This window comes from Cervus elaphus, chromosome 21 (genome assembly GCF_910594005.1).
Source record: "Cervus elaphus chromosome 21, mCerEla1.1, whole genome shotgun sequence".
NCBI classification, from domain to species: Eukaryota; Metazoa; Chordata; class Mammalia; order Artiodactyla; family Cervidae; genus Cervus; species Cervus elaphus.
Genome location: NC_057835.1, coordinates 75585278 through 75657366, shown reverse-complemented (window position 1 = coordinate 75657366; position 72089 = coordinate 75585278). Strand labels below are relative to the sequence as shown.

The 72089-nt window shown below is 37.3% G+C and overlaps 1 long non-coding RNA gene across 1 annotated transcript; it reads right to left on the bottom strand.

Annotated features, from left to right (window-relative positions):
* Window positions 1-27015: 27015 nt before the first annotated feature.
* LOC122679499 lies at window positions 27016-71673 on the bottom strand. The gene is made up of 5 exons (XR_006336418.1): window positions 71548-71673; window positions 69870-69927; window positions 68353-68510; window positions 67844-67957; window positions 27016-27722 (listed from the first exon to the last, which is right to left on the bottom strand). It is a non-coding gene; the product is annotated as an uncharacterized LOC122679499 (long non-coding RNA).
* Between the last annotated feature and the right edge of the window lie 416 nt (window positions 71674-72089).

Sequence of the window (72089 nt, the reverse complement as noted above, 5' to 3'; positions counted from 1 at the left end):
CTTTTCAAATGAGTCAGCCCTTCACATCAGGAAGTCGAAGTATTGGAGTTTCAGCTTCAGCATCAGTCCTTCCAAAGAACACCCAGGACTAATCTCCTTTAGGATGGACTGGTTGGATCTCCTTGCAGTCCAAGGGACTCTCAAGAGTCTTCTCCAACACCACAATTCAAAAGCATCAATTCTTCGGCACTCAGCTTTCTTTATAGCCCAACTCTCACATCCATACATGCCCAGTGGAAAAACCATAGCCTTGATTAGATGGAGCTTTGTTGGCAAAGTAATGTCTCTGATTTTTAATATGCTGTTTAGGTTGGTCATAGCTTTTCTTCCAAGGAACAAGTGTCTTTTAATTTCATGGTTGCAGTCACCATCTGCAGTGATTTTGGAGTCCACGAAAATAATGTCTGCCACTATTTTCATTGTTTCCCTGTCTATTTGTCATGAAGTGATGGGACCAGATACCATGATCTTAGTTTTTTGAGTGCTGAGTTTTAAGCCAGCTTTTTCACTTTACTCTTTCACCTTCATCAAGAGGCTCTTTAGTTCCTCTTTGCTCTCTGCCATAAGGGTGGTGTCATCTGCAAATCTGAGGTTATTGATATTTCTCCCAGCAATCTTAATTCCAGCTTGGGCTTCATCCAACCCAGCATTTCACATGATGTACTCTTCGTGTATGTTAAATAAGCAAGGTGACAGTATATAGCCTTGACAGACGCCTTTCCCACTTTGGAACAAGTCCATTGTTCCTGTCCGGTTCTAACTGTTGCTTCTTGACCTGCATACAGATTTCTCAGGAGGAAGGTAAGGTGGTTTGGTGTTCTCATCTCTTTAAGAATTTTCCACAGCTTATCATGATCCACACAAAGTCTTTAGTGTCGTCAATGAAGCAAAAGTAAATGTTTTTCTAGAATTCTCTTGCTTTTTCTATGATCTAACAGATGTGTGCAATTTGATCTCTGGTTACTCTGTCTTTTCTGAAAGCAGATTTAACATCTGGAAGTTCTTGGTTCACGTAATGTTGGTGCCTGGCTTGGAGAATTTTGAGCATTGCTTTGCTAGCATGTGAAATGAATGTAATTGTGTGGTAGTCGGAACGTTTTTTTGGTACTGCCCTTCTTTGCTTTGGCTAATCAGAGTCTTTTGTGTTTCCATACAAATTGTATATTTTTTTCTTTCTGTTTAGCATTTTTAATATTTAATTATCTTTGAATTCTTAAGGTAAGAAGCTACTATGACACTTCCACTATGACAGTGGAAGACTTGGAATTATATATTAATCAATATTAATTTAATCAATTTAATAGTAATTAGTTATATTTCTTTAGTTATCTGTCTAAAGAATCTTTTACTTTTGAATTTTCTACTATAGATTTATTTCGTTTCTTTATCAGTTATAGTATTAGAGTTCACCACTTAGCAACATAAGTTCAGTAACTCTCTGAGTATTTTTATGCTTTGTGATATATTATATACAACAATAAAAATAATATCTAATATTTAATATTAACACATGTACACTATTTGTGGTGTTCTTCTGAATACTTTCCCTATATTAACTCATTTAATTATATTTATAACTCTATGATATCAACACTTTATTATTTTTGTTTTGCAGAGAACAAAACTTGAATTCAGAGAGATTGATTGCCCAAAGTCACATGAGTACACCTTGTTCATATGCTTTTCACACATAGTCCATAAAATTAATATGCTGTGTTTTTAACCATGGTATTTTACTGGAAAGAAGTTCTCTGTACTCTAAAAACTTGATACAATTTGACACCCAATTCCCTAACTTGTACTTAAAATTTTGATAAAAACTGCCAACCTTTTACCTTCAGTTTGTATCATCAGAAAAGACAGAATTTGAATGTGGAAATATTTGAAGAGAGAAATGAGACTTCAAAAAGCAAACCAAGATACCACAACACATCTTTTAAAATGGCCAAAATCCAAATCACTTATGATACTAAATGTTTTTGAGGATATGGAGCCACAGAAACTCTCATTTACTGTTGGTGAGAATGCAAGGTATTAGAGTCACCTTGGATGACAGTTGGGAATTTTCTTATAAAACTAAACATCCTCTTAATGTAATGATTCAGCCATCACACTCTTTGGTATTAACCTAAATGTGTTAAAAATTTGTATCCATACAAAAATTTGCACACAGGTGTTTAGGTAAGCTTAATTCATACTCTAAATTTGGAGGCAACCAAGATGCCCTTCAGTAGGTGAATGCAATATATTTAGATAATATTATATTATTCAGTGATAAAAAGATATGAAACGTCAAGTCATGAAAAGACAAGGAGGAATCTTAAATCCATATTACTAAATCAAAGAAGATAATTTGAAAAAGCTACATACTGTATAATTCAACTATATGACATTTTGGAAAAGGCAAAACTATAGAAGTAATAAAAGATCAATGGTTCCCAGAAGTTAAGCATGAGAGGGGGATGAATAGGCAGAGCATAAAGGATTTTCAGGACAATGAAACTATTCCATGTGATACTATATAACGATGATGCATATCATTACACTTTTGTCAAAACCCTTAGAGTGTGCAACACCAAAGCGGACCCGTAATACAAACTGTGAATTTGGGTAATAAGGATGTTTCCCTGTCTGTTCATCAGTTGTACCAAACGTACCACTGTGGTGGGAGGGTGTCGATGTGGTGGGGATCGTGTGTGTGTGGTGTCTGGGGATACATAGTAAGTTTCAGGTACTGTTTTCTGTGAATATAAAAATGCTGTAAAAAATTAAGTTTACTACTAAACTGAGGGAACTGAGTGATTTTTTTTTATCTTTGTATTAAATGTAAAATGTCAATAAAGTATAGAAGGCTAACAATTTTCCTGAAAAATTATGGACAGCAGAGTCATTAATATTTGAAAATATTACCAATGAATATAAGAATTCCCTGATAAAAATTTCTACCGTTATTATAAGCAGAAAAGCATAGACCTTTTAAACCCTAGATATTTACCTAACTATGACATTTATTCTTTAATGTAGTGTTCTGATTACCAGTGGTAGTTTTAATTGTAGTGTCAATAAAAATACAGAGACACCACCTGGAACCTCAGTTAATTTCTGCCAAAAAACTGTCTTTAATTTTATAAACTAATGATTTAGGAGGATGGACGTTAATTCTTATATGAAACAACACAGTTGGTGGAGTAGCAGGCCATTCAATTTGTCCTTGGCAAGACAAGGCAGGTTTCATAATCTTAAAAGTCATTTGCATGTACTCAATGAGCGTCAAATTGCTTTAAATGGGCTGTCCTGTTATAATATAGATATATTAGCTTTCAGCTGTGTCCTCTATTCCCACATAGTTCAAACTATCTTTGAAGAAATGTTCTTTTTCAGTAAAACTAAGTCTACACTAATGCTAATTATTCATTCTTATATAATGTACTTTCTTTTGATAAAATTCTAGAAACTGAATAGCCTCATCTGTTATTTTAATATCTACAAGTCTGCCTGTGTAAACACATAATAAAACATTAATATAACTTACACCTAAAGTCATAAAGAAGAAAGATAATTACCAAAACAAGTATAAACTCTATCTGTCTCTATGTGAGTGATTGCCTTCACATAGCCAGAAAATATAATATGTACAGTTAAATATACAGAAAAGTTAGCCTGAGATAATATTTAGGCAGCATTGGGAATTTTATTCCTAATATAAATAAGTATTCTTGCATGGATATGTTTCATATATGAGCTAAATAATTTTCAACTATTTTACTCAATCTAGAATTCCTTTTATCATTTAAAGTATACTAAAACTCTTTATATCTTCTGTATTTGACTTTTGGCCAAAACATGAATCTCTGATATAGAAGAAAAAGGTTTGATTTGAAACCAGACTAGATTTTGAATTCTATCTCTATTATTTACTATTGGAATGATCCCAGACAAGTTGATTTCTATGTACCTCTGTTTCCTCTTCTTGAAAAAAGAATTGTGATACCTCATTCATTGTTATTCACACTTCCCAGGTGGCACAATTGATAAAGAATCTGTTGGTCAATGCAGGAGACATAAGAGACGGGAATTTGATTCCTGGGTCAGGAAGATCTCCTGGAGGAGGGCATGGCAACCCGCTCTGGTATTCTTGCCTGGAGAATCCCATGGACAGAAGAGCCTGGCAGGCTACAGTCCATGGGGTCACAAAGAGTCCCATGATTGGAGCGACTTAACACACACACACACACATTCATTGTTAGATAAAAAGATGAATGTAAATGTATACAAAGTCCTTATCACCAGTCCCAGCACACTGGGAGTATCATGATGAATAATAATACTACCTTAGTTAATAGTAATATGATCCCTAAAAACAGTTATATTTGTAGAAATATGGTTATGCTTTTATGTAATAGCATTGCAATTTACGCTGTAAAATATTCACTTTTTGAGACAAACAAAATGAGTTTCTTTTTGGCAATAATTAATTTAAGAAACAAAGTAATTCACTGACATATCATAATGGCTCGGTAAGAGTTTTGCCTATTAAGCTTTATGTGTTTTTGATGTAACTCTTTACCCACTGACTTCTCATATTAGCCAAATAGCTGACTCCAGATGAAAATGTCATCTCTCTTCTGAACGTATTACATTGCAAGTGAGAACTTGGAAGTGACCCAACACTAATTTTGTCAAGATAACCTCTTTAGTAAAATCTTATATCTCATTTCCTAAAGGTATGTTATAAAACAGCATGCCTTCTTTGGTTGAGTGCAAGATAAAAAGGTTCTACTTTCAAAAACTATTATAAAAATATGGCTATCTCTCCCACTCACCCACATGTACATTTGTGTACATACACACTATACACATTTGGCAAATTAAAAAATCACACCTATAATTGACAACAGTGGGAAAAAAGTTTCATTTTAAAGAGATTCTTCCTCCTATGTCTCAAAAATAATGCATTACAAGGCATCAGATTTTCTGGTTTTCACAATTTAGTCTGTGAAGTGAAATTGAAAGTCGTCCAATTGTGTCAAACTCTTCGCAACCCCATGGACTATATAGTCCATGGAATTCTCCAGGCCAGAATCCGGGAGTGGGTAGCCTTTCCCCTCTCCAGGGGATCTTCCCAACCCTGGTCTCTTGTGTTGCAGGAGGATCCTTTATCAGCTGATCCACCAAGGAGGAGGAAGCTATAAAGGAAAACTATTATGCCTCTATCGGTATACCAATTCAGTAGTTGTGATTTCAACCTTAGTCTGTTTCCTGTGTAATCAAAATGAAGAATTTTGTTTTTCAGAAAATATCTCTCCATTGAAAATATATTTACTGATTTCTTGTGTTTTTGATAACAATTTCATAACACATCAATACTAATTAACAATAAACTTTAGATAAAAATCTAACCTTCTAGGAAAAAAACACCAGTTCACTTTACCTTCATTAAAAAACTCAGGAGTCTTTGGGTATGATTTAGGGCCTATTTGCTGCATTAATCATAAGACACAGAGTTAGCTCCTTCTATCTTGGGTTCCACAATCTCAAAATGTGGCTTCCATGTCAAGTGACTGTTTGAGAGGCTACCCTCAACTTGGAAGAAGGAAGTTAGAGAGGTGATCCTTCCCCTTAGGGGAACAATCTAGAAGTTGCATTATCATTTTCATTATAAACATTAGCCTGAATGTGGTTATATAGGCTCATTTAACTTCTAGGGATGCTAGGGACTATAGTGTTTGGTTAGTTTTGGCATACTCAGATTAAAATGGAAGGAAACAGAGAGGGGAAGAGCAAAGAAGAGTAGTCCAATTATTAAAGGAAAGGGTAATAGATATTTGGTTGAAGTCTCTGCCATGTGGGTTGAAGTCTTTGCATATTACCATATTTCATTATATCCAAGATGCCAACAATTATAAAATGTACATTTAATTTATGTAGCATGACACAACTAAAAATAAAAATACTGTTAAGTGAGCCATGACACAGTGACTGTCTTCCTATTTATTGTTATTTAGTCGCTCAGTTGTGTCCGACTCCTTGTGACTCCATGGACTGTAGCCTGCCTGGCTTCTCTGTCCATGGGATTCTCCAGGCAAGAATACTGGGGTGGATTGCCATTTCCTTCTTCAGGTTATCCCTTTGTATTTTATTGTATATCTTTTAAAAATATTATTTTAAACTTACTTAGATATACATACAATTTAGCTTCTACTGAGTCGTCAATACACATTTTTCCTAGACAACATTGTCCTTTGTAGTAACAAAAGCGTTGATGTAGCACTATCACCTCTATGATTTCTTCTAAGACACTAATGTCCATTTTGTAAATTTTGAGGCTAACAATTTATAAGTTTTTTATAAAGTCTCAATCAAAGGTTTTCAATAAACAGCCAGGACTCATATTTCTTCTTCAAATGACTTGTTGACTGAAATGTTGACAGTTATAATCTTTTTCTATTTATGACACTGGGAACAGCATCTAAATCTGTGCTATATTAAAAAAAAAAACCAAGAAGTGCCTGGCCAACAGGAAGTGTCTCAGTAAAAGATGCATCCTGATTTTGAAGATAATAGAATGTGAAAAAATGCATTGTAGAATCAATAAAGTATTTCAATTTAGAGATGCAGGATTATAGACCATTTGAGAAAATGACTCTGAAATGACCGGAAGTCATAAATTCTGTTTTGCCTAGTGTTGGTTTTATGACCTTGAGAAACATACTTACAAATTAGTGTGTCCAGTTTCCTATCTGTAAAATGGAAACAATTGTAATGTATAATACTTATAATTATTGGGAAGGAATGTGATAATATAAGTAAAGGACTTGAAACGATGCTTGGCATGTATAAATGTTACACAAACTGGCTATTTCTATTACTATTTCTTGAATACTCTGGAATTGGGAAATCCCTTGTTCCTGATCTATTTGGTTTTTTTAATTCTTATATTAATATTGAAATTAAATAGTTTCCCAGACAGTTACTCATTTTATATACATTTCCAAACATAGCATTATGCAGTTATTCAGGATATCTTTTAGGCTTTTGATAATTGTTTTTCTCTGAATTAATATCCATTCATCCATTCTCCTTTTTATTTCTGTTTTATTTTATTCTTTCCTTGATCAGCTTTGCTGAAGATGCAAAATCTTATTAACATTTTCAAAAACTATTTTCCAATTTTCTTAGCTGTTTGTTTTTTCTTGCATGGCTATTGTTCTTGATTTCACTAGTTTCTTCTTTATGCTTATCTTGATATGTTGTTTCTCATGTGTTTTTTTTTTTTTAATTTTAAATGTTTGCTAGCTTGCCTTATGCTTTTAAATAAGGGTATATATTTTTAGTTTCTAAGCAGAAAGAAATTTTAGTTTTTTTCTCAGTTTAGTATTTTACTACATTGTCTTGAAAGAACATAGGCCATAAGATGATTATATTTGGATATTATTAAGGACTCCTTTGTAGTTTAGTTTGATTTTTTTTAATGTTCCATATTTTCCTGCAGAGAAGTGATTTTGCATTTATTATAAGTAAACTCCTATGTATTTGTTCCAACTTATCAATTGCATTTAAATATTTTATCTTGATGGTCATTGTAATAACAAATGTTATTGATAGGTTTATATTGATAGAAGCACTAGAAATAAGCAATTCCTGGGTATACTAACAACATTTGCTTATCTATGGGTTTGAAAATGAGTTGAATATAGTTAGGACACTTGACACAGAGATCTGTTACTGAATGTCTGTGTGTGCGCCTGGTCAGCTGTGTCCGACTCTTCGAGGTCCCAGAGCCTGTAGCCCACCAGTCTTCTCTGCCCATGGAGTTTTCCAGGTAAGAATACTGGAGCAGGCTGCCATTTCCTAGTCCATGGAATCTTACCGACCCAGAAATTGAACCTGCATGACTTAGGTGTCCTGCATTGGCAGGCGGATGCTTTATCACTAAGCCACCTGGGAAGCACAAGAATATATGGGCTTGCCTACCTGCTAAGTTGCTTCAGTCACGTCTGACTCTTTGTCACCCCATGGACTGTAGCCTGCCAGGCTCCTCTGTCCATGGGATTCTCCAGGCAGGAATACTGGAGTGGGTTGGCTTACCAGATCAACACTGGGGAGTTACTGAAGATAATATCTAACAGAGAGTATCACACCAGTCTTTGTGGAAACCTAACAGTACCCTTAAGTTTTTTCCTTGTTTTTTTTTTTTTTTTTTGGTATACATGAGCCTAGGCCTTTTGCAATAGACTGGCATGGGTGTATGCTTGAGACCAGCTCACCTTTATCTTATTTACCTTATCAACCACAGAGTTACTCAATATAAAAATGATTATATTTTTCTAGTTCATTAATCCTATTTCTTCTGGTTTTACTATTCAGATATCTGTATATTTGCTGTGCATTCTTGTTTCCCAAAGTGGATATTTGATTGGAGCAAAGAATATTTTAAGTGTCAGCTACTGCTTCTTTTGCAAGTTTGGTGTATGTGGGAATGCTCCTTACCATCAGCTTATCCATCTCCATTTGCCAAGTAAGCTTCCCCCTGACAGTGTTATGGACTGAACTGTGTTCCTCATAAATTCATATATTGAAGCCTTAAACTCCAATTTGATAGCATTTGGAGATGGAATGTTTGGGAGATGATTAGGATGAGGTAATGAGGGGTGAGGTCCTCATGATAAAGTTAACGTCCTTTTAAAAAGATACTAGAGAGTTCACTCTCTGTCTACCCATGCAGACCGAGGGAAGGCAGATGGCCTGTGGGAGGACATCTGTAACCCAAGGAGAGACCCTCAACACATAGAAATCCTCCTGGCCCCTCAATCTTGAGCTTCCAGTCTTCAGAACCGTGAGAAATAAATTCCTGTTGTTTAAGTTACCCAGTCTGTGATATTTTGTTATAGCAACCAGAGCTGATTGAGACACATTCCCCTTTTCAAGATGTGCTCCCCTTGGGGAAGGGTGATGAAGAAGGTGAGAAAGAACAAATTAATTAGGATTCAACAGCTCCATAAAGTTTCCCTGCTGTCTCCTCTCAGTAAGGCGACAACAGAGAAGCTCCTCTGCTCTTTCCCCCTGCAAGTGGCCACTCAGCAAACAGGCGTGTGCCGAGGAATGGTGGGAAGAAGGGACAAAATAGAGAAACTCTCTGCTTGACAGCTATCTTTTTAGTTTTTAACAAACTTTTGTTTTTGAATAAATTTAGGTTTATAGAAAATTTGCATAAGTAATATATACATAGAATGTTCCTAATATCCTTCATTCACCCTTCATCCCTAATGTTAACATCTTATAATACCATAAATGAAGTGAAAGTGAAGTCACTCAGTCGTGTCCGACTCTTGGCGACCCCATGGACTGTAGCCTACCAGGATCCTCAGTCCATTGGCTTTTCCAGGCAAGAATACTGATGTGGGTTGCCATTTCCTTCTCCATAGTATATGTCAAAACTAAGAGATTAAAATTTGTAAATTAGGATGACCTAAGCCCCAGTATTACTTGAATTTTTCACTCAGGTCTCTTCAGTTCCAAGATTTGACTCAGGATGCTACATTGAAATTAGATGTGACCCCTTTTTTAGTTAAAAAAAAAAAAAAACACCTGTTTGCAGTATATGGTTTGAGAGGCCAAACCCTTACTGCCAATCTTTTCTATATTTTCCCATTCAATTTTTTTTAAAAAAGCATACATATTAGTCGCAGCACTCCCAATTAGTGGTCCTATGTGCCTGAGTGTACTATTACTCTGCTTCATGTTCTTTCTATTTTAACACTATTATCTCTTTCCAGGGCTAGCATAAAGTAATTTCTGTTTCTTTGAAAACTTCCTGAATCTACCCACATCCACCCCAAAAGAACTAATTGCTCATTTCACTGAGCTATATTATACTTCTGCTATATCCTATCACTGAATTCAGAGTCTGAGTTGTAACTAAAGTGATTCTAATGTGCCACTCTCTTCTGTAAGATTAATCTTTCTCAACCACTCTGCTGTGCCTCAGCATATATAGCTCCCACCAGTAACAGTGGCTTGGCACTGCAATGATTCTCAATAGAAGACTTATGTAAATTTTCCTCCAACAGCGCATTCTCCCATGTCCTTAAACTCTGCAATGAAATTTATATTGGGCTTCCCTGATAGAATAGTTGGTAAAGAATCCACCTGCAATGCAGGAGACCCCAGTTTGATTCCTGGGTCAGGAAGATCCACTGGAGAAGGGATAAGACCACCCTCTCCAGTATTCTTGGGCTTCCCTGGTGGCTTAGCTGATAAAGAATCTGCCCTCAAAGTGGGAAACCTGGATTTGATCCCTGGGTTGGGAAGATCTCCTGGAGACGGGAAAGGGGATTACATTCTCCTCTATAAGGTTGATCTTTCTCAACCATTCTTCTGTGCCTCAGCATATATAGATTCCCATCAGTAATAGTGACTTGCAGTGATTCTCAATAGAAGATTTATGTAAATTTTACTACAACAATGCATTCTCCCATGTTCTTAAACTCTGCAATGAAATTTTTATTTATAAATATATACATATGTATGTATGTATATATATATTTATATAATATGTACATATACAAAGGCAAATACTGTGACAAGAAATATTTTAGCCTCTGTGCTTTGCATTGGGAAATACTTTTCTCAAAGGAATTAAAGCTTTATAGGATCAAAAAATATTCATGTAAGTCAATAAAAATCAAAGTGGGTTCTCTTAGTGTAATGTCTAAAAGTTTTAACGATGTGTTCCAAGCTCTGTCCTTTTCTACCTTTACTAGAGAATGTGTTAAATACCCTGAGCCTCAACTTCTTAATCTATAAAATCTAGAAAATAATAATAACATGTACTTTACAGGGTTGTTTTAAGGACTGCATAACTTAATATATGTAGTCTCTTGGCATACGGTAAGTGTTGTATGAATGTTATTATGGTAAGCACAAAGACAGTTTAAAAGGACCATGTTTCAGGCAAAACTAGCCAATGGTATCAGAATTCAGGGTACAGGTTATTCCTGAGAGTGGATGTTATGGCTGAGTAATGTATAAGAGAAAATGTTTGGGGATTAGACATATTCTGGTTTTTGATCCAAGTGCTGGTTATGTGGGTTTCTTCAATTTAAAAAAAAATTACCAAACTGTGTAATTATGATTTGAACATTTTCCATATGTATGCTGTACTTCAATAAAAATGCTAATTAAAAAAAAAAGGTTCCTGACACTCCCACCATCAACTGCTCCATGCCTTACACATAATATTTACTGTAGTCAATTAACACTTTTGCATGGCACTGCTTACCAGTCTTCAAGCTTTCTAAATTATCTTTTATTTAAAAACAGATTGTCTTATGATTCATTTTGTCAGACTCTGCCTCTTGAAATTTTCTTCTTCAAATCTCTCTAAAAACTAACTTGACAGTATCTTTCATTTTCAAATATGAACAAAGTTGTTATAAAACATTTGTATGTCCACTAAGGTACTGTTTTTTAAAATCAGGGGCTTTGATGAATAGAATCATAACATAATTTAAGATATAGTTGTCAGTGGGAGGATAAACTAAGGGAAGTAGTTATAGCCTTATGCTTTTTTAATGAAACCATATTTCTTGATGCTTTAAGTCCAAAATATTTTAAAATAAAAATATGTAAACCATTTTATGTTATATTTAGTTGAATTCATGGTGAAATAAAGCTCAAATTTCCATTCTTTAAAGTTTTAATTCAAAAAATTAAGTTGTATGCCAAATCAAGCTAAATCCACCTAAAACTGTACTGATACTGTGCTACTTAAACTTGCACACAAGTAAACATCATTTGCCTATCTTTAGCCTTACACTTCAGAAAGAAAACGATTAACACACTCAAGAATCTGACTCTTCACGACTGCAGTCAGCAAGCAGATGACTGTAGTGAACGAGGCCTCCTGCCTTCTTGCTCCCTTTAATCCGCATCAGTACTTGCTGCACACAGACACACTCAAAAGAACAAGAGACAATTATCACATTTCAATTCCATATCCCTCCTCCTTTTTGCGTATAGATCTACACATATAAAAGGGTCTGCAAGCCCACATGCCATATGTTAAGTAAGCTTGGCTTGCAGAAACTTGTGTGGAGTGCTTGGTGGAATTTGTAGATGTGCATTTATTTAAGCTTCGCAGGGTTTTTTGGTTCTACAAAGCTCCGTGAGATTGCCATCACATTACAATCACAACTAGAATGTGACTGACTACCTGCTTTAGACAAAACTTGCACCTCAAATTCATCTTCATTCTTTTCTAATATTTCGAGATCCATGGCAGGTATCTCTGTGTTTCTAACGCCAATCTGTGGGCTTCTTATCTATGTCTCCGAGCAGTTCCATCCTCAGGCGCAAGCAGGAATTTATTCTGGTATAGCAATACTGTCCTCCCATCATCCAGCCGGTTCACATCCTCTGCACCATCTGTTTGTGATATATCTTCACTACAGCTCTTGCTACCAGGAGAAAAGTATTTAACTGGAGTTATTTCTTTCTTTGATAAGCACATTATTTCAACTTTAAGAAACCTTGGCATTATCATTTAGTTGTTATATGCTTGAGGGTATTATTTATCCTCAAGGGTATTATTTTAAATAAAAAAGCTTCAGTGTTAATGTGGTAAAACAAGGAATCGTCTACCCTTTCTGTTCTGTGAATGTGCTGTTTTCAACAGTAAGCATTAATACTAAGAGTTTTTATTAATATTTGTTCTCTTGTCCAACAGTTCAATAACTGTACATAGTCCTTCAAATAGTTGGTGCTCTAACTATTCAGCTCCAAAAGAATGAGGAAACTGGATGTGAATCAGTAAATATTGATAAAGTAGTAAGGATAACATGAATAAATATCATGTTATATTTTCCCTATTGTAAAAATTTAAGTAAAATTTCTTTCATTTAACAGTGTTTAGATTATCCTATAATTCACTTGAGTTAATAGACTACCAAATAACAATAAGTTATTTCAATTTTTAGAGAAAACTCCCATTTTATTGTGCCTCATCATAAATTCTACCCAATCTAACTCTTGTTTTTCCCACTCAGAGAAGAGTGGTAAGAATTCTCATTAACAGATAATTCCCATGACTTCCTTTTAATTTTCTATATACACACACACACACTTCAAATGCTGATTCTTAGCTTAAATTTATGATGATTTATATAATTATGATGATTGTTATGATTATATCAATTATGATGATTTATATAATTACTGGCCACCTTATGCAAAGAATTGATTCATTGGAAAATACCCTGAATGCTGGGAAAGATTGAAGGCAGGAGGAGAAAGGGACGGCAGAGGATGAGATGGTTGGACGGCATCAACGATTCAATGGACATGAGTTTAAGCACGCTCTGGCAGGTGATGATGGACAGGGAAGCCTGAAGTGCTGCAGTCCATGGGGTCGCAAAGAGCCGGACATGACTGAGTGACTGACCTGAACTGATATAATTAAGAGCCTTGATCATAGGCATAAGTTAGCGCTTTATGCTAGTAATTGTCTAACCACAGCTTTTGGGCTAGAAGAGGGGTGCAGGAAACCTCTGAATCAAGGCATATTTGAGTTTCCACGGAGTAAACATTACCACCATGGCTGAAACTAACATCACTGAACATGCGTTTCGGATGTCATCATGTAAGACATTATTCTAGGGCAGAAAGCGTGAGAAGGATGAAGTGCACTTCTGGAGGGACAAACGAAAGACACCTAGCCCACCATACAGAGCATTGAATTCAATAGCAGTGGAAGATAAGGTATTTTGTAATCAAAATTTTTGTATATTTAGGGTTAGCGTTTTAAGGGATTTCCTGGGTGCTCAGATGGTAAAGTGTCTGCCCGCAGTGCGGGAGACCTGGGTTCTATCCCTGGGTCGGGCAGATCGCCTGGAGAAGAAAATGGCAACCCAATCCAGTACTGTTGCCTAGAAAATTCCATGGATGGAGGAACTTGGTGGGCTATAGTCCATGGGGTCACAAAGAGTCGGACATGACTGAGTGAGCATTCGTGTTCAACCACTATGCTCCACATATACTTGTCTTTTATCTGTTTTGTATGCATGCCAAGATTTTTTCTGCAGAGTCACTGAACAAAAAGGAATTCAAAATATAATTTTATCATTTTAATAGTGCATTTGACAAATGTAATTAGAAGTTGAAATATTTAAATTAATACTTTCTTACAGTTATATTTTAAAATTAATTAGTAAAATCCGTAGTAAAAGACTGTATATTATGACTGTATATTGTATATAGTATAAGGCTGTATAATGTCACCCTGCTTATTTAACTTATATGCAGAATACATCACGCAAAATGCTGGGCTGGATGAAGCACAAGCTGGAATCAAGATTCCCGGGAGAAATATCAATAACCTCAGATATACAGGTGACACCACACTTATGGCAGAAAGCAAAGAGCTCTAGATGAAAGTGAAAGAGGAGAGAGAAAAAACTGGCTTAAAACTCAACATTCAAAAAATAAAATCATGGCATACGGTCACATCACTTCATGGCAAGTGGATGGGAAAACAATGGAAACAGTGACAGATTTTATTTTCTTGGGCTCCAAAATCACTGCAGATGGTGACTGCAGCCATGAAACTAAAAGACTCTTGCTCCTTGGAAGAAAAGCTATGACAAACCTAGACAGCATATTAAAGAGCAGAGACATTACTTTGCCTACAAACGTCTATATAATGAAAGCTATGATTTTTCCAGTAGTCATGTATGGATTTGAGAGTTAAACCATAAAGAAAGCTGAGTGCTGAAGAATTGATGCTTTTGAACTGTGGTGTTGGAAAAGACTCTTGAGAGTCCCTTGGTCTGCAATTAGAACAAACCAGTCAATCCTAAAGGAAATCAGTCCTGAATATTCATTGGTAGGACTGATGCTGAAGCTGAAACTCCAATACTTTGGCCACCTGATGCAAAGAAGTGACTCATTTGAAAAGACCCTGATGCTGGGAAAGATTGAAGGCGGGAGGTGAAGGAGATGACAGAGGAAGAGATGGTTGGATGGCATCATCGACTCGATGGATGTGAGTTTGAGCAAGCTCTGGGAGTTGGTGATGGATAGGGAAGTCTGGCATGCTGCAGTCCATAAGGTCTCAAAGTGTCAGACACAGCTGAGCGACTGAATTGAACTGAGCTAATACTCTAAAACAAAATTTAATACTTCTCATTTTAAAGGTGGTGAATATTATTTTATTGGACTGAATTAATTATGTATGTGCACACATGACTGGTCAGTTACTTTTAAAATATAATATTTGTATTGGGTGTAGGAGCCAAAGGTACATATATAATAATGTAGCAAAGTATGCATTGAAATTAAAATTCATGTTAATCAAATAGAAAAAGGCTTTTTTTCTTTAGCTAATATTTAAAATTCAAATTTTTTAGTTTACAGATACAGGCAAGCTTAATTTAAAATTTTTTGTGATTTGATTCTAAATGATGAGGTGATGTGGAAGGTTCTAAACTGTCATTTGCAAACACTTTCCATAAAGCAATTTCATGGAGATAGAAATACTCCATTCCCAATATGAGAATCAAAACTACATGACATTTTCTCTTCTTAATAATAGCTTTTAAAATACTAGGCATTTTGATGTGTCAATCAATATGTTTTATCAGAAGTATATAAATTTTGCTGCTGATTAAGATAATTTATTTATGAAGTAATTAATACATTTTAATATTCATTATTAGTTTATTTTTTTCAACTTAATGTTTATACCCAAGATAGAGGGACAGATATGATCTAAAGGCAGTGTCTGACATCTTACATCTTACAGTAACTGATCTTACATTTAGGTCTTTGATACATTTTTAGTTTATTTTGCTTATGGTGTTAAAGAGTGTTTTAGTTTCATTCTTTTCTAAGAGGTTGTACAGTTTTCCCAGCATCACTTAATGAAGAGATTGTGTTTATTAAATAAATCAGATCAGTTCAGTTCAGTCTCTCAGTCGTGTCCGACTCTTTGCAACCCCATGGACTGCAGCACACCAGGCTTCGCTGTCCATCACCAACTCCCGGAGTTTGCTCAAACTCATGTCCATCAAGTCAGCGATGCCATCCAACAAGCTCATCCTCTGTTGTCCCCTCTCCTCCCACCTTTAATCTTTCCCAGCATCAGGGACTTTTCCCATGAGTCAGGTCTTCGCATCTGGTGGCCAAAGTATTGGAGCTTCAGCTTCAGCATCAGTCCTACCAATGAATATTCAGGGTGATTTCCTCTAGGATTGTCTGGTTTGAGACACTTGCAGTTCAAGGAACTCTCAAGAGTCTTCTCCAATACCATGCTTCAAAAGCATTGATTCTTCAGTGCTCAGCTTTCTTTATGGTCCAACCATCACATCCATACATGACTACTGGAAAAAGCATAGCTTTGACCATATGGACCTTTGTTGATAAAGTAATGTCTCTGCTTTTTAATATGCTGTCTAGATTTGTCATAGCTTTTCTTCCAAGGAGCAAGTGTCTTTTAATTTCATGGCTTCAGTCACCTTCTGCAGTGATTTTGGCGCCCAAGAAGATACAGTCTGTAACTGTTTACATTTTCCCCCATCTATTTGCCATTAAATAAATAAATATACAATATTTATTCTATTATATATGCTTGCCTCCTTTGTCATAGATTAATTGACCATAAGTGCATGGGTTTATTCTTGGACTTTCTGCTCTGTTCCATTGATCTATGTACCTGTTTTTGTACCAGTACCAAACTTTGATTTGCACAGGTTTTGATTACTATAGCTTTGTACTATAGCATAAAGTCAGAGAGCATTTTTTCTCCAGCTCTGTCCTTTCTAGACTGTTTTGGCTACTTGAGGTCTTTTCTGCTTCCATATAAATTTTAAATTTATTTACAGGTCCTAATTAAACTTCAAAGCTTTTGTATAGCAAAGGAACCCATGGACAAAATGACTGGACAACCTACTGAATGGGAGAAAATATTTGCACATAATATGACCAATAAGGTCTTAATATCCAGTATATAAAAACAGCTCATACAACTCAACATGAAACAAATAACTTGATTTTAAAATGTACAGAAGAACTAAACAGATATTTTTTCCAAAATGCAGATGGCCAAAAAGCACATGAAAAAATGTTCATCATCTGAAATCATCAGGTAAGTGAAAATGGTCAGGTAAGTGGAAATCAAAACTCACACATGTCACAATGACTATCATCAAAAAGAACACTGATAAAAATCTTGGCAAGGATATGGGGATAAAGGAACTCTCCTAATTTGTTGAATGGAAAGTAAATTGATGCAATCACTGTGGAAAACAGTATGGAGTTTCCTCAAAAAACTAAAAATAGAGTTGCTATGTGAGATAGCAGTTCCTCTCATGGCGATATATCCCCAAAAAACAAGCCCACTAATTCCAAAGAATGCGTGCACTCCAATGCATGTATTCATGGCAGCATTATTTGCAACTGCCAAGACACAGAAGCAATCTAAGTGTCCATTAGCAGATGAGTAAATAAGGAAGCTGTGGTGTGTGTGTATATACATGTATCTACAATATATGTATGTAATAATATATATTAGATACATGTATACACATCTATAGTGAATTATAGTGTATATTACTATAATGTGGTATATTATATATTTTATTATTATATATCATAGATGTACACATATAACTACACATACTTAATTATATATTATGTGTGAGAAAGATGAAAGTAGCTTAGTTCTGTCCAGCTCTTTGTGACTTCAAGAACTGTAGCCTGCCAGGCTCCTCTGTTCATGGAAATTCTCCAGGCAAGAAAACTGAAGTAAGCAGCCATTCACTTCTCCAGGGGATCTTCCCAATCAGGGATCAAACCTGGGTCTCCTTTATTCCAGGCAGATTCCACCAGGGAAGCCCATATATTATATAAATTATATGTATAATATAATTCTAAAAACATAATAACAAATATTATAGTAATATAAAGCAATCATATTTCACATGATTATGTTATATAACCTATATATGATATGTTATGATTATATTATTTATCCATGACATATATCATAGATGTATGCATATAACTATACACAGATATACATATGAATATATTATATACAATGAGTTATTAAAACAATTATAATTGCATTATATATCCATATATATTTATGATATATACATATAATCAGATATACATGATCATGGATATGCACATATAATTAATTATATGTTGTAGCAACTATGTATTAGTCAATCATATATCATATTATACATTCTTATTGTATATATTATATAGTTATGACCAACCTAGACAGCATATTAAAAGGCAGAGACATTACTTTGCCAACAAATGTCCATCTGGTCAAGGCTATGGTTTTTCCAGTGGTCATGTATGGATATGAGAGTTGGACTATGAAGAAAGCTGAGTGCAGAAGAATTGATGCTTTTGAACTGTGGTGTTGGAGAAGACTCTTGAGAGTCCCTTGGACTGCAAGGAGATCCCACCAGTCCATCCTAAAGGAGATCAGTCCTGGGTGTTCATTGGAAGGACTGATGCTGAAGCTGAAACTTCAATTCTTTGGCCACCTCATGCGAAGAGTTGACTCATTGGAAAAGACCCTGATGCTTGGAGGGATTGGGGGCAGGAGGAGAAGGGGACGACAGAGGATGAGATGGTTGGATGGCATCACTGACTTGATGGGCATGAGTTTGAGTAAACTCCGGGAGCTGGTGATGGACAGGGAGGCCTGGTGTGCTGCGGTTCATGGGGTCGCAAAGAGTCGGACACCACTGAGTGACTGAACTGAATTGAACTGAACTGATATAGTATTCATTTTATAATATATATACATAAAAATCAAATTTTTAATATGAATGCTAGCTCTAGTTTACTAAAATAATGATAGAATAAAGTAACAGGTATTTGTTTAGTATTTTAATTGCTAAAATATGTTGAAACCTTACTATGGATCGGCAGCAAATATTTCCAACTTTTAATCCAAAACATAAGTAAGGTTCTTAACATTTACCATACCAGTTTTGGTTTACTTATTTCTCTGTTTTGGCTTTGCTCTTTGTTTGTTGTATTGTAAAGAATGCATCACTAGAAAATAAAACAATAAAACATGCTGAATTTTGTTCAAATCAAAATTACAATCATTTATTTTTCACCTAAACAGAAAACTAGTTTAAATGATTGCTTGCTTCATCAGAGGTGTTTGGGCAGACTCTCATTTCCCTCTGTACTTTAGAGACTCAACACAAAATGCCGAGCTTATACTTCAAAGAAAACTTACATCTTGAAATAAATAAACAGAAAATAGGTTAAACATATGTTATTTTTTACTACACATATTGGACTATATTCTGTTTCCAGAATTAATTTAGTTACTAAAAAGAGAAATGAAAATGAGTGTCAAGCTTGATTATTATTTTTATCACTTAATGTATCATTTTCTGTGTTTATCTTTCTGTCATGAATCTGGTATGACGCCAGTTAGCATGATGTCCAGGAAAATCGCTGTGTATAAATTTGGAAGACCAAGGCTCTGATTTCAGCATGTCAGTGACATATGGTTTGTCTTTTCATCCCTCTGAGGCTGATTGTAGATTGAGGGGGGTAATGTCAGTGGTTATTAACATTTTAAGAAGTCACAACACTGTATTCGAGAATATGGAGAAAGTTGTAATAGTGGAGTGGTGGAACAAGTAGATACATTTTTCTTGTAAATTGAGATGAATCATCTGTATCTCTAAATAAAATAAAAATTCTTAGCCAGATGTAGATCTGACCTAATAAATCCTTGAAACACTAAATCATCACCAGTAGTGATAATAAAAATTATTTCCATACCTGGCAGTTGTTACTATGACTAAATGATTAAACATTAGGCTTAAAATGTCAAAGGTACATCTGGGATAACAAAAATTAGTAATTTTGCTGGTTTTACAAGAATGACATAAAGAACAAAAGATACATTATGTTTCCTTAGTATAATTTTTAAAAGTTTCCTTCATAATATTAATTTTTTCAGCATTTGAAACTGATAGTGAGGAAGAGCTTTCTGGAAACTAATAAAAATATTATAAAATAGATTATAGAAAATTGTTAAATACATGCTGAATATTTTCAGTTCAGTCGCTCATGTCTGACTTTGCGGCCCCATGGACTGCAGCACACGAGGCCTCCCTGTCCATCGCCAACTCCCGGAGTTTACTCAAACTCATGTCCATTGAGTCATTGATGCCATCCAACCATCTCATCCTCTGTTGACCCCTTCTCCTCCTATCTTCAGTCTTTCCCAGCATCAGGGTCTTTTCCAATGAGTCTGTTTTTAGCATCAGGTGGCCAAAGTATCAGAGTTTCAGCCTCAGCATCAGTCCTTCCAATGAATATTTAGAGATGTCTCTAGAATATGTGCATTATATATCACTAGATTACCCTTATTAAATTAATCGGTCATTTGTCCATCTAGTCAAAGGTCCATCCACTCAAAGCTATGGTTTTTCCAGTAGTCATGTACTGGTGTGAGAGTTGGACTATAAAGAAAGCTGAGCGCTGATGAATTGATGCTTTTGAACAGTGGTGTTGGAAAAGACTCTTGAGAGTCCCTTGGACTGAAAGGAGATCCAACCAATCCATCCTAAAGGAAATCAGTCCTGAATATCCATTGGAGGGACTGATGCTGAAGCTGAAATTCCAATACTTTGGCCACCAGATGCGAAGAACTGACTCATTTGAAAAGACTGTGATGCTGGGAAAGATTGAAGGTGAGAGGAGAAGGGGTCGACAGAGGATGAGATGGCTGGATGGCATCACCGACTCAATGGACATGAGTTTGAGTAAACTCTGGGAGTTGGTGATGGACAGGGAGGCCTCGTGTGCTGCAGTCCATGGGGTCGCAAAGAGTCAGACACGACTGAGTGACTGAACTGAACTGAACTAATGTACACTCTCTGAGTACACAAAGGCTAATTTATAACTTTTTTCCAACTAGAAAGCCATTTAAACCTATTTATTGGATGTTTGCTATTTATGCAAGATATTATAATGGGTAAAACAAAGGATGTTTATAAGTAAAATGCAACTTTTCTCTTAAAGAATTTATAACGTTAGAAGCAATGAAGCAGACTTATACATAACTGATATACTGCATAGAGGGTTTTTAGTAGTAAAGGAACATTGTTTTGTGATCTTGAGAAGGTATAATAATTATTCCACACTGGGTGAGATAAAGAAAAGGAGCATTCCATATGGGTGACGGGGTGGGGAGGGGAGCATGAACCAAGAACAAAGATAGAAAAGCTCAGAATATTTTCAGAAAATGCCGAGTTGTCCAGTGTGCAGCTGTAACACCAAATTTAGAGGCTATAATGTAAAGGAAAACATAGAATGAAATCCATTTATGGAGATATCTCCTAGAGATCTGCATTTTATTCTGTGCGTAATGAAGTGCCACCAAAGGTTCTAAGAACAACTCTGTGGGTGGTGTACTTTAAGAATGATCACTACACCAGGCTTCCCACTCACCATCTTTGTGCAAAGTATTTTATGCCTCTGAGGCTGCTTCCTCAACTGTAAAATATCATAACACCTCTATGAAAGAGATAAGGTTAAAATGATTTAGCACGTCAGATTCCTAGCATAAATGCAAACTCAATAAATAGTATTTCCCTACTCACAAATTTGAGTGAAAAATTACTAAAATAAAATACTAACTGGAAATCAACTATGCGTAATGATCAGTCTTTTAGTCAAAGAGAAAAGATCAATATCACACTGATATATGTTCAATAACTTTTTGAAAAATTAGTAACACATGGGCAAAGTATGCTTTTTTCCCCCATTATATGTGGTGACTTTTCCTTAACAAAACTCTTTTTATGAAAGAGAACATTCTATACTTTGGCCATACTACATAGCATTTATGCACATTGTTGTGTTCATCTAGCATGACCATCTGTCCAGATAAATGAATCCAACTTTAGGAAATATATAAATGTACATATTTGCTATAAAATCTGTAGTCCAAATTAAGTTTTACATAAAGTTCATTGAGGCAGGGAAATGACAGAATACGAATAATAGAAAATAGGTTTTGGAGTTTCTAGGAAAGACGAGACGTGTATGAATCAGTGATGGTTCTATTGTTAGTGCTACAATAATGCTTAAGCCCATTCTTTTCATTTATCAGAAATCAGTGTTTTTGGTTTTTTTTTACAGTAGGATTGACAACAGTATATTTTTTATATAATAACAACAATCCAGCCCAAGCTACCTAAATAAAGCCTATAGTAGCTATCTACTTCTTTTATAGTTCATTATCCTTCAAAGTGCTATCAGTTCAATGGAAAATAAGGGCTTAATTTTTTCTCTCCCACAGGTTCACAGAAAAGTGTACTCAATACACTGAATTACCATAGGCATTCCAGGTGATACTTAACTGTAGATGGTCTTTATCAATCCAATGACCACACTGAAGAATACGTTCAATTTGTACACATTTTTGTTATCAAAGAACTAATTTCCACAATAAAAGGGATACACCTTTCAGTAGGCCAGCAAATAAATTTTTGTTTCTTCACTGTAAACAAAACTAGCCTAAGGAATCTGGTAAAGTAAAAGTCTTTCTTTCTGCTCACCCTATCTTACCCCTTCCCATGAATCCCTGCATGTAAAAGGAAAACTGTACAGGTGCCCAAGTGAATACCTGAAATGACTTAAGACATACACACTCATATTGCTTGATTCTATTCCATCTGAAACCCAAAACTGCACTTGTCAATGTGAGTTACTTGTTCTGGCCCATCTATTTCATGTATTAAAAACATGTTATTACTCAAATACCACTTCATCTCTCACTATACTGACAAAAACTTAAAGGAAGAAAATAGGCAATAATTTTAAACTATATAAGAGCAGAGAAAGTTTAAGTTTAAAATTTAAAATACATACACAAAACAAGGGGAAAAATTTGCTTCAAAATTTCTGAGTTTCAATTGGATTCAATTTAGAGGGGGCAGACGTCAAAATTACATTGTTTATCTAAATCTCTAGAGTCTGGAAACCAGATTTTAGAAATACCATATGAGATTGATTGTATTTTGCTCATGAGATTTCTGGCATTGTTGCCTGCCTCTTGAGTTAGTAATGCCCAGGAGAATAATGAATCTTTTTCAATTTGGCACTGTGGAGGCCAAAAGCTGCCAGGAAACAGGAGTGCCAGTGAAAAATTCCAGCCTGGCAGAAAGTTCTCAAAAGAAAGCCATCAGTTGGCATTGCTGTTAGGGAATGGCCATGGAAACAGGTCCATTTTCTCCTCATTGATAATCAGCAGGTACTATGAAGTGAAACTGACAGAGTATTATGATACTTTTTTTTTTTTATGAATGACAAGTTTTGCTCGTGTTATTTTTACAAAGAAATCCAGTACTAACATCACAGTTATTTCTGAAAAACCTTCTTGCCACTGGAATGACTTAAATAATTAACTGCATGAAAATTATTTTCTTTGGTTTCTTTGAAAGAAAGAAATTTACAAATTCTCACTTTGCAAGCTAGTCTTGTTCCTACTTTTGTGCCCTGTAGCAGGGAAACAGATCAAGATGTGAGCTTATGAAAACAAGATTGGAACATAGAACCAAGTTCAGATTTCAATCAGGGTGCTCGGTAGAGTTATAAACCTTCTGATACTTCTGCCTTATTCACATATAAAACTTTTATAGACTCACTTCCACATACAAAATTGTCTTAGCGGTAAAATTTATGACCTTGTCAAAAAAAAAAAAAAGAAGAACAGTGGAACCATAAAGGCATTCCCATTAGCTTGTCATTTTTAAAGGAACTCAGACACCAGCTAATATCAGAGTGGGAGCTTGGGAGGAGGAAACTTATTAATACACAACGAAAGAGGAAACCCCGAGCTGCATGTCTCCATGTAGCTGAGAAGCCTCTAGTGACAGAAGCAATATGCATGGTGCTCTCCCCAAATCACATGTTCCTCTTCCACAGGTTTTCTGTGAAGCAGTTCCATTTTTAAGAAGATAGGTAGAGGCAGACAAATTTCCATATATTTCTCATCTATATTTTGATTCTATGTGGATTTCCATTAAAATACAGTTTGGTTTCAAAAAAACAATTAGGAAATAGCTGGAAGCTGCCTCAATCAATCAGAAATACAAATTTTAAGAGATATGTGCATATAATCAAACCCTGAAATTCATTTCTACAGGAAATCAACAAGGTTTTTGAAAAAATAAAAGGATTTTGCATAAATATATAAATAAAGGCGGCATTTGTTAGAACATTAAATAGATAAAGGTGACAAAAAATATGTATGCTTGTGCTCTGTGAAATAAAGTTAATATGTACATGATGGAGACATTCCTCTTCATTTTATGAAGAGCACTGCTGAGTATTTTATGGAATATAATTCATAGAATATAATTTGTGTGTGTGTGTGTGTGTGTGTGTGTGTATGGGCTTCCCTGCTGGCTCAGCCATAAAGGAGAAAATGGCAACCCACTCCAGTATTCTTGCTGGGATAATCCCATGAACAGAAGAGCCTGGCAGGCTACAGCCTGTGGGGTCACAAAGAGTTGAACATGATCAAGCACACACAGGCACACACGTGTGTATGTGTACATCTGTCTGTGTGCTTGTAAAGAGTATTACGGTCATTTAAAATTTTTGTGGATATTGTGATTAAAAAGTATCCTTGGATATTAAAAAATAATTTGAAATATACTTTTTTGTATCTTCTTCTTCCTGAATATCATCATGGCTTTGGGACACAGTTAACAATCCAGGAAATAAGTGTTTATCAGTCATCACTCAAACAAAGCTTAATAACAGATGAGATCATGGTAATTGGAAGATTATAATTGGAAAAGTTATTTCCCAGTGGAGATATAGGTAAAGAAAGCAGGTCGGGGGAGGGGTGGCAATTACGTTGGGCTATTGAGCATTGGTGCCAAAACACTCCTGTAGACTGTTCATGTTAGAGAGTCAGACACGACTGAGCAACTGAACTGAACTGAAAGATAATACTAACTCTAAATCTCTCCTATGTCTCTGTCATTTTTTGCTAGAAACACACTATCAAACACTGCCACTAACAGCACGATTTAATTGTGTATTAAAATACTGCACTAGTACCTTAAAGTAACATCCCCCACAGGCATCCTAACGCTAAGCTAACTGCTGTGACAATTAATTAATTAGGGCTGCCCCATTAGCTCCACCCTTTAAATACAACTTCTCTATTAGTGGATATGCATTATTAGTGGGTATACATGGTACATCATCATTCAACTTTCCCACATTCTACTCTGAAAGTTTCATTTTGCATAACTTACATCAATGTACATCTTCTTTCCCCCAACCGGCTTCTTTTCTTTTCTTATAGTTTATGCTTTGCATCAAATGTATTATTATAGATGAAAGACTGTTGAAATGTTTTGCTAATAGAAAGATTCTGGGTTAATTTGATACTTCAATGGTCTTCATACTTTCAAATGTCATTTTAAGAAGAAAATTAGTTGCAGTTGGTTATGATTTTGTTTATACATATATAAAGGAAACTGGTTCAGCAAAGGAGTACAATGTTCTATAGCAATCTATAGTTTAAAAGATATAGAAATGTGGACCACTAGCAAATGACTTCAGCCTATAACCTGGTTTGCTTGCTATTTTACTGACAATAAGGTTTGGCTACAAGTATTAGCGAACGTTGATAATAATGGGTTAAATAAATAAGAAGTGATGTCTCAACCATGGGAGAAGCCCAAGGTGAATCAGATGCCTCACACTGTTGGACTCAGGTCCCTTTTCAGCTGTATGATCTTGCATTCTTCACCTAAGATATGTTTTAACTCTATTATCCATCTTCCACTCACAGGAAGAAGAGATGAAGAGGCACGCGGTCTCCACAAGCTTGCACGGCATGATCCTGCTTCTATCTCTTTGACCAGCTGCTCAGCAAGTCAGAAATACAGTTTCCATCCCGAGCTGCTATATGTCCAGACAAAAATCAGGTGTTCTTACCACTATGAAATCAGAGGAGATCAAATATTTCAGGGTAAAGGGTGATCTCTAATACAAATCATATAGAAAAAAACATATACATTCTGTCGCTATGTAGTACCAACAATGGAAGAAACATTTGTGCATATAATTGTAGGAAAGCAGTTAGTGCATATTATATTAACAAGGCAACTTAATATTATGATTTTTACAGAGCCATGCTTGAGCTCAGAGATCTTTTCTGAGCTATAAGTCATATGTTACTAGAAAATGAAGCTGTGTTTATGTGCTAGGGGAAAAAAAAGTCTATTGTTTCAATTATCTTCTTCGTCACAAACGGTCCCAGAATGTAGTAACTTAAAATAAGAGCCGTTTTGTTGTCTCTGACAATATTGTGAGCACCTGAACCTACCTGGGCAGTTCTGTTCCATGTGATGTTTGCAGAGGATACAGTGATCTGGAGGCTCAACTGTGTCGGTATGTCAAGATGGAGGCTGTTCCTCAGAGACTCTTAGTACCCTCCAAGGACCACTTCGCATATCTGGGCTCCTCACAGCATGCAAGCTAGGTTCCAAGAGTCAGAAAAGTAAAGCTGATAGTAATTCTCTTCAAGCCTTCATTCAGAAATCCCAGAACATCATTTCTGCACATTCTTTGATTAAAACCAGTCACAAGGCCATCCCAAAACAAAGGTCGAGAGTGGTTAGGGGAGGTGGGAAGGGTAGGTTCTACTTTTTGATGTAAGCAGAGATATGTACATAAAAGGAGGGAAGAAATTGTTAAAGGTCATCTTCAGAGACTAGCTACTGACTATATGTAATAGCAAAAATAGTAGAAATAGCACAGAAAATCAACAATTCAATGATAAAACTAAATCTAAAATTCTATCAGAAAGCATTGCTTGATAGATAATAAGGTCATTGGAAATGCCCTTATAGACAATGAGACTACAGATTAGCTTACAAAAATCAATTTTTTCTCACCTTCATTTAATAAGCATTTATTGAGTATCTTTCATGTTTCAGATATATGTTACATGATGAGCTTACATAATCAAGGCCATTCTTAATCACAATGTCACTCCTGCCCAGGCCCCTGGGGGAGGCGCCATTTCACTGGGTGTACTGTGACTCCATCCTTTGGCCGCCTGATGCGAAGAACTGACTCATTGGAAAAGACCTTGGTGCTGGGAAAGATTGAAGGCGGGAGGAGAAGGGGACGACACAGGATGAGATGGCTGGATGGCATCACCGACTCGATGGACATGAGTTTGAGCAAGCTCCGGGAGTTGGTGGTGGACAGGGAGGCCTGGAGTGCTGCGGTTCATGGGGTTGCAAAGAGTTGAACACAACTGACTGAACTGCACTGTGACCCTCGGGTATGGGGGACAGGGTGAGGTGTTCATCCAGATTGGGGTTTGTGTGATAGACGACGTGAGCCAAACTCCTCATGGTCAAGTCTGAGACCAGGGGCACCCAGGTGTTTCTCCTCCTGAGACTCCCCGGCTGGCCCCAACAGAACTGAGATCCCAGGAGATCTGACTCCCTTTACAAAGAGCGCTCATGGCAGCAGCTGCTGGACCCGACCTTCTGGGCTGTCCCGGGGCTCAGCGAATCCTGCCCATCATCTCCCAGCCCTGCAGTCTGGGCTGCATGCACTTCCCTCATCCAGACCAGAAGCACAAAGCCCAGCCTGTGGGCTACGGCAGAGCCCTGTTCGCCCTCCTGGGAAAAAAAAAGAAAAAGATTCTTGATCTCAAGGATAGACTTAACATACAGACAGTAGACTTTGAAAACTGGCTGCAGGAACAATCTCACGAGGTGCCATCTGAGCAAAGAGGGAACCCACCTACGGTAGATGCGGGAAGGAGGGGGAGATCAAGTATAAAGCATATGTGACTTTCATTTCTTTTTCATTTAACCTTCAAGTTATTGAACTAGTAATAGTGAGAGACAAAAGATAATCCTCCCTGGAAGACTGATTTACATATAGGTAAAAAACTATTGGTCCCCAAAGTTTCAGAGCTAATTCTACAATCCATATTTCAGTACAGAATTTAGCAACTCAAGGCACTAGGACAAATTTTAGTTAAGAGGGTTTATTACTTCTCTTTCCCCTGGTCAATTTCCCACATCTTGTACCTTCCTTACCACTTACACACACCTACCCTGTATCTTCAAATATGTGATAAATAGATGTCAATATGTCTTAAGACTTTTCAAAGACTGATTTAAAAAAAGTAATAATAATACAAGTTCTTAAAAACAAACCAAAGAGAAACGTCCAGATCATTTGTAGCCACAGTTTCACATTTTGCCCCTTTATTTTGAAGAAACAGATCTTTCTTCCGTGTTCCACAGGCCCTGCATTTGGCTGCTTGGTTTTAGAGAGAAAATATTTTTAAATGTGTGGATAATTCTCCAAGTGAAATAATATTTTAACCAAAATATTGAGCCAACTACAGTTGAGAAAATTTATTACTTGATGTAAGAACAAAAAAGTAAAATCTTGTAAATATGGTCAATATAGCATTTGGATTGCACTTGACAGAATATATTACTCTTGCCTAATAGCACTTCTAGGGTTTTCAAATAAAGAGAAAGTAAATCTTAATGGATATTCTAATCAAAATGAAAGAAGATTCTGAAACAGAAAAATCATTTGCTTAGCTCTAAATCCAGGAAGATGCCAATTTCTAATTTCTAATGTCAATAAGGTTTGTCTATGTTTCATGTAGCCAGTAAACGTTATAGGATGGAAGTAATCGATTTTGTTGTTTAAAGGATCATTTCTTACTCTCTATTTACAGCTACATTTTCAGATATAAGTACTGCAAATTACAGGATCGATATTAAGCATTCAAGATAAAAATCAGCTCCTTTGACCTAAAGCTGCTTTCAGGATGAAGATTTAGTGTAAGCTAAGTATTTGTCCTATACATATATGCAACTTCATTTATCCTCATGTTTCAATTTAGAATAAGCTGCTGCTAAGTCGCTTCAGTCATTTCTGACTTTTTGTGACCTTATGGACTGTAGCCTGCAAGTCTCTTCCGTCCATGGGTTTCTCCAGGCAAGAATACTGGAATGGGTTGCCACTTCCTCCTCCAGGAGATCTTCCCGACCCAGGAATCGAACCCTCGTCTCCTGCATCTTCTGCATTGTGGGCAGAAGCCCGCAATTTAGAATCTATGATGGAATTACTTCTTGTTAATATGGGTAATATGTGTATGTTTACGATAGTAACCAGTTCTATACAGCTTTCTTCCTTTCTACTTTCCTGGAAGTGATAAGTTCTCGCAGGTCTGGGATAATATGTTATTTTGTGGCCAGGACCAGGAACCACGTTGTCCCAGATCCTCCCCTATTACATGTCTACTTCCTCAAGGGAATTAAGCTACTACTTAATGTCTTTATTTTCACCTGATTTTCTCACACAGGACACAGTTGATTCCTTCTCTAGCAATAAATCTCTGCCTTTGCTCAAGCACACCCCTACCATTTCTCAACCAAATCATTTTGCCAGTCTCAACTAACTTAACTAATGACAGCTTTTTGTTTTAAATTTTATTTTTTCACCATAACTAATGTAAATCACTGTAATTTCCACCTCTCAGATACCAGTTTTTCTTTTGCAATCCCACAGAATAAATGGATTTCCTCTTTTAGAATAGCATGCTAAGAATAGATGTTTTAGAACCAGACTGTGTCTATTAAGTTCCCAATCTGTGTCTCTCATGTCTCCTGCATTGGCAGGCAGGTTCTTTACCACTAGCACCACCTGAGAAGGCCTTAATAGCTATAAGACCTTAATCATTCTTATACTTAGTTGTCAATATCTTATTTGAATCCTGATCCTTTCATCATGCTTGTATTAGTTTCCTATTGCCTCTGTAACAAATTGCCATAAGTCTAGTGGTTAGAAATGACACAATTTTTTTTAATTGAAGGATAATTGCTTTATAATATTGTGTTAATTTCTGCTATACATCAACATGAATCAACCATAGATATATATAAATATTCCCTGGCTTTTGAATCTCCATCCCACCTCCCATCCAATCCCACCATCTAAGTTGAAAATGACCTAAATTTATTATCTCACAATTATACTGGAGGAGAAAATGGCAAACCACTGCAGTATACTAGCTTTGAGAACCTCAAGAACTGTATAAAAAGGCAAAAAGATATGAAACCAAAAGATGAGCCCCACAGGGTGGAGGCTGTCCAATATGCTGCCAGGGAAGAGAGGACACATACTAATAGATCCAGAAAGAATGAAAAGGCTGGGCCAAAGCGGAAACAATGTTCATTTGTGGATGTGTCTGGGATGAAAGTAAAATCTGATGCTGTAGAATAGCACTGCATAGGAACCTGGAATGTTAGGTCCATGAATCAAGGTAAACTGGACATTCTTTGTAGCTGAAGATGGATAAGCTGTATGCAGTCAGCAAAAACAAGACCTGTAGCTGACTGTGGCTCAGATCATCAGCTCCTCATAGCAAAATTCAGGCTTAAAGAAAGTGGGGAAAACCACTCTGCCAGTCAGGTATGACTTAAATAAAATCCTCTATGACTATACAGTGGAGGTGATGAATAGACTCAAAGGATTAGCTTTATTAAAAAGAGTGCCTAAAGAACTATGGACAGAAGTCTGTAATATTTTACAGGAGGCTGGAAAAAACCATCCCAGAGAAAAAGAAATGCAGAGAGGTAAAATGGTTGTCCAGGGAGGCTTTACAAATAGCAGAAGAAAGAAAAGAAGTGAAAAGCAATGGAGAAAGTGAAAGGTGCACCCAACTAAATATGAAGTTCCAGAGACTAGCAAGCAGAGACAAGAAGGCCTCATCAATGAACAAGGCTTAAAATAGAAGAAAGCAAAAGAATGAGAAAGTTAGAGACTTCTTCAAGAAAATTGGAGATGTCAAAGGAAAATTTCAACCAAAGATGGGCACAATAAAGGAACAAAATGATAAAGACGTTTTCTGTCATGTCAGAACTATTGTGATTACACTGGATAAACCAGGGAAATCTCCTTATCTTGATGAGCAACCTTAATTTCATCTACAATGTAAATTTCATATTGCTATGTAACCTATCATATTCACGTGTTCAAAGGATTACAGTGTGACTATTTGGAGGACTATTAATCTGTCTACCACACCATTCAATCCTATATTCCATTTTCTTCTTGTTTTTCATGATTTTGTGTTGTCTTTGACCTTATTAATATAGTTCATTATATCAGTCTAATTCATAATGATGAGTTCAATGAACACTTGGTTTATGTAAAAAGAGGGTTCAGTCTGAATATTAAAAGATGAGAAGGATTTAAATATACGGAATAGAGAAAGAAAGCTATTGGAAACAGAAGAAGAAATTCATGAAAAAAAATAGTGATAAGAATGAGCAAACTAAACAAAGTTTAGTAAAGTTCTAGGAGAACTTTAACCTAGAAATGAATGATAAGAAAAAATGGTAGATGAACCCCAATGACAGATTTATAGATGTCTTTGACTACTACATAGAGAAGATTACATATCTCATAGTCAAAGTCAACCTTGACAATAGGTGAAATAAAAAATTGTATGTGTGTTTGTGAAATATTTTATTTATGGGGTCTTATGAAGGCTTAATTGGCAAAATTGTCTCTCTCAGGCAGATTGCAAATTATTAAAATTCACCCATTGGTTTTAACATTCCTTCTTTTTAAACACGAATACTCCTGGGCATGAAGACACAGAGGGTAGACCGTTAAGACAGAACACATAGAAAAATTACTCTACAAATTGCCTCTTTTCTCAGTTATGTTATGAAAGCCCTGCGGCTAGGGATGGAACTAGGGGACTGGAAGAAATTTATTTATAATAAGTCTGCAATTGTGATTGTTAAGGGGACTAATCATTGAGCTGGAAAATGCCAAAGGCAAAATTTTGCCAATGGCTTTCCTAGTCTTAGCCAATGAGGAGCATCTTTTCTTTTTTTAATTGAATACTGATATGTTAAGAACATGTTTGGATATTAAATAGCTTCATTTTCAACATACTGAATCAAAAATAAAACAGGTAAGGACTTAGGAGTTCATGCTGCTTCATTCTTGCCATGTCATCACCCAAAGCTTGTATGCTGAAGTCTTATAAAGGAGATAACAACTTCCTGGTGCCTATAGCAAGAAAAAAGTTTCAAACAAAGGAGAAAAAAATAGAATTCCCTTAATAATGCCTTTAAACTGTTCAAATCATATCAGTAACTTAAAACTTTTCATATCCAAGAAAATTAGCAATTAAAATAACTTGGGAGCAAAAAAATTAAGAAAGAAGCGAAAATAAGGAATATAAATATAAATTATTTAATAATGGAAGATGTACCACTTGAGAACTAAGACCACTTGCCTCCTTCCTGTGCCTTTGATGGACATCAGAATCCACCACAGCATTCTTTCCCACCTAATTGGTGATGATTTCATTATCACTCTCAAAACAGTCCTGTTTGTACCCATTTTAAATTAGTGAGAAGTCACATAAAAGATAAAGTCTCACATTTACTGTACTAGGTATCATGGGAGGTACTCTCACAGGTTTCACCAATAATTACTTTTTAATTCACATAAAACCCCTATGAATCAAATAATGCCATTTACAAATACATTTTTTTAAACATTATGATTCCTGAGCTGAAGTAAAATGCATTAGTCACTCAGTCTTGTCCAACTTTTTGCGACCCCATGGACGGTAGCCCACCAGGCTCCTCTGTCCAGGGACTTCTCCAGGCAAGAATACCGGAGTGGGTAGCCATTCCCTTCTGCAGGGGATCTTCCCATCTCAGGGACAGAACCCATGTCTCCTGCATTGCAGGCTGATTCTTCATCTTCTGAGCACTAGGGAATCTAAATTATAACCTCTACTTGAGTAAATTAACTGAAAACTATTAGCCAAATTCGGTCTGCTCTATGTGTATATGTATGAACTGGGAGGTGGGAGTAGTGATGCAAATTCTCCCAGAAATCTGAGCTGCTGATTTTCCAGACATATCAATTAGCTGATGTAAAAATGTTGATATTTGCTTTTTCTGGTATTTCCCCTAAATTAATGAAAATTAGTCTTGCCTATAGAACAATCTGATGATTAAAAGAGAGAACAGTTAATACTCACCCTGAAACAAAAGGAGTAAACTAAGACCGCCCAGGATAAACTAGGACCTATGGTTGCCCTATGTAAACCAAGATGCATTATCTGTGTGGGGGGAAACCTGATTATTGTTTATATTCACATGATTATTGGAACTATCGTGGATTACTGTACATATATAACCCCTGTGTATGTAGAGGGACAGGGAGGAAATAAACATATTTTTGTATTTCCATGAATATTACCTTGACTTTGATTTGATTGGCTACATTTAGATACTGGAGGATAAATATGGCAAATCTCTATTAGCTCTGCACAGTTGATGCTAGAGAACAGAAGCAAGAATCACATAAAATATGCTAGATAAACTTCAAGTTCAAGATTGGGTGATGTGGGGAATGTCCTGGAAAGCAGGATTTTGGAAGGAGGCCAGCATAGTTTTGAAAGACGGTTTGGAAAAGGCAAAGGATGTCTGTTGAGCACAGAGTGAAAAAGGCAGGGACAACCTTTCCAAGTGCTAGAGTGATGCACTCCTGAAAGAAATCTGGAGGGGAAGTATGAAAGAAAATCGGCGTCATTGAACTGGACACGTAAACTGGGTGAAATTCTCAGCTTGTAAATGATACCTTAATAAAGCTGTTTAAAAAGCAAGAATCTTAAAAGTCATGACAAAATATTGTGTTGTTATTTCTAGCATCATTTTTTATTTCAGTAACATTTCTTGGGTAAATCAGACATGCTTCGTACACGACTGTTGAATAATAGTGTCTGTGTGTGTGTGTGCATGCTGTCGTTTCCAACTCTCTGTGACCGCATGGACTATAGCCAGTCAGGCTTCTCTGTCTATGGGATTTTCTGGCAAGAATACTGGAGTGGGTTGCCATTTCCTTCTCCAAAGGATCTTCCTGACCCACGGACAGAATCCATGCCTCTTGTTTCTCCTGCATTACAGGTGAATTCCTTACAACTGCACCACCTGGGAAGCCCCAGTAGTGTCAGAGAATGGTGACAAAGGGCTCTTTGTCATGTTGAGGATCTCTCTAGGTCCATGGCAGAAGTCTTGGTTATTAACTAAGTCAAAATCAATACTTGTGTTAATTATTTGGATTAAGACAGATATGCAGATGACACCACCCTTATGGCAGAAAGTGAGGAGGAACCAAAAAGCCTCTTGATGAAAGTGAAGGAGGAGAGTGAAAAAGTTGGCTTAAAGCTCAACATTCAGAAAACTAAGATCATGGCATCTGGTCCCATCATTTCATGGGAAATAGATAGGGAAACAGTGGAAACAGTGTCAGACTTTACTTTTGGGGGGCTCCAAAATCACTGCAGATGGTGATTGCAGCCATGAAATTAAAAGACGCTTACTCCTTGGAAGGCAAGTTATGACCAACCTAGACAGCATATTTAAAAGCAGAGACATTACTTTGCCAACAAATGTCCATCTAGTCAAGGCTATGGTTTTTCCAGTGGTCATGTATGGATGTGAGAGTTGGGCTATAAAGAAAGCTGAGCGCCGAAGAATTGATGCTTTTGAACTGTGGTGTTGCAGAAGACTCTTGAGAGTCCCTTGGACTGCAAAGAGATCCAACCAGTCTGTCCTAAAGGAGATCAGTCCTGGGTGTTCATTGGAAGGACTGATGTTGAAGCTGAAATTCCAATCCTTTGGCCACCTCATGCAAAGAGTTGACTCATTGGAAAAGACCCTAATGCTGGGAAGGATTGGGGGCAGGAGGAGAAGGGGACAAGAGGATGAGATGGCTGGATGGCATCACCGACTCAATGGACATGGGTTTGTGTAGACTCCAGGAGCTGGTGATGGACAAGGAGGCCTGGCGTGCTGTGATTCATGGGGTCGCAAAGAGTCGGACACAACTGATTGACCGAACTGAACTGAACTGAAGACATCTAAGTCTACTTATCAAATGTTCAGGTAATCCCAAACCAAAAGGCACTACTTGCAGTGATGACAGAGTCAGATTCAGAATTATTCTGACAAGTTGAAGAGCTAGACCAAAACCAGCACAGTAAAATTTAGCAAGTGTGAAAGTGTAGCTGCTCAGTCGTGTCCAAGTCTTTGTGACCCCATGGACTGTAAACCACCAGACTCCTCTGTCCATAGGATTTTCCAGGCAAGAAAACTGGAGTGGGTTGCCATTCTCTTCTCCAAGGGATCTTCCCAACCCAGGGATCAAACCCAGATCTCCCACATTGCAGGCAGATTATGTACTGTCTGAGCTACCCGGGAAGCTCTATTTAGCAAGATCATATGTAAAATTCTATCTATATATATTTTTAATGTATAACGTATCTAAGATGAGAAGAATTTTTTTTCTGTTATAATAAGCATGAAATAGTGATTTCAAGCAACACAGATGACTTCTTGCTCATGCCCATGCCCAAGGCTTGATGTCAGAACACTGGCAACAGAACTCTGTGCATCAGGTTCACTCAGAGTTAAGAGCAAAGAAAACTCATCTCTGTAGTTTCTGTTTACTATGTCAGAAAAAAGTTGTTGTTTTTGTTGTTGTTCAGTTGCCAAATTGGTTCTGACTCTTAGTGACTCCTATAGCCCACCAGGCTGCTCTGTCCACAGGATTTCCCGGCAAGAATACTGGTATGAGTTGCCATTTCCTTCTCCAGGGGATCTTCCTGGACCAGGGATCGAATCTGCATCTCCTGAATTAGCAGGCAGATAGTTTACATGGGGCTTTTTCTGGTGGCTCAGCTGGTAAAGAATCTGTCTGCAATGCTGGAGACCTGGGTTCGATTCCTGGGTTGGGAAGATCCCCTGGAGAAGGGAATGGCTACCCACTCCAGTATTCTGGCCTGGAGAATTCCATGGATGATTTAGTCCATGAGGTCGCAAAGAGTCACACACGACTGAGAGACTTTCACTTCACTTCACTTCTTTACCACTATAAGCCAAATGTTGCTAAATGTGTACCTTATTCTTAACACTTTCATCCAGAAGTGACACATATCACTTCCTCTCACAATCCATTAGCCAAAGAATGCCATGTAACCGCACTTAATTGCAAGGGGATAAGGAAGTGCCATTATGTCCACGCCCAATAGGTGGATAAACACAAATGTATGGCCAACATCACCAATACCTATTGTAAACTGCATGGAAAAAAATGATGACTGTGCTTGGCAGATTTCTCAGTCCACAAGATTCTTGTATCCTTTTCCTTCTCCTGGGATAAGCCCTGTATAATCCTCTCCCCTTGAGTGGTGCCTAAACTTGTGAATATGATGGATTTCACTCCTGTGATTAGGATACTTTATAAAACCAAGGTCAAAGAATTTTGCAGGTGCAGTTAAGGTCTCAAATCAATGAACTTTAAAATTATCAAAAGAGAGGTTATCCTGGTTAGGCCTATCTAATCAATTTAGCCCTTAAACTGGACAGCTTCCTAAAATAGGAGATTAAATACATAGTGGGTATTATTATGCTGATTCTGAAGAAGTAAGCTTCCATGAGAGGCGACTAAGGGGCTAGGATCTCAGGCAGCCTCTTGGAACTGAGAGTGACATCCCAGCAAACAACCAGCAGGAAAACAGAAATCTCATTTTAAATCTTACAACTGGAAGGAATCTAATTATCTAATAAACCAAGTGAGCTTAAAAGAGGAAACTGAGCTCCAGATGAGAACGCAGCTGTTTTGGCAAAAGTTTTCACTTTCATCTCAGGTTCACAGGATTTGTTAACAAAGTAAGTCACTTATTATATACAAAGAAATAATAAAAATACTTACTAGGGAATTATCTAGTTTGCTTTCAATATACTAACATTAAAAGAAAAGAGAAATAGAAAGAGCAGAGAATATCTCACCAAAATTGGGTTTTGACCAACATTCATACTACCAGACCATGTTACCTGCCTCCTGAGAAATCTGTATGCAGGTCAAAAAGCAAAAGTTAGAACCAGACATGGAACAATGGACTGGCTCCAAATTGGGAAAGGAGTATGTCAAGGCTGTATATTGTCACCTTGTTTATTTAACTTATATGCAGATTATATCATGCGAAATGCAGACTGGATGAAAAACAAGCTGGAATCAAGATTGTTGGGAGAAATACCAATAACCTCAGATACGCAGATGACACCACCTTTATGGCAGAAAGCGAAGAAGAACTAAAGAGCCTCTAGATGAAAGTGAAAGAGGAGAGTGAAAAAGCTGGCTTAAAATTCAACATTCAGAAAACTAAGATCATGGCATCTGGTCCCATCACTTCATGGCAAATAGAAGTGGAAACAATGGAAACAATGACAGATTTTATTTTCTTGGGCTCCAAAATTACTGCAGATGGTTACTGCAGTCATGAAATGAAAAAATACTTGCTTCTTAGAAGAAAAGCTGTGACCAACCTAGACAGCATATTAAAAAGCAGAGACATTGCTTTACATACAAAGGTCCATATACTCAAAACAATGCTTTTTCCAGTAGTCATGTATGGATGAGAGAGTTGGACCATAAAGAAAGATGAGCACCAAAGAATTGATGCTTTTGAACTGTGGTTTTGGAGAAGCCTCTTAAGAGTCCCTTGGACAGCAAGAAAATCAAACCATTCAATCCTAAAGGAAATCAGTCCTGAATGTTTATTGGAAAGACTGATGCTGAAGCTGAAGCTCTCGATACTTTGGCCACCCATTACGAAGAACTGACTCATTGGGAAAGACCCTGATGCTGATAAAGATTGAAGACAGGAGGAGAAGGGGTCGACAGAGGATGAGATGGTTGGATGGTATCACTGACTCGATGGACAAGAGTTTGAACAAGTTCCAGGAGTTGGTTAGGGACAGGGAAGACCAGCATGCTGCAGTCCATGGGGTCGCAGAGAGTCTGACATCACTGAACGACTGAACTGAACTGAACTGAACAGACTTAGTCAGCCCTGAGAAGTCCCATGTCACAGCACATTTGGAATGCCAACTGGGAAAAAGGCCCAGGAAGTGCCTCTGCTCTGTGGGTGAGACGGCAAAGACTGCAGTTCTGGTTGCAAACTGCTTTCCTCATCAGTCTGTGACCAACCGACATAAATGACAATAGCAATAATTATCTTTGGGATATTATGAAGATAAGGTTATATATATAAATGGCAGCATATATTGGAAAAACTGGTTTCCAAGGTTAACCACATTTGTAAATATTTGAAATCTATATTACAATTATTTTCCTATGCAGATATATACATTTTTTAACCAAAATTGGATCGTAGTCTTTTATATTTTGTGTGCTTGGCTTTGAAAAGGTAATATACTATGAACTTTTTTTGTAATTGTATTCATTTTCTACACTGAGTAACAAATTATCACACCCCAGTGTCTTAAATCAACTTTCATTTTTTATGTTCAGTTAAGTTAAATTCAGTTCACTCAGTCGTGTCCAACTCTTTGCGACCCCATGGACTGCAGCACACCAGGTCTCCCTGTCCATTGCCAACTCCCAAAGTTTACTCAAGCTCATGTCCATTGAGTTGGTGATGCCATCCAACCATCTCATCCTCTGTCATCCTCTTCTCCTCCCACCTTCAATTTCTCCCAGCATCAGGGTCTTTTCAAAGGAGTCAGTTCTTTGCATCAGGTGGCCAAAGTACTGGAGTTTCAGTTTCAACATCAGTCCTTCCAAAGAACAGTCAGGACTGATTTCCTTTAGGATGGACTGGTTGGATCTCCTTGCAGTCCAAGGGACTCTCAACAGTCTTCCCCATACCACAGTACAAAAACATCAATTCTTTGGTGCTCAGCTTTCTTTATAGTCCAATTCTCACATCCGTACACGACTAATGGGAAAACCACAGTCTTGACTAGATGGATCTTTTGGCAAAGTAATGTCTCTGCTTTTTAATATGCTATCTAGGTTGGTCATAACTTTTCTTCTAAGGAGTAAGCATCTTTTAACTTCATGGCTGCAGTCACCATCTGCAGTGATTTTGGAGCCCAAAAATATAAGGTCTGTCACTGTTTCCACTGTTTGCCCATCTATTTGCCATGAAGTGATGGGACCAGATGCCATGATCTTTGTTTTCTGAATGTTGAGCTTTAAGCCAACTTTTCCACTCTCCGCTTTCACTTTCATCAAGAGGCTCTAGTTCTTCTTCACTTTCTGCCATAAGGGTGGTATCATCTGCATATCTGAGGTTGTTGCTATTTCTCCCAGCAATCTTGATTCCAGCTTGTGCTTCCTCCAGCCCAGCATTTCTCATGATGTACTCTGCCCATATAGAAGTTAAATGAGCAGTGTGACAGTATACAGCCTTGACGTACTCCTTTTCCTATTTGGAACCAGTCTGTTGTTCCACGTCCAGTTCTAACTGTTGCTTCCTGACCTGCATATAGGTTTCTCAAGAGGCAGGTCAGATGGTCTGGTATTCCCATCACTTTAACAGTTTTCCAATTTGTTGTGATCCAAACAGTCAAAGGCTTTGGCATAGTCAATAAAGCAGAAATAGATGTTTTTCTGGAACTCTGTTGCTTTTTCTATGATCCAACGGATGTTGACAGTTCAATCTCTGGTTCCTCTGCCTTTTCTAAATCCATCTTTTTGGATTTGGAAGTTCACGGTTCACGTACTGTTGAGGCTTGGAGAATTTTGAACATTACTTTGCTAGTGTGCGAGATGAGTGCAATTGTGCGGTAGTTTGAGCATTCTTTGGTATTGCCTTTCTTTGGGATTCAGACTAAAACTGAGCTTTTCCAGTCCTGTGGCTACTGCTGAGTATTCCAAATTTGCTTGTATATTGAGTACAACACTTTCACAGCATCATCTTTTAGGATTTGAAATAGCTGAGCTGGAATTCCATCACCTCAACTAGCTTTGTTCATAGTGATGCTTCTTAAGGCCCACTTGAGTTTGCATTCCAGGATGTCTGACTCTAGGTGAGTGATCATGGTAACCATCATGGTTATGAGGTTCGTGAAGGTCTTTTTTTTTTTTTTTTTGTATAGTTCTTCCGTGTGTTCTTGCCATCTCTTCTTAGTATCTTAATATCTCAATAAAAGACAGAAGTGTTATGGACCTAACAGAAGCAAGAGATATTAAGAAGAGGTGACAAGAATACACAGGATAGGCCTTAGCTCTTCTCTAAATGTTTGATAGAATTCTCCTGTGAAGCCATCTGGTCCTGGGCTTTTTTTGGGGGGAGATTTTTGATCACAGCTTCAACTTCAGGGCTTGTAATTGGGTTGTTCATAATTTCTATTTCTTCCTGGTTTGGTCATGGAACTTAGAACTCTTCTAGGAACCTGTCTGTTTCTTCAAGGTTATCCATTTTATTGCCATATAGTTGTTCATAATAGTCTCTTTTAATCCTTTGTATTTCTGCATCATCTGTTATAACGTCTCCTTTTTGTTTCTAATTTTGTTGATTTGATTTTTATCTCTTTTTTTTCTTTATGAGTCTGGCTAAACATTTGCCAAATTATTTTTTTATCTGCTCAAAGAACTATCTTTTAGTTTTATTAATCTTTACTATTATTTCTTTCATTTCTTTTTCATTTATTTCTGCTCAGATCTTTTTGATTTCTTTCCTTCTACTAATTTGGGGGGGGGGTTGTTCTTTTTCTAGCTGTTTCAGGTGTAAATTTAGGCTGTCTATTCGATGTTTTTCTTGTTTCTTGAGGTAGGATTGTATTGCTATAAACTTCCCTCTTAGGACTGCTTTTGCTGCATCCCATAGGTTTTGAGTTGCCATGTTTTCATTGTCATTTGTTTCTAGAAATTTTTTGATTTCCCTTTGATTTCTTCAATAACCTCTCGGTTATTTACAAACATGTTTAATCTCCATGTGTTTGTGTTTCTTACAGTATTTTTCTTGCAATTGACATCGAGTTTCATAATGTTGTGGTCAGAGAAGATGCTCGATGTGGTTTTAATTTTCTTGAATTTACTGAGGTTGATTTGTGACCCAGGATGTAGTCTATCCTGGAGAATGTTTCATGGGTACTTGAGAAGAAGTTGTATTCTTCTGCATTTTGGAAGGAATGTCCTGAAGATACAAATGAGATCTATATCATTTAATGTATCATTTAAGACTCGTGTTTCCTTAATAATTTTCTGTTTTAATGATCTGTCCATTGGTGTGAGTGGGGTGTTAAAGTCTCCTATATTATTGTGTTACTGCCAATTTCTACTTTTATGTCTGTTAGTGTTTGGCTTATGTATTATACTCCTGTGTTGGGTTTATAGATATTTACAATTGTTTGTCTTCCTCCTGGATTGATCCCTTGATCACATCCTTCCTTATCTCTTGTAATCTTCTTTATTTTAAGGTCTATTTTGTCTGATATGAGGATTGCTGCTCCAGCTTTCTTTTGCTTCCCATTTGCATGGAATATATTTTTCCAACCTCTCACTTTCAGTCTATATGTGTCTTGAGGTCTAAAGTGATTCTTGTAGACAGCATATATATGGGTCTTGTTTGTGTATCCATTCAGCCAGTCTGTGTCTTTTGGTTGGAGTATTTAATCCATTTACATTTAAAGTTATTATTGATATATATGTTCCTATTGCCATTTTCTTAATTGTTTGAGGTTGATTTTATAGATCTTTTTTTTTCTCTTGTATTTCTTGACTATATAAGTCCATTTAACATTTGTTCCATAAAGCTGGTTTGGTGATACTGAATTCTCTTAACTTTTGTTTGTCTGAAAAGCTTTTGATTTCTCCATCTGTTTTGAATGAGATCCTTGTCGGGTACAGTAATCTTGGTTATAGATTTTATCCTTTCAGTTCTTTAAATATATCTTGACATTCCCTTCTGGCCTGCAGTGTTTCTGCTGAAAGATCAACTTTTGCATATGGGATTTCCCTTGTATGTCACTCGTTGCTTCTCCCTTGCTGCTTTTAATATTCTTTCTTTGTGTTTAGTCTTTGTTAGTTTGATTATTATGTGTCTTTGAGTGTTTCTCCTGTATGTGGGTTTATTCTGTATGGGACTCTGTGCCTCTTGGACTTGACTGACTATTTCCTTTTCCATGTTGGGGAAATTTTCAACTATAATCTCTTCAAAAATTTTCTCATACCCTTTCTTTTTTCTCTTTTTCTTCTGGGACCCCTATTATTCGAATGTTGGTGTATTTGATATTGCCCCAGAGGTCTCTGAGACTATCCTCAGTTCTTTTCATTCTTTTTACTTTATTCTGTTCTTCAGAAGCTATTTACACATTTTATCTTCCAGATCACTGATTCATTCTTCTGCTTCAGATATTCTGCTATTGATTCCTTCTAGAGTATTTTTAACTTCAGTAATTGTGTTGTTTGCCTCAGCATGTTTCTTCTTTAATTCTTCTAAGTCTTTGTTAACTGATTCTTGCATTTTCTCTATGTTGCTTTCAAGGTTTTTGATCATCTTTACTAACATTATTCTGAATTCTTTTTCAGGAAGTTTGCCTGTTTCCTCTTCAGTTATTCAGACTTCTGTGTTTCTAGTTTCTTGCTTCCTTTGTGTAGTATTTCTCTGCCTTTTCATTATTTTTTTTTTTTAACTTATTGTGTTTGAGGTCTCCTTTTCCCAGGCTTCCAGGTTGAATTCGTTCTTCTTTTTGGTTTCTGACCTCTATGGTTTGTCAAGTAGTTTGTGTAGGCTTCTTATAGGGTGAGATTTGTGCTGAGTTTTTGCTGGTTTGTTTGTTTTTCCTGTGATGGGCAAGGCTGAGTGAGGTGGTAATCCTGTTTGCTGATGATTTGGTTTGTATTTTTGTTTGTTGTTTAGATGAGGCGTCCTGTCCAGGGTGCTGTTGATGGTTGGGTGACGCCAGGTCTTGCATTACAGTGGTTTCCTCTGTGTGAGTTCTCACTATCTGATGCTCCCTGGGGTTAGTTCTCTGGTCTCTAGGGTCTTGGAGTCAGTGCTCCCACTCCAAAGGCTCAGGGGTCGATCTCTGTTCAGGAACGAAGATTCCACAAGTGGTTTGTTATGGCATTAAGTGAGATTAAAACAAATATCCAAAAATGAGCCTCAGTCAACAGCAGCCCTCGCCCTGGGATTGCTCCACAATCCCTAAACTCCCAACCGCTCCATCTAGGGTATGTATGGCTGCGGCAAGGACTGTCTGATTCTCATTCCATTTAGGTTGCCACAGATCAGCTATTTCCCTCTCAGCCTTAAACACTTCTCCTCTGACTCAGATAATTGCCCCAATGTGGGGATCAGACCCCTGCTTCAGTTCCCCAACCTGCCTAAGGCAAGTCAAGTCCTACTAATACTCCGGTTTTTTTTCCCCCTGGTTCCTTCATCCTACCGAGTTTTGTGTGGGGCTATATATTCTTTTCCACTGCTCGGATACTCCTGTCTGCTCTCAGCTGCTGTTCTGCATGCACTTCTATGTCTGAAGGTGTCTTCCTGATGTATCTGTAGAGAGAGAGATATTCCACGTCCACCTACTCCTCCACCATCCCGTTCCTCATATCTCATAATATTTTAATCAATCATTTCAGATTACACTTCCAACTAGTTAACAGCCAAGAACTAGAAACAAGATATTTCTTGATTCAAATCTATTTACACAATGTCTCCAAAGTATTTCCATAATTTGAAAAGGATGAAAATAAGCCTGGTTGAGCTGATAAAGAAGGAACAGTGAATTGAAAAGTGTCTAAACATTTCTCTACCAGGGATATCTTAAGGAATTGAAGATTATGGCCTAAAAAGAGACTATCAACTTGAATACTTGAAAGTTTGGTATTTGGGAGTAGGAATGGAGTTATTCTTTGCAACAGATTTGGAAGACTTAGAGAGGAATTTTAATTTAACATAAGAAAGCTTCCAATACCAAAAACTGTCCAGCATGGGTTGTATTGTCTTCATTTATTAAATCTTCCATTCATTCAGCTAACATTGCGTTCACATTACATGCTAGGCCTTCTTCTAGGTGCAGATGATACTAGGATGAATAAAACTTACTTCGTGTCATTAATAATTTACATCCTAGAAAGAACTGGAAACAGCATGAAGAAAATACCTACAGTAAAAAGCACTAATATAACTATCACCTAAAGTAGAAAACAATTGGCCCTATTTCACTCTGACAAGGAAATTTTCTAAAATAGTGCTTTGTAGAATAGACTCTGCCTAATGAAGTTTTATGAGTCCAGAAGAAAATAAGATAGACAAGAAACATAAACTGATAATTCCAAAAGGCTAATTTATTATTTGTTTTGCATTTAATCAGACTCTTCCTTTTTAAAATGTTAAAATGTTAAAGTGTTAAAATGTTTTGTTTTGTTTTAACTGAAATGATATAATTGTAGTGAATGGTCTGTTACTTGTGTTTCATTTGGTGTTAATACCTTCACTTTGCAAAGCAAAACTTTAGCAACCTCTTGTTGAATTCAAATTTTAAAAATAACTTTTTTGCTAGCACACTACAAACTGTAGTCAGATAAAGTAAAGAATTCCGACCTCAGTATTGACAGCTAAGTAGGCGTTTACCAGATATACTTTACAGTCTGTGATTGTTACCTGGCAGATTTATGCAAATAAAAAATAGCACTCACATTAGATATGTCTTCCCCTCTTCTTCCAAAGCATTACTTTTCAGAATTGCTGCTTTGTTAAAACTTATTTTCATTGGAAAAGATGAAGACTGTACAATTCTGCTTATGTCTTAAAGGAGCATAGCTTTATATGGAGCCTTAATTGGAAGAGGATAATGCACTGGGGCCCACATGATGACTTAGCAGTCTGATATAGCATTGAATTTCCTGATATTGGAAGATTTGCAGCAGTAGATATATTACAAGGTCTCACAGTCTTTTCACAGAAATGATCCTTTCAATTCTTAAGAAGATACTTTAATTTCCTTTTTAAGGAACAGAGACATGCAGAAATAGTATATAAAATTATCATGATGAAAATCACAAAAGAGTTCACTTAAATTTTTGTCATCGTTGTCCTGTTTCTCTGATTAGACAAACTCCACATTTTCCTGTTTTTTCTCTAATATGAACTTTTAAAAAGTACATAGAATACTTTTCTGACATCATCTGTTTACAATGTACAGTAGTTTTATAAGATAAAACACCACAAATAATGTACTTATATCTGTGTAAAACTGACTGCATTCTACCACTTGATAGACATCTTTGTCTTAGATTTTACCTTCTAGGAAACAACAACACTTCATGTTTGTGAAAATTCTATCAGTACAGACATTCATAGAATAAAATCCAGAATCACAGCAAATTGTAATTTCCAAAAAGCTTTTTAAATCAATACTTCAAAATAATACTTCTATTTATATCCTTGAAAGAACATAATTTGAATGGAATCAAGCATAACATCTGGAATCAAGAGTGGCAATCTGGAATCAAGACTTCCAGGAGAAATATCAGCACCCTCAGATATGCAGATGATACTAACCTAATGGCAGAAAGCAAAGAGTAACTAAAGAGCTTCTTAGTGAAGGTAAAAGAGAAGAGGGAAAAAGCTGGCTTAAAACTCAGCATTCAAAAAACCGGTTCATGGCATGTGGTGCCATCATTTCATGGAAAATAGGTGGGGAAAAAACGGAAACAGTGGCAGATAATATTTTCTTCAGCTCCAAAATCACTGCAGACAGTGACTGCAGCCATAATAAAAGGTGCTTGCTCCTTGGAAGAAAAGCTATGACAAACCTAGACAGTGTATTAAAAAAAGCAGAGACAGCACTCTGCCAACAAAGGTTCCTCCAGTCAAAGCTGTGGTTTTCCCTGTAATCATGTACAAATGTGAGAGCTGGACCTTAAGCAAGACAGAATGCTTAAGAACTGATGCTTTTGAACTGTGGTGTTGGTGAAGACTCTTGAGAGTCCCTTTGACGCAAGGAGATCCAACCAGTCAATCCTAAAGGAAATCAACCCTGAATATTCATTGGAAAAACTGATGCTGAAACTGAAGCTCCAATACTTTGGCCACATGATACAAACAGCCAACTCATTGAAAAAGACCTTAATGCTGGGAAAGACTGAAGGCAGGAGGAGAAGAGGGCAGCGACAGAGGACGAGATGGTTGGATGGCATCATTGCCTCAATGGACATGAAGTGAAGTGAAAGTCGCTCAGTCGTGTCCAACAATTTGCGACCCCATGGACTATACAGTCCATGGGATTCTCCAGGCCAGAATACTGGAGTGGGTAGCCTTTTCCTTCTCCAGGGGATCTCCCCAAACCAGGAATCAGACCCAGGTCTCCTGCATTGCAGGTGGATTCTTCACCAACTGAGCCACAAGGGAAGCCCGTTCAATGGACGTGAGTTTGAGCAAATTCTGGGAGATAGTGAAGGACAGGGAAGCCTGACGTGCTGCCATCCATAGGGTTTCAGAGAGTTGGATATGACTTAGCAATTGAATAATAAACCATAATATAGCTATTTCAGCTGAAACTCATATTTAATTAATACTTTAATATTCTTTTGTTCCTTGTGAGTTACACTAAAAGTCCTAGCAAAATTGCATCAGAAGATACACACAGCCTTCCCTCAACAACTGCTCCTTCATTTCTAGTACTAACAATCAAGAGAATATTCTAAGATTTTTTTTAAAAAAATAGGATCTCAGTTCCTAGAAATTACTGCCAATTTCCATATTCTACAACAATAAATGTTAATTTATTTTTTCATTTGTTACTGCTCTGTTCACTGAGGACACATAAAAGCTATATCAGACCTTTGTTAACTGTAAAATTCTCTTCAACATAGTGAATTCAAGTTTAAAAATATACCAAAAATATTTTATAGATAAGTTAGCTTCTCAGTGCCGCAGTACTTCAATATGGATGCTCAGATTGCTATTCGGTGCCCGTTTTATTTTATTTTTAACTTGGGTTTTAGTCCATGATTAATAACTTTTCAGTCCTGGCAGATTTAGGCAATGAAAAATAGCATTCATTTTAGATATCTTTTCCATCTAGTCTTCAAAAACAATATTTTTTCACGACGTGTCTTTCTTATTTCTAAGTAGGAAAGATGAAAATCAATGGAAATGTGCGTGGCAACCAATTTCCACAAGCTCAGGATGCATCTGCAAAGGGAGGTATGACTCAGTTCCACATTGTGCTCCCTCTCCTGAAGATCCTGGCATTGTGGAAGTAACATCCTATGTGGCAAGTTCGCTGGAATTTCACTTTGTGATTCCCTTCAGTCAGTAAGTGTTATTTTGCTTGGTCCTCAATCTAGTTAAATAAAGAAGAAATTTCCACAAAGTTTGGTACCGCATCCAAAACCAACTTTCTCATATGAGCATAAACATTGGCTCAGCGGCTCTAGAGGTCCTGAACTTTAGGGTGTGGGATGAAACTACTGTGTGCGCTTGTATCTGGTGTTGGCTGCTTTTTCAGTGTTTAGGTAACAGACTCAGCAGGAACCACATGACATATTAAATAAGCAAAGTGTTAAGTCGAAGTAAAAACTTTAAAAATGGTTTGAAAAAAAAAATGGTCTTCAATTATAAACAAGCAGGACAAAGACACATATAACCTCAGGTATACACAAAAAGAGACTCCAGTACCAAATAATGCCTACAATAGAGCTTAGCTTTTGTACTTTGTATAAACAGGTTTTATTTCTGAATTCACCGCGGTTACGATATGAGGTAACGTATGCAGTCTGCAAGGTCACGTTCCACACATAAGCCAACTGCTCTGGTGGTTCCATGCTGGCAAGCTGTACATTCTTTTTTATAAACTTAATGGCCACACATTATGCCACTTTGTGAGACTTGAGGTTCATTAGACCTTCTGTTCAAGTGCCTTTAGGCCACAATTTATTCTGACTCCGCAATTACTGGTGACAATTTTTATAGGCAGCCAAATTTTTCAATCACAGTGGGAAGGTTTGCATTATTTGCGGCGTTTTGCTCTTCTCTATGATAATCTCACATTGGAAAAATATTAAAGATTTATCTGTAAAAGGGTCAATTCTGCACGTACCATTTTAATATTTTTCTGAAGAATAGACTCCAGGGAAAGGAATACAGAGAAATAAAAGACATTAGCACATCTGTTTTTTTGTAAACAGATTGTGTTGGCTTGTGATAGAGTAAACTTCTTTGTTTACTTCTATTTTATGTAAAACCATCATTTTTCAAAATTATTTAATTCTTTGAAATCTGTTCACCATAATTTATACCTTTAAGTGAGTTCTCATAAAGTGCATTTCAAGTTAATCTTGAAAACAACAAAGAAGCATGAGTTACTGTCACTGAGCCTCTTCTGCCAGTTTAAGAGAGGTTGAGTGGAAGTCAGTCAGGCAAGAATTTAAATCACTTCTGGCCAAAAACTTGGAGTGAATCCATTACAAATCTGAAGGTATGCAGAGACTAATTGGAAGACAAATAAAGACAGAGCTATTCCTATGCAAGATCCTGGGGTTTGATTTGCAGGTTATCAGTACATGCTGACCTAGACCAGATTTTACAAGACAGAAGAAGTCTGTGCATTTAAGTAAACAAATGTGAAATTGTGGAAACTGACCATTATTTTCAAAGATTAAAGGCTGGAACCAATTCATTTCAATGGAAAAGCTCAAGAGAGATCATTTCTGCCCAGGAATCTTGTCAATGTTGGGGTAGGTCAGAAGTACTTGAAGATCAGAGGAGAGTTTGGAAAAAATGTGTTTAGATGTTACAATATTAAACCAGCAAGACAGAAAGAGAGACTCAGAAATATGAAAGCAATGGAGCAACAGTAAAAGCTTTCCTTGAGAACTGAATTAAAGTAAGTCTGAACAAAACACACCCATCCTTTAACTTAGAGAAGAAACTGCGTGTAGTAGTCCAGAAGCCTCCTGGGTAGCTATGTTGATCTGCAAACCCATGGATGAATAGAACTGATTTATATTGCAAAAGACCTATTTATCTTTACTTATTAGCAGCAGCTGTGTGTTTGTGTTTCTCCAACACACACCAGGGCATGGGTTCCAGTCTCAGTTAGGCTGGTGACTAGATATACCATTTAGGATAGTTCATTTTGTCTTTGTGAATATCAGCTTCCTGAGTTGTAAAGTAAGAATAGTGTAAAGGCATGATTAAACAGAGTTTGTAAGGCTGACAGGGCACTAAAATGGTGCCAGGAGGCCATTGCAGAAGCAGGGCCTAGGCAGTTCTGCACCTGGATGGAACATGAACGTTGAACTTGGCTGCTGCATCCTGAAAGAACACTTATATAGAGAACTTTGGACAGTAACAATCTTAGCAGCCAATCATGTGTAGACAAGAATGGTTCTTGTCCACCAGCACCGATCCTAATTCTTACAAAACTGCTTATGTAAGCTTCCTCCTTTAACCCTTTGGTTTCATTTCAGTCAGTTCAGTCACTCAGTCATGTCAGACTCTCTGTGACCCCATGGGCTGCAGCACGCTAGAGGAAACCCAGCTCTCCTCAGAAAACATTTGGGCTTCTACTCAGATCTTGTCTCCTGAATTGCCATTCTCAAGACCCCAAATAAATGTTATTGTTACCTTACAGTGCTGGTCTTATTTCTTGGTTACATGAGCTATTTAAAAGTTTGTAAATAGGTTTAATCAACACAACTTATGTAACTATTCAGGCTTGGTGGTAAATATCCACTATACATTCATCAACTCATTGTTAACTTTGGGTGGAAATGAACTTTTCTGTAGAGAAACAGCACTAACCAACACTCTAGTAACCTGTTCATTGGAGGAGACAAAATGGAAGAAGTTAGCTCATTAATAACACCACCAGGCATATAATAATTACCACCTCTCTTCCTTGGCTTGGCAGTGTCCCCATCTCAACACTGGCTAGTGCTATGAGTTCCTGGAATTGATTCAATGCACAGGTCCTTATTTCCAAGACCCTAAATAAGTTGCTAGGATACCACTGGGACCTTTTAACACTTTATTTTTCTTTTACCAGTATACTACTCAAGAGGTAGTTTCTTTTATAAATTGGAATATAATATATTTCTTAACTTGACATGTAGCAATCTGCAAGATTTGACATGTAGCAGTTGCATATAATTAGGCATGTGAAATTTAACAGTATTAAACAAGCTAATTGATCATTGTTGCACACTTTAGACCTGCATTCTTTAATAACTTTACCTTTAATATATGCTTAAAATACTCCAATTTGTACTATAATCATTTCCTCAAACACAGTCAGTGAAAAAAAAATGTAGTACAGTAAGAAAACTTCCAGGTAAAATTGGCTTAATTTTCATGTATATGTTTTACAAATATTTTAATCATGCTTCAAAAAAGACATTTGCTATTATGCATGTGGATTTATAACAAAGATATTATCTGGTTTTCTCTTAAATAATTATCTATGGGATATCCAGGCTCCATCATCCTCCACTAACTGTGAAGGGAGATAAAAGAGAGTGAACATTTTACTAGGCTATTAAACAAGTGTGTTACTCAGCAACAAGAAACACAGTTCAAAAGATTAGGTCTCAATAATGTCCAACTAAATTGAGTAACACTCAAAGAGCTTACCCCTGAGTGTCAGACTTTGGACTGCTTCTCAGAGAACTGGATTCTAGGATTCAAACATGTAATCTTTACTGTGCGCTTTCAGTAATATCAACTATTTAAAATTGAATTAAAACGAAAAGTCTTGTCAAAATTATAAAATTAGAATAACTCATAGTAAATTCATTTCCACAGAACCTCAGCGGCATGGATTTTTCTCAGTGTTTTGGTTCAGATTGACCTATGTCTGGTCTGCTTACTATATTATGAAAAGAATTTTCAGTAGGTGAATTAGAGAAGTCGGTTCTTTTTATATAAAATCAGCTCTTTCCTCATCTAGGTATGTTGACTCTTTCTCAGTTTGGGTCAACAGGTATGCATGTGTGACCCATTTGTTAAAATTTACTATTTTAACTGTTTTGAAAGGTATAGTTCACTGGCATAAAGTTCATTCACATTATTGTGCAGCAATCATCACTATTAATTTCTAGAAGTTTTCTATCTTTTCAAGCAGAAATTCTGTACTGACTAAGGAATAATACCCCATCCCATTCTTTTCTCCTGCCAGGTCCTGAAAATTACCATTTTACTTTCTATCTCTAGTATTTTTCCCTTTCATGAATCATAACCTTATCACAGCAAAGGGGCTTTTGTAAAAAGCTCAGCTATGAATCATGCCATGCAGGGTCAGCCAAGATGGAAGGGTCATAGGGAAGAGTTCTGACAAAATGTGGTCCCCCAGAGAAAGAAACACCAACCCACTCCAGTATCCTTGCCACAAGAACCCCATGGGCACTATGAAAAGGCAAAAAGATGAGAAGTGGGAAGATGAGCCCCTCAGGTCAGACGGTTCAATATACTACTTGGGAAGAGTGGAGGGCATTATCAAATATCCCCAGAAAGAATGAAACAGCTGGGTCAAAACAGAAACAACACTCAGCTATAGATGTGTCTTATGGTGAAAGTAAAGTCCTATACTATAAATAATAGCATTGCAGAGGAATCTGTAATGTTAGGTCCACAAATCAAGGTAAATTGGACATGGTCAAGCAGGAGATGACAAGACTGAACGTTGGCATCTTAGGAATCAGTAAACTAAAATGGATGGGAATGGGTGAATTTAACTCAGATGACCATTATATCTACTACTGTGGGCAAGAATCTCTTAGAAGAAATGGAGTAGTCCTCACAGTCAACAAAGGAGTCTGAAATGCAGTACTTGTGTGCAATCTGAAAACTCACAGAATGATCTCAGTTTGTTTCCAAGACAATCATTCAGCATCATAGTAATCCAAGTCTATGCCCCAACTGCTGATGTTGAAGAAGTTGAAGTTGATCATTTCATTGAAGACCTACAACACCTTCCAGAGCTAACACACCCAAAAGATGTGTTTTTCACCATAGGGGATCAGAATGCAAAAGCAGGAAGTGAAGAGATACCCTGAATGACAGGCAAGCTTGGCCTTAGAATACAAATTGAATCTACAGAGCAAAGGCTAAAAGTTTTGACAAGAGAACACAATGGTCATAGTAAACACCCTTTCCCAACAACATAAGAGACAACTCTACACACGAACATCACCAACATGGTCACCACATGTTGGTCTCACACCAACAACACGAACATGGTCAGTACCAAATTCAGATTATGCCCTTTGCAGCCAAAGATGGAGGAGCTGCATACAGTCAGCAAAAACAAGACCTGGAGCTGACTGTGATTCAGATCATGAGCTCCTTATTGCAAAATTAAGGCTTCAGTTGAAGGAAGTAGGAAAAACCACTAGGCCATTCAGGTATGACCCAAGTGAAATCCCTCTATAATTATACAATGGAGATGAGGAATAGATTCAAGGGATTGGATTTGGTGGATAGAGTGCCTGAAGAACTATGGAGAGAGATTTATAACATTGTACAGGAGGCAGTGACCAAAACCACCTCCAAGAAAAAGAAATGCAAGAAGTAAAGTGATTGTCTGAGGAGGATTTACAAATAACTGAGGAAAGAAGAGAAGCAAAAGGCAAGGGAGAAAGGCAAAGATACACCCATCTGAATGCAGAGTTCCAGACAATAGCAAGGAGAGATCAGAAGGCCTTCTTAAATGAACAATGCAAAGAAATAGAGTAAAACAATAGAATGGGAAAGACTAGAGATGTCTTCAATAAAATTGGAGATAACAAGGGAATATTTCATGCAGGAATGGACTAGATAAGTGACAGAAATTGTAAGGACCCAAAAGAAGCAAAAGTGATTAAGAAGACGTGGCAAGAATACACAAAAGAACTCTACAATAAAGGTCTTAATGACTGGAATAACCACAATGGTGTGGTCACTCACCTAGCGCTGAATATCCTGGAGTGTGAAGTCATGTGGGCCTTAGGAAGCATTCCTACGAACAAAGCTAGTGGGGGTGATGGAATTACAGCTGAGCTCTTTAAAATCCTAAAAGATGATGCTGTTAAAGTGCTACATTCAATATGTCAGCAAATTTGGAAAACTCTGCAGTGGCCACATGACTGGAAAATATCAGTTTCTATTCCAATCCCAAAGAAGGGCAATGTCAAAAGAATGTTTGAACTACCATACAATTGCCCTTATTTCACATGCTAACAAAGTTATGCTCAAAATCTTTCAAGCCAAGCTTCAGCAGTACATGAGTCAAGAACATTCAGATGTTCAATCTGGGTTTAGAAAATGCAGAGCAGCCAGAGATCAAATTACCAACATCTGCTGGATCATGGAGAAAGCAACAGAGTTCCAGAAAACATCTATGTCTGCTTCACTGACTACCCTAAAGCCTTTGACTGTGTGGATCAAAACAAACCATGGAGAATTCTTAAAGAGATGGGAGATCTTGACCTTACCTGTCTCTTGAGAAACCTCTATGTGAGTAATGAAGTAACAGAACCAGACTGATTTAAAATTGGAAAAGGAGTATGACTAGGCTTTATAGTATCACCCTCATTATTTAATTTTTATGCAGAATATGTCATGTGAAATGCTGGGCTGAATGAATCACAAGCTGGAATCAAGATTGCCAGGAGAAATATCAACAACCTCAGATATGCAGGTTCTATTACTCTAATGGCAGAAAGTGAAGAGGAACTAAAGAACTAAAGAGCCTCTTGATGAGAGTGAGAGGAGGCTGAGAAAGTTGGATTGAAATTCAACATTAAAAAAAAAAAAAAAAAAACTAACTTCATGGCATCCAGTCCCATCACTTCACAGCAAATAGAAGGGGAAAACATGGAAGCAGCGACAGATTTTCTTTTTTTTTTTTAATTTTTTTTATTAGTTGGAGGCTAATTACTTCACAACATTTCAGAGGGTTTTGTCATACATTGATATGAATCAGCCATGGAGTTACACGTATTCCCCATCCCGATCCCCCCTCCCACCTCCCTCTCTACTCGATTCCTCTGGGTCTTCCCAGTGCACCAGGCCCGAGCACTTGTCTCATGCATCCCACCTGGGCTGGTGATCTGTTTCACCATAGATAATATACATGCTGTTCTTTCAAAACATCCCACCCTCACCTTCTCCCACAGAGTTCAAAAGTCTGTTCTGTACTTCTGTGTCTCTTTTTCTGTTTTGCATATAGGGTTATCATTGCCATCTTTCTAAATTCCATATATATGTGTTAGTATGCTGTAATGTTCTTTATCTTTCTGGCTTACTTCACTCTGTATAAAGAGAGAATTCATTTGAATCAGTTCTAATGAGATGGATGAAACTGGAGCCCATTATACAGATTTTCTCTTCTTTTCAAGGTTTCCAAAATCCTTGGGGACAGTGGCTGCAGCCATGAAATTAAAAGATGTTTGCTCTTTGAAATGAAAGCTATGGCAAATATAGACAGCATATTAAAAGCAGATATATCACTTTGCCTACAAATATCGGTAAAGTCAAAGGCTTTTCCTGTAGTCATGTATGGATGTGAGAGTTGGTCCATAAAGACAGCTGAGAGTCAAAGTATTGATACTTTCGAATTGTGAGGCTGGAGAAGAATCTTGAGAGTTGTCTGGACTGCATGGAGATCATACCGATCTATTCTAGAAGAAATGAACCCGAATATTTTTTGGAAGGACTGATGTTGAAGCTGAAGATCCAATACTTTGGCCACCTGATGCAAAGAGCCAACTCAGTGGAAAAGATCCTGATGCTGGGAAAGATTGAAGGCAAAAGAAGAAGGGGTCAGCAGAGGATGAGATGGCTAGATAGCACCACAGACTCAACAGACATGAATTTGAGCAAGAGATAGTGGAGGACAGAGGAGCCTGACATGCTGCAGTCCATGGGGTCACAAAGAGTTGGACACAACTTAGCAACTGAACACCCACTCCATGATTCTGAGTACTTTATGTATCTCATCTAAGAGGACTCATCTAGCTTTTGTCCTCTTTGTGATTGTTTATTTCACTTAGCATAATGTCCTCTGGGTTCACCCATGTTGTAGCATGTGTAAGGATTTCTTTTTTTGTTTGTTTGTTTAACTTTCTCCCTGTCTTACTGAGATATAATTGACAAAAGCTGCTGCTCCAGTTTTAAGTATACAACATATTTTGATATATACGTATATTGTTGGACGATTACCACAAAACATTTAGTTAGCATCCATCACCTCAGATAGTTACAAATTTCTTTTTCCTATCTTGAGAAATTTTAAGATTCACTGTCTTAGCAACTTTCAAATACAATATATTTTATTGTGAATTACATTTACCATATTGTATATTGCATGTATATTATCACTTCTTTTTTTTAAATCACAGATTGAGCTGATATTCTTTCATCTTTGTCAGAGAGAACTCTGTTTTAGGGATTAGGCACCAATTTCGATTTTATTCCTTGAGCATTTAGAAGTGAAGCCGGGTTTTCAGCTGACTTGGTCAGATTCCCCACTGTAACCTGCCTGAGGTGTGTGTCTACACAGCACAAATGATAGTTGAGATTTGGAAGCTATTCACTTCCTATGCTATGGACCAAGTGGGTGGTCCTTGTTTCTGTTTATTTGTTGGTTTTAATCTCTAGCTAAATGTGAACATAAACTAGCATTTTATTCTATAATGTCTTGAAATTAGGGGATCTTAATTTTTTTTATTTTGTGTTGGGGTATAGCCAATGACAATATTCTGTAGTTTCAGGTGAACAGCAAAGGGACTCACCATACGTATATATCTAATCTCCCTCCAACACTGCTCCCATCCAGGTTGGTACATAATACTGAGTTCCTTGTGCTATACAATTGGTCCTTGTTGTTACTCACTTTGAATATAACAGTGTGTACATGACTTTCCCAAACTCCCTAACTATTCTTTCCCCCGGCAACCATAAATTCATTTTCTAAGTCTGTTAGTCTCTTTCTGCTTTCTAAAAAAGTTCATTTGAATCATTTTTTTTTTTCCTAAGATTCCAAACGTAAAGGATGTCATACAATATTTTTCCTTCTCTATCTGACTTACTTCACCCAGGTCCATCCATGTTGCTCCAGATGGCATTATTTCTTTTTTTTTAGTGGCTGAGTAATATTCCATTGTATACACGTTGTATTCCATTGTAAACATCTTCTTTCCTCATTCCTCTGTCAATGAATATTTAGGTTGCTTCCATGTCTTGGCTATTGTAAACACTGCTGCAATGAACATTGGGGTGCATGTAGCCTTTCAGATCATGTTTTTCTCTGGATATGTGCCCAGGAGTGGGATTGCAGGGTCATATGGTAAATCTATTTTTATTTATGTAAGGACCATCCAGGCTTCCCTGGTGGTCCTAGTGGTAAAGAACCCTTCTGCCAATGTAGAAGACATAAGAGACATGGACTCCATCCCTGGGTTGGGAAGATCCCCTGGAGGAGGGGATGAAAAATCCCATGGACACAGGGCCATGGTGGGATGCAGTCCATGGGATTGCAAAACAGACATGACTGAAGTGATTTACCAGATGCTTTTCTCCATTGTGGCTGTATCAAATTACTTTCCCACCAACAGTGGGGAAGGGTTCCCTTCTCTCCACCCTCTCTCCAGCATTTGTTGTTTGTGAATATTTTGATGATAGCCATTCTGACCATTTGAGGTGATATCTCATAGTTTTGATTTGCATTTCTCTAATAACTAGCAATGAACATCTTTTCATGTGCCTGTTGGCCATCTATATGTCCCCCCTGGAGAAACATCTATTCTGGCCTTCTACCCATTTTTTGTGTGAGCTGCTTGTTTTTATGCTATGTGTCATACGCTATTTCTTAAACTTTGGAGACTAATCCCCTAATGGTCATATCATTTGCAAATATTTTCTCCTAATCCGTGAGTCATCCTTTCATTTTGTTTATTGTTTCCTTTGTTATTTTATGCAAAAGCTTTTGAGTTTAAATAGGTCACTATTATTTATTTGTGGTCTTATTTCCTTTATTCTGGGAGATGAATCAAAAAAGATGTTACTCTGATTTATGTCAGAAGAGAGTTCTATGTTTTCCTCTAGGAGTTTTACACTGTCCTGTTTCACATTTAGGCCTTTAGCCCATTTTGAGCTTATTTTTTGTGTATAGAGTTAAAGAAGGATCAAATTTTATTTTTTTACATGTGACTGTCCAGTGTTCCCAGAACCATTTTGAAGAAACAGTCTTTCCAACCAACATTGTATAATCTTGCCTCCTTTGTCATAGATTAATTGACTATAGATGTGTGGGCTTATTTCTGAATTTTCTATCCTTTTCCATTGATTTGTATTTCCATTTTTGTGACAGTACCATACTCTTTTGATGACTGAACTTTATAGTGTAGTCTGAAGTCTGGGAGCCTGATTCCTCCAGCTCCATTTTTCTTTAGCAAGACTGTTTTGGCTCTTTGGGATTTTTGGTGTCTCCATACAAATTTTGAGATTTTTTGTTCTAGTTCTGTGAAAAATACCATTGCTAATTTGATTAGGGATTCCATAGAATCTGTTGATTGCCCTGGTTAGTATAGTCATTTTAACAATATTAATTCTTCCAATCCACAAACATGGTATATCTTTCCATCTGTTTATGTATTTTTTGATTTCTTTCATCAGCATCTTATAGTTTGATGCACTCTGTAAGCATACTTACAGAGTGCGGGTCTTTTGTGTCTTTAGGTATGTTTATTCCTAGGTATCTTATTCTTTTTGATGCAATGGTAAATGGAATTGCTTCTTGGATTTCTTTTTCTGATCTTTCATTGTTAATGTATAGAAATGCAACAGGTTTCTTTGTATTATTTTGTAAACTGCAAATTTACAAATTCATTGATGAGTTCTAGTGGTTTTCTGGTAGCATCTTTACGATCTTCTGTGCATAGTATCTTGTCATCTGTAAACAGTGATAGTTTAAGCTCCTCTCTTCTAATTTGGATTCTCTTTATTTCTTTTTCTTCTCTGACTGCTGTAGCTAAGGCTTGCAAACTATATTGAATAAAAGTGGTGACAGTGGTCATACTTTTCTTGTTCCTAATCTTAGAGGGAATGCTTTCAGCTTTTCACTGAGTATGATGCTAACTGTAGGTTTGTCATATACAGCTTTTATTATGTTGAGGTATATGCCCTCTATGCCCACTTTCTAGAGCGTTTTTATAATAAATGGTGCTAAGTTTAGTCAAAAGAGTTTCCTGCATCTATTGAGATTATCATATGGGTTTATCTTTCAATTTGTTTATATGGTACATCACAATGATTTGTGGATGTTGAAAAATACTTGCATCCCAGGGATGAATCCCACTTGATCATGGTGTATGGTCTTTTTAATGTTTTGTTGGATACAGATTGCTAGCATTTGGTTGAGGATTGTTGCATATATGTTCATTGGCGATATTGACCTGTAATTATCTTTTTTTTGTGGTATCGTTGTCTGGTATTGGTATCAGGATGATGGTGACCTCATAAAATGAGTTAGGAAGTTTTCCTTTGTCTGCATTTTTTGGAACAGTTTCAGAAAGATAACAGTTAACTCTTCTTTAAATGTTTGACAAATTCACCTGTGAAGTCATCAGATCCTGGATTTTTGTTTGTTGGGAAGTTTTTAATCATGGTTTCAGCTTCAGTACTTGTGATTGGTTTCTTCATATTTTCTTTTTCTTCCTGGTTCCATCTAAGGAGACTGTACATTTCTAAGAATTTGTGCAGGTTGTCCATTGTTTTGGCATGCAGTTATTCATAGTAGTCTCTTATGATGCTTTGTATTTCTGTGGAATCAGTTGTAACTTCGTTTTCATTTCTAATTTTATTGACTTGAGTCTTCTTCCTCTTCTTCTTGGTGAATTTGGCTAAAGGTTTATCAATTCTGTAAATCTTTTCAAAGAACCAGCTTTTAGTTTCAATGATCTTTTGATTGTTTCCTTTGTCTAATTCATTTAATTCTGCTCTGATCATTATGATTTCCTGCCTCTGACCAACTTAAGATTTTGCTTGTTCTTCTTTCTCCAGTGGTTTTGGCTGTAAGCTTAGCTTGTTTGTTTGAGGTTTTTCTTGTTTCTTGAGGTGAGATTGTGCTGCTGTACACTGCCTCTTAGCAGTGATTTTGCTGCATCCCATAAGCTGTGGGTCATTTTGCTTGTATTTTCATTTGTCTGTAAGTATTATTTCCTCTTTGATTTCCTCAGTAATCCAATGGTTGTTGAGCAGCGTATTGTTTAGCTGCCATGTGGTTGTGTTTTTTAGAAGTTTGTTTGTTTGTTTGTTTTCTCTTTGGTTATTTCTAATCACACTGCATTGTGATCAGAAAAGGTGGTTGATATAATTTTGATTTTCTTCAATTTACCAAGTCTCATCTTGTGGCCCAGCATGTGGTGAATCTTAGAGAATGTTATGTTTGCACTTGAGAAGAATGTGTAGTCTGCTGCTTTGGGGTGGAATTCTCTATAATATAAATGAAGTTCAAGTTGTCTAAAGTGTCATTTAAGGTCTGGGTTTCCTTATTAATTTTCTGTCCAGATGGTCTGTCCATTGATGAAAGTGGGGCATTAAACCCCCCCCCCATGATTATTGTGTTACCTTTGTGTTTGTTAGTATTTGCCTTATGCATTGAGGTGTTTCTATTTTGAGTGCATATATATTTATAAGTGTTATATCTTCTTTTTGGATTGAGCCTGTGGTCATTATGTAGTGTTCTTCTTTGGACTGCACCCTTCACTGTGTAGTGTTCTTATAACAGTCTTTGTTTTAAAGTCTATTTTGTCTGATATGAGTATTGCTACTCCAGCTTTCTTATGAGTTCCATTTGTGTGGAATAACTTCTCACATTCCCTTACTTTCAGTATGTAAGTGCCTCTAGGTCTAAGGTGGATCTCTTGTAGACAACATATATATGAGTCTTGTTTTTGCATCCACTCAGCTGGTCTATGTCTTTTGGTTGGTGCATTTAATCTATTTACATTCAAGGTAATTATCTATTTGTATGATCCTGTTACCATTTTCTTAATTGTTCTGTGTTTATTTTCTGTAAATCTTTTCCTTCTCTTGTGTTTCTTACCTAGAGAAGTTCCTTTAGCTTTTGTTTTAAAATTGGTTTGGTGGTGTTGAAATCTATTAACTCTTTCTTGTCTGTAAAACTTTTGATTTCTACATCAAATCTAATTGAAAGTCATGCTAGGTAGAGTATTCTTGGTTGTAGGTTCTACCCTTTCATCACCAGAATATGCTATACCATTCACTTCTGGCTTGTAGAATTTCTATTGAGAAATCTGCTGATGATCTTATGGGATTTTCCTTGTATATTATTTGTCTTTTTTTTCCCTTGTTGCTTTTAATATTTTATCTTTGTCTTTATTTTTTGTTGGTTTGATTACTATGTGTCTCAGTGTGTTCCTCCTTGTGTTTATCCTGCCTGGGACTCTGTTCTTCCTGAACTTAGCTGATTATTTCCTTTTCCATGTTAGGGAAGTTTTCAGCTATTATCTTTTTAAATATTTTCTCAGATCCTTTCTCCCTTCTCCTGGGATCCTAATAATGCAAATACTGGTGCATTTAATGTCATCCCAGAATTCTCTTAGACTATCCATTTCTCTTCATTCTTTTTTTTTTAATATATATTTTATTTTGCAGCAGTGATTTCCACCATTCTGTCTTCCAAGTCACTTATCCATTCTTCTGCCTCAGTTATTCTGTTATTGATTCCTTCTAATGCATTGATAACATTCAGAAAACTAAGATCATGGCATCTGGTCCCATCACCTCATGGGAAATAGATGGGGAGACAGTGGAAAAAGTGTCAGACTTTATTTTGGGGGTGGCTCCAAAATCACTGCAGATGGTGACTGCAGCCATGAAATTAAAAGACGCTTACTCCTTGGAAGGCAAGTTATGACCAACCTAGATAGCATATTAAAAAGCAGAGACATTACTTTGCCAACAAAAGTCCATCTGGTCAAGGCTATGGTTTTTCCAGTGGTCATGTATGGATGTGAGAGTTGGACTGTGAAGAAAGCTGAGCACCAAAGAATTGATGCTTTAAAAAAAAAAAAAAAGAATTGATGCTTTTGAACCGTGGTGTTGGAGAAGACTCTTGAGAGTTCCTTGCACTGCAAGGAGATCCAACCAGTCCATCCTAAAGGACATCAGCCCTGGGTGTTCATTGGAAGGACTGATGCTGAGGCTGAAACTACAATACTTTGGCCACCTCACGCAAAGAGTTGACTTGTTGGAAAAGACCCTGATGCTGGGAGGGATTGGGGGCAGGAGGAGAAGGGGACGACAGAGGATGAGATGGTTGGATGGCATCACCGACTCGATGGGCATGAGTTTGAGTAAACTCCAGGAGTTGGTGATGGACAGGGAGGCCTGGCATGCTGCGATTCATGGGGTCGCAAAGAGTCGGACATGACTGAGTGACTGAACTGAACTGAACTAAACAATGTATTGATCATCACTGTTTATTTGTTCTTTAGTTCTTCTAGGTCTTTGGTAAACATTTCTTGCATTCTCTCAATCTTTGCCTCCATTCTTTTTCTGAGATCCTGGATCATCTTCCCTATCATTATTCTAAATTATTTTTCTGGGAGTTTGCCTATCTATATATACTTCATTGTGTTCTTTATCTGGGGATTTATCTTATTCCTTCATCTTGGAAAAAATCCTATTTCTTTTCATTTTGGTTAGCTTTCTGTGATTGTGGTTTACATTCTGGAGGCTGTGGAACTGTATTTCTTGCTTTTTCTGTCTGCCATCTTTTGGATGATGATAGAGGCTTGTGCAAGTTTCCTGGTGGGAGGAACTGTCTCTGAGGAAACTGGGCCTTGCTTTGGTGGGCAAGACAGTGCTCAGTAAATTTTTAATCTAATTGTCTGCGGAGGGTTGGAGTTGTACTCCCTCTCTGTTAGTTGTTTGGCCTGAGACAACTCGGTCCTAGAACCTACAGGCTCTACGGTAGGGCTAATGGCAACTTCTGAAGGGACTTATGCCAACATACTCCTCCCAGGACTGCTGGTGGTGGTGCATTGTCCCCACAGCACGTCACTGCCAACCCACATCTCCACAGGAGACCCTCAAACACCCACAGGTCTAGCTTGTCTCCTGTGGGATCACTGCTCCTTTTCCCTGGGGCAGTCCTGCTGCTCACAGGGGTTTTGTTTGTGCCTGCCAAAAGTGGAGTCTCTGTTTCCCCCCACTCTGTGAAAGTTCTGCAATCAAATTCTGCTGGCCCTCGAAGTCAGATTCCCTGGGGATTTCCAGTCCCTTCGCTGGATCCCCAGCCTTGGAACCCTGATAGGGGGCCTCGAAGCTTCACAACAGTGCAAGACCTTTTTTGGTATTACTGTTCTCCAGTTTGTTGGTCATCCACCCATTGGGTATGAGGTTTGATTTTATCATGATTGTGCTCCTTCTACCATCTCCCTGAGACTTCTCCGTTGTCCTTGGACATGGGATATCTTTTTAGTGGGTTCCAGTGTCTTCCTGTCAATAGTCGTTCAACAGCTGGTTGGGATTTTGGTATTCTCGCAGGAAAAGATGAGTGCACGTCCTTGCGCTTCACCATCTTGAACCAAAACTTCCCTTACTTTTTAAGGCTGAATAATATCGCCCTGTATATATATTTACTACATTTTGTTTATCCATTGGATGTTTGCATCATCCCTACCTTTGGCTGTTGTGACTAATGCTTCTGTGAGGGTGAATATACAAATAAAGAAAATAAAATGAAGTCAAGGAAGTCGAAATATCCTAAGTAGTTCCTGGATTTTGAGTTCACATATTTTGTTGACAATATGGAGAAGATGGTTCAATCCAACCCACCACAGTGAAAGTACTTATTAATCTTCTCTTCACTTTTGGTTTTACAAGCTATTGTTATGTTACCCCTAGTGGTCCGCAGTTCCCTTCTCCGACAGCCCTTCAACCTCTGATTTTCTGTATGCCAAGTGTTTCAAATTTAGCTCAACTCCTCTGTCCCTCTTTTCTAGGTACTCAGCATGACCAAAGGCAATATTGCCCTATGTTGCGACTCTATATGATCCCGCAGAAGGTGCAGAATCACATTCATCACTCCAAAAGGAGTTCCAGTCCCACTTTCCAAGAAAGGTCTCATGTCCTTGCTAATGTCCTAACTAAATGGCTTGCTGAGAAAATAAAAATAATGAACATCTGAAATTTAAAGAACAGCTGTTTGGGGAACGGCAAAGTTGAAGATGACTTCTTTCTACAAAAGCTGAGTCCCAGTATCTGGGATAGCCATTTCTGGGATACAGTCGTGCTGTGACTTGAATACAGATTCAAAAGAAGGAAATTCTTTATATTAGTGCACAATGTAGACTCTAGTGGAACCTGTATGCATTGTGTGAAAAAAATCAGTCAGTTATCTTCACTTTTTTTTTAATTGGAGAGTAATAGCTTTAAAATATTGTGTTGTTTTCTTCAGTGCAACAATGTGAGTCCGCTATAAGTAAATATAATATACCCCCTTCTTTTTAAGCCCCCTCCCACTCCCACCCATCCCACCCCTCTAGATCGTTACATCGTGCTGGGGTGGGCTCCCTGTGTTATATAGCAGCTTCCCACTAAGTATATGTTTTACACCTGATAGTATATATATGTTAATACTGCTATCACAATCGTCCCACCCTTTCCTCCCCACTGGTGGCTCAGATAGTAAAGAATCTGCTTATAATGCAAGAGACCCAGGTTAGATTCCTGGGTAAGGCAGATTCCCTAGAGAAGAGAATGGCTACCCACTCCAGTATTCTTGCCTGAGAAATTCCATGGACAGAGGAGCCTGGTGGGCTACAGTCCATGGGGTTGCAAACAGTCAAACACCTCTGAACAGCTAACATTTTCACACTTTTCATTCCTTCCCCCATGGTGTCCACAAGTCCAGACTCCATGTCTGTGCCTCCATCTCTGCCCTGAAAAGGTTGATCAGTACCATTTTCCTAGATTTCATATATACGCTTCAAAGGAATCTTCACTCTCACCTATCTTTAAATTATACTTTTTCCCCTAGCTCTACAAGCTTTCCAAACTCACATACAGCAAAAAGACAAGAGTCAACAAAGCAAGGAGGAATCAGGCTACCTCAGTAGTTGATTAAGCTCTTGAGGCTTTCTTACTTTATGAAGTGTTCATGAACAAGGACACTTGTTGGAGGAAATAGGCAAATTCTCTGACTTAGTTTATATATGCTCATTTCATATTAAGAAGATTGAATTGGTTCTAATAGGATGTCAGATTGATATTATCAATGCTTTCTTCCCTACACCCAAACAGTTCCATATTGAGTCCTGGGTGAAAACCTCAGTCATTCTTCTCTATTTTTTCTCTTTTGTTCTGATTTAAAGAAAAAGCAGGAGTAAACCATTAGAAATGAACTTGACAGATAGGTTATGATCACAAGTTATAACAGAGTTAAGCCCAAGTACACGTTAGCTCCTGTGCTGGTCACACTCCCCTAGGAGCCTGCTTCTGGGAGCTCCAGGGAGTGCTCTGTTCCCTTTTTTATTTCTAAGCAGTTCTTCTGCCCACAACATATCCCTTTTCTCCTACCCTCAGAAGCTGGATTAGATAACATAGGACCCTTGAGGATTGACATTGTAACCTTACCTCATAAACTGAGGTTAGACTCAGACTTGAGGAATTAGGTCATTCCAACTCTTTCCCTCATCTTTTTGCTCAGTCTCTTTAACAAACCTATTTTGCTGTCTCTTTCACTTACAGCAAGTTTATATCACAAGTGGCCTAAACTATAATTAACAAGCCAAGTTATCCAAAATATTTAAATCAAAGCGTCTTGCAAGAAAACACAGCCTCTGTAGTGTTTTATAACACAACAACAGCTAATACAAGAAGAGGAAAACTAAAACAATATAATAGATATTTTGTTGTTCTGTTTTTGTTTTTGCAACAAGGGTATGTGAGAACTCCTATAACAAAATAAGCATTGTCCTTTAATATGGTTGTATCCAGATGTTGAGTGCTTTATCCAACAAAGCTCCCATTATTCAAAATGTTCTTTGGAACTTCTGTTTTAGAATTACCTTCACCGCCAATTTACAAGAAGTATAAGAAACATCTCATTACTTTAGGACCGTACCTCATAGAGGTCATAATTTTCTTTAAGAAAATAAAATGCTGTTCTTTAGGCATAGTCAATGTTGCAAGCCTCTGTGAGAAATGACCCAATATAACTATTAAAGACAAAGGCTGTGGAAATCTTAGACCAGAACTTGAAGTCAAAATAAAAATAAAGCAAGCTGTGCCTTGTATAAACGCCTGAGGCTATGTCTACAAAAAATTTCCACTTAAGAGTAAGATGTTCAGCCAATTAGTTTGTTATATGCTGCCAAAAATCTGATTTGATCTGGTTATTCATTTTATTTATTTGTTTTTTCTTTTATAACCAGTTGCTTAAAAGAAATGACCAAGTCAACTAGGTATAAGTCATCTATTAATACATGGACTCAATTTCAGAAAGCTCCTTGCTTCATGTTCAGGCTATAATTATTAAGCTGTTAATACAATCAAAACCTTTTCAATCACCTTTCTGACTTAAACAAAATAATTATTCTAGAATAAATCTTCCATAATCATGATGGTTTAATCATGTCTCTATAAAACCTACAATAAGTAATATGCTTTAAACTTCAGATACTTCCATACCAAGTATAAGTAAAATTTCCTGCTATATAGATTTATGTGAAAATTTCTTTCTTTTTTTTTAATGCCTAAATGTTTAAGTGTTCGGAGTATAAGAGTATAAGTTATCTATCATGTTCATCAAGCAGAGTTAAGATAAGATAGTTCTTTTGTAGAAAAGTCAGGAGGATATACTGTTTATAGGGTTCTCATGATATAATTAATTTTCTTTTAATTTCATGCTATACTGTTAATGAAATTAAAAGATGCTTGCTTCTTGAAAGAAAAGCTATGACAAACCTAGACAGTGTATTAAGAAGCAGAGACATTGCTTTGTGAACAAAAGTCCATATAATCAAAGCCATGGTTTTTCCAGTAGTCATGTATGGATGTGAGAGTTGAACCATAAGAAAACTGAGCACTGAAGAATTGATGCTTTAGAACTGTAGGGTTGGTCAAGACTCTTGAGAGTCCCTTGGACTGCAAGGAGATCCAACCAGTCCATCCTAAAGGAAATCAGTCCTGAATATTCATTGGAAGGACTGATGCTAAAGCTGAAACTCCAATACTTTGGCCACCTGACGTGAAGAGCTGACTCATTTGAAAAGACCCCCATGCTGGGAAATATTGAAGGCAAAAGGAAAAGGAGGTGACAGAGGATGAGCTGGCTAGAGAACATCACCAACTTGATGGGCATGAGTTTGAACAAGCTCCAGCAGTTGGTGATGGACAGGGAAGCCTGGCGTGCTGCAGGGGTTGCTGCTATGGGGTTGCAAAGAGTTGGACATGACTGAGTGACTGAACAACAATAACTGCTAATGTCACTGTCATGAGATTTTGAAGAGAAAACAAAAGGGAAAGGAGATAGAGCAGTATGGTTTTAAAGATACCATAGAGTACACATGTGGGTAAAGCAATGTCAAGAAAATCATATACCAACTCAAATTAATATGCTGTCAATTTAGTAAGGTCCATTTAACAAATGAATAAATTATCTCCTGAGATAGTGAATTCTCACAGAAGTTCTTGGAAGTTAAAACATGGAGGTTTTAAGTTTACCAACTCCCTGGACGTTTTATTCTAAGACATTCAACTATGAGATCTCAAAGGTTTCTAGCAACTCCAAGAATCAGTGGCTGCAAGAGCACGTTAAGATGAATGATTCATGATTCTAGAAACACAATGTTAGTGTTGAATTTTTCACCACCTGCTTAATCACATGATTGCTGGCTTTCATCCACATAGGTGTACTGAAACTTCTGTCTTGTCTGACATAGATGATCTTGTGTAAAATTCAAAAGTTACTGCTCTACTTCATCCTCCTTGACCTTTCTGCTGCATTTGTTACTACTGGTGATCCATTCTTTTGAGACCCACTTCCTTAGACATCCCTGTTAATACACTCTCCCTCTTCCTTTTTCAGTCCTCAACAACTCCTTCTGAGTTTTTTCTTCCATTCATTTTCTTGCTTCTCTTTCAGATATGTGTAACCTATTCACATACTCACCTTTTATTACATTTTTTTTCTCATTCATTTTCATAGCATCTATTCTGCTGATATGAGATTTAATTCCAAAACTTTATACCCTACTTGAGTTATCTCATGAGTTCTGATCATGTATTTTGAACTTCTTACTAAAAAACTCTACCAGATTATTCTCTTTGACCTCAAATTTTAACAAACTCAATGAACTATTAGTCAAATCACTTCCTTTTTTATAACTTTTTTTTTCTAACAGTGGTATCAACATTTATCCAGTGACCCCTGGAAAGCTTTTTAGTGTCAAGTTCTGTCATGCCCTTCTGTCATGACTTTTTGTATTTAGTCTCTCAAATATTTTTCATCCTCTTTATTTCCCACTCCTACAGTCTTGTCATTGTTTTCCAACAAAGGCTCTCTGTCTCCTTGCCTACTCCATTGCTGAGAGAAAGTTTCCCCTTCCTTTAGGCCCAATTCTCTTCACTTTTTCTAGATCCAATACTGGCCTAAGACAGGAGATAAAAAGTCTTTACAGAATCTACTCAGAGATTCTACATATTATATCATCCTAAGATGCAATTCAGTATTGTTGGTGACTTATAGCCATATTTGGAAAGATAATTCTGATTGAGAAGTTTTAATTTGGCAGTTGAGAGAGATTTTAAAATGTGTAGCATTCTCCAGTATCAGATCAAGCAAAATGTTAAGGGTCAGATAAAATATGTGAAACTCAAAGACTCCAAATCAGTTACCATCAGGGTGGGTGGTTGAGCACCAGGTATCAGCTGCGTCTTCACAATTGTGATCCAGAGTAGGATTCCAAGGCCTTGGAAGAAGAATCATGAACACAAGTCCAAGTCACAGTCCTGGAAAGGGAAGCCAGTGGATGTATAGTTACCAAGAAATAGAAAAATTAGCAATAAAGACACACACACACACACAAAACTCAGGACAAAAAGAGTGATCCAGAAAAATGTCAAACCCAGATTTAGGGAATAAGCAGTATCCCAATTTTTAGAACTAAGGATAGAGGCTAGAGCAGAAATTTGATGCTAAGTTTATCACTACTGGCCTGGAGTGATTATAACTAATATTTATTAAACATTTACCCTGCACTAAATATTTTTTGTGCAATATTTCATTTTACTTATAACCACAACTCCATAAGTTAGATATTATTATTATCTCCATTAACGAGTGAGGAAATGAGGCTTAGAATGTTTCATATACTTGTGCAAAGAGGCAGATGGTGAATGAGTACCATGGTCTTTCTGACTCTAAAGTCCAATCTCTTAATCGCCACACCACAAATGCCAAGGAATCTTCTCCCACAGGAAGTATTCGTGGGAATCCCATGAATGGATAGGAGCAGTGCATCGTATTGGGCTTCCCTGGTAGCTCAGCTGATAAAGAATCCGCCTGCAATGAAGGAGACACTGGTTTGATTCCTGGGTCGGGAAAACCCCCTGGAGAAGGGCTAGGCTACCTACTCCAGCATTCTTGGGCTTCCCTGGTGGCTCAGATGGTAAAGAATCTTCCTAAATGTGAGAGACCTGAGTTTGATCCTGGGTTGGGAAGATCCCCTGGAGGAGGCATGGAAACCCACTCCAGTATTCTTGCCTGGAGAATCCCATGGACAAAGGAGCCTGCAGAGCTACAGTCCATGGGGTCACAAAGAGTCAGAAACGACTGAGGGACTACGCACAGCACAGAACATCGAGTCACCTCTCCTATCAGGCAAAGGAAGGGACTAGATTTCAGAATTAGCCTAGCCTTGTTGGTCATCTCTCATAAACTTGGAATTCTAAGCCTATATCTGAGAAGAAATAGGTCACAGATCAGGAAAGAATGTGGTGAATTGTTAAGTCTGGTCAAGGCAGAATTGTATGACTTTAATACTTAGATATACTTGCCTACCTCAAAGATTTTCTATTTAAGTACTGTTGAGGCAAGAACTCAAAATAGGATAATGTTACAAAATAGGATAATGAGTCTTTGATGTTGTTAAGTGGGGTGACCAATAGTTGGGGGGGAAATTATTTGCAGCTCTGCTTAATTTTTCATGAAACAGTATTTGAGCAACTATTATGAGCAAGGCACTGGATTACTTAGATGAATAAGACCCTACTCTCCTCTACTAATAGAAGGAAATGGCACCCCACTCCAGTATTCTTGCTTGGAGAATCCCAGGGGCAGAGGAGCCTGGTGGACTGCTGTCTATGGGGTCACACAAGTTGGACACAACTGAAGCGACTTAGCAGCAGCAGCAGCTCCACTAATAGTTAAGAAAATGGAAATAAGCATATAAACTGCAACACAGTAAAGTAAGCATAAAGAATGGGTTGCAAAATTAAATATGAAGACTTAGAAGGATATTATAAGATGGTAAAAGAAAAAAGATATTCCAGCTAATAGTTTTGAGTAACAAATCTCAGCCAGCTTAGTGGCATTAAATTAAATAACTATTATTGAATTATACTGATGGAGTCTGCAGGTCAGAAGCTTGGACAGTGCAGTGAGATGGCTTGATATTGTTCCATACTCTCTTGTGCATGGTGTGGGAAGACTTGACATATTGAGGATTAGAATCACTGGCATTCTTCTCTTGTCTGTATACCAGGGATGGGGCTGAAGGCTGCGCTCAGCTTTGACTACTGACTGGAGTACCTATACTTGGCCTGCAGTTCCCACAGGGTTGCTTCTGGATTCTAAGGAAGGCTCAATAGCTATCAACCCAGGAAAACCAAGAGGAAACTTCTTGGACTTGTATGATCTCACCTCAGAAGTCACATGCTGTTACCGGCAACACTCTATTGGTTGGAGTAATCACAAGTCGCTGTGGATTTAATGAGAAGGATACATAGCCCATTTCTGAATGAGAGAAATGTCAGAATCTTTTGAAACTGCCAGTCTGTCCTTTGGCAAAGTATACAGTATACTGGTCTCTTCTTAACACCCCTTAAAGTCTTATCCCATTAACAACCTTCAGCTCTGGCTCAAGGTCAAGAACTCTGCCATCAGGTCCAGGCATGAATGAAGCTCTTTGGATACAGATTCCTTTCAATATGAAGATTAGTGGTATGAGAAAAGCTATCTTTCACCACTGTTATCCCTTCATCCTACAAAATATACAGCTGTGGAAGAGTCCTGAAATAAATTTTCCAATATAAGACTAGCTGCACAACTTAATCCGTTTCAGTGCAAAATTAAATGCAAAGCCGCTTATTCAATTATTACTGGAATTTCAAGATGGTGACTAAGCCTAGAGTCCTCCTAACTGATAGGGCCCTCAGCAAACGCACAGTTCACACCCCCATGAGACACCAGTGAGCCATTCTCCCATTCCAAAAGTGGGAAAGGGAAGAGAAAAGACAGTTACTGGTCTATAGCAATTCTGATATCGAACAAAGTTCAGGTTCTTGATTCCTTATTTTGGGCTCAGAAAAATCAAAACTTTGGGAGCGCTTGGCTGTGCACTCTCGTCTTCTGTTTCTCCTCTCTGAATATTCTCCCTTCATGATTGTAGCTCTTGTTTGAGCAGGTTAAAAATCTGATTAGTTTCTAGGATAGTTTTCTCAGTTTAGTTCTTATCTGCATAAACTTGGAGTTTCAAAAGTCTCATTTCATTTTGTAGGCCAAGATGATAGAATTCCTCTAAAATTGTTTTCTTTTTAATATATGAAGTTATATTACATTCCATTAGGCAAAAGTCACACAGATGATTTTAAAATAATCCTTGCTATATGTTGGGACCTTATGAGGCTGCTGAAGAACAATGTTTTAAGAGTCTTAGAAACTGTATTACTTGGTGGAGTGGATATGCAAGGCTCATCTTGAAGAACCTTGGTTGTGGGGGTGGTAGTTTAGCTACTAGGTCGTGTCCAACCTTTGCGACCCCATGGACTGTAACCCGCCAGGCTCCTCTGTCCATGGGATTTCCCAGGCAAGGATACTGGAGTGGGTTGCCACATCCTTCTCCACTTAAGACCCTTAAGTGTGTTTTTTCTATCTCAAAGGATCTGAGCCACCAATTTAAATGCTTCTGAAGTTACAACAAATGATTTAAGTCACATCCTTGACCTCATCCTTGACTTGCCCAGAGACCATGTTTCCAAACTGCATTCTGGATTTCTTCTTGGCCCTTAGGCCTTTTTTTTTAGTGGAGTATATTTTGCTTGGGAGAGGGAGGATATGAAATCATTTTATTATCAAATTCATCAGGTCTTGGATCCTTACATATTTTCTAATTTCTGTTAAAAAACTGAATATATCCTTCCTTAACTCAGTCTTCTTTACCTGTAGCTTTAGTTCTGCCACTTAAAGAAACTGTCCATCAGTTCCTCAGATAGATTCACTGTTTTCTGCATTATAGAAGGTAACAGTTTCACTAAATTTTCCCCCAATTTATAACAAAGTTCTCCTTCCTTCCAATTTCCAGTAACGTTTTTCTATTTACCTTTAAACTTCACCAGCAGTCTCCTGGAGGCCCATCAGGCTTCTGCTGACTGTATGCTCAGCACTCTAACAGATCCTCCTGAGGCAAGGGGAAGATGGACAGCCCTAGGGTAAAGTGTTTGGAGATTTATTGCCTGTGGACAGGAACTCTAAGAGGAGAATAGCAGGACCATTAAGAGAGGAGGCTGGGCCTTGCCCAGACCATGCATTTCTCATTCTCAAAGTCAAGACACCTCCCCAAATGCACCTGCCCAGAAAGACCCGTTGGAGGTCAAAGGGGAATGGTGCCAACCATATGCCTCTTTGGTAGAATCCATCTTGGCCAAGAGATGTGTGCGCACATGGGAGGATCTTGAGATATACCCAATATGGACTGTGAACCAGGCAAATCAAAATGATTGGCCAAAGGAAAACTGAAAGAAATGCCCCATAACAGGAATTCAAATGCCATGAGGGCAATTTTGTATCTCTCTGAGTCTACTTGTGTGTCTATCCACATGTACTGTACTCTTTTTTTCCTCCTAATAAATACTTTGTTTCACT